The sequence below is a fragment of the Heloderma suspectum genome, chromosome 17 (assembly GCF_057233095.1).
Source record: "Heloderma suspectum isolate Gila_16-S chromosome 17, 16-S_ref, whole genome shotgun sequence".
Classification (NCBI taxonomy): domain Eukaryota; kingdom Metazoa; phylum Chordata; class Lepidosauria; order Squamata; family Helodermatidae; genus Heloderma; species Heloderma suspectum.
Genome location: NC_139474.1, coordinates 22079030 through 22149103, shown reverse-complemented (window position 1 = coordinate 22149103; position 70074 = coordinate 22079030). Strand labels below are relative to the sequence as shown.

General features: G+C 54.4%; 1 protein-coding gene across 1 annotated transcript; it reads left to right on the top strand.

Moving 5' to 3' along the window:
- The first annotated feature begins 33368 nt into the window (after nucleotides 1-33368).
- KIRREL1 (kirre like nephrin family adhesion molecule 1) lies at nucleotides 33369-60320 on the top strand. The gene is made up of 15 exons (XM_084823632.1): nucleotides 33369-33570; nucleotides 34151-34300; nucleotides 36143-36292; nucleotides 42336-42493; nucleotides 43356-43506; nucleotides 44002-44107; nucleotides 44268-44416; nucleotides 44901-45028; nucleotides 45449-45575; nucleotides 52888-52988; nucleotides 53230-53428; nucleotides 55837-55944; nucleotides 56503-56642; nucleotides 57612-57689; nucleotides 58522-60320. Exons 1-15 carry the CDS (start codon nucleotides 33369-33371, stop codon nucleotides 58972-58974), a joined length of 2400 nt encoding a protein of 799 aa, XP_084679758.1. The 3' UTR covers nucleotides 58975-60320.
- Nucleotides 60321-70074: the final 9754 nt, after the last annotated feature.

The following is a 70074-nucleotide window of genomic DNA, read 5'->3' as shown; positions in this document are numbered from 1 at the left end:
AAAAGCAGAGTAAAAGCCAGCAGTACCACAAGGCTCCAAAAACGCAGATGTGTCAATACAATTTTTTTTAAAATGGAAGGACTCAAAAGTCTGGGATAATAAGAAGGTCTTTGCTTGGTGCCCAAAAGGCCACAACGTAGGGACCAGGTGGTTTCTTTGGGGAGGGGATTCCAGAACTGGGGTGCCACTGCTGGAAAGGCCCTCTCCTTTGTAACCACCTGCCTCACCTCATTTGGTGGGGTGCCTGGAGGAGGGCCTCTGAAGATGCTCTTAGGGCCTGGGTAGGTATATACAGGAGGAGAGAGATCCATGCGGAAGTGTTATGAAGCTTCAGGTGAAGTGTCCTGGCTTTTCAGCTGAATTTCATGCAGAAGGTTTCAGTTCTGTCCCCCGCCCCCCCGGCAACCCGACATCTCCAGCAAAAGGATCTTGGATAGCAAGACTGGGAGAGATGACCCCCTGCCCAGTCCCACTTGAGACCCTGGGGAGCCCTTGAGCAGACAAGAGATGACAAGACTGGGGCTGGACGCTCCAGAAGTCTGACTCAGTAGCACTGGAGGAGCTGTACTCCACGCTAAAAGGAGCCAGAGCGAGAGAACATGCTGCACCAGGAGGTTGATCCAAATGTGTGTGCCAAGAGAAGCTGGAAATCTGTATCAAAGTCGAGCAGCTTTGCAAAATGCCTCCTAATCTGGCGTAATTCTTCCATTCTTTGTGTTGCTCTGCATCATTTGTTCTGGTTTTGCTAGCCCAGGGAGGGGCAAGGCCCCTGAAGCCCCTCCAGCCGATGGCTCAAAAACTTATTTGTTCCTGCGATTTCTACCACATCTTTGCACCCTTGGGAGGTGGTGGGCTCTCCCACACTGGAGGCATTCAAGACAAGGCTGGACAGCCTCCTGTCAGGGATGCTTTGACTTGGATTCCTGTGTTGAGCAGGGGGTTGGACTCGAGGGTCTTACAGGCCCCTTCCAACCCTACTATTCTATGATGCTAGGATTGTTTGCAGGGCTGGTGTCAAGCGTTGGCATGGTCGGGCATCTGCCAAGGGCCCAAACCCTCCCTGGGGGCCCCACTGACAAGAGCCCCCTGGACCCACTCCTCCGCTTCACCATTGCAACCTGTGTCTTCACTTGCCTCTTGCTCCAGCCCAGAGGGCACAGGCGAGCGAGGGAGCAAATGGCGGCGGAGAAGAGGTGTGAGGTAGAGCAGCCATGGTGTGCTTGAGAAGCAGGCAGGCAGAGGAAGGACGGAGCCAGCAGCTGGTGGTGGTGGTGGTGAGGGGGTGGGCTAAACGAGCGAGGGGGCTCATGGAGGGAATCTTGCCCAAGCCACCCGCCCCCACCCTGGAGCTGACACTAATTAATAAATAATAAATACATGGAAGTCAACGTTCTGGGGGGAGAGAATTCTCTGCCTCAAAGCACAGCATGCTCATGGCTCTGAACACATTTATTTATTTATTTATTTATTTATTTTATTGAATTTCTTAGTCGCCCATCTGGCTGGTCACCCGGCCACTCTGGGTGATGTACAATAACACAAACAGTTTAAAAACAATACAATTACACATTAAAACATCCTGTCCTAAAATTTCCCTAGCCCACCCCAAATGCCTGCCTGAACAACCAAGTTTTCAATGCGTGGCGGAAGCTCATTAAAGAGGGACATGGTGGAGTTCCCTAGGGAGGGAGTTCCACAGAGCGGGGGCCACAACAGAGAAGGCCCTCTCCCTCGTCCTCACCAGCCTAGCTGTCCTGGCTGGTGGGACAGAGAGAAGGCCATCCGAGGCTGATCTTGTTGAGCGACCTATCTGGTGTTGCTGGAGGCGCTCCTTGAGATAGGCTGGGCCGGAACCATATAAGGTTTTAAAGGTCAATGCCAACACCTTGAATTTGGCCCGGAAAACAACTGGTAGCCAGTGCAACTCCTTCAGCACCAGAGTGCTGTGATCACGCCAGCGGCTGCCTTTTAATCAAGCGAGCCGCCGCGTTCCGCACCAGCTGCAGCTTCCAAACCGTCTTCAAGGGTAACCCCACATAGAGCACATTACAGTTGTCTAGATGAGTGGAGACCGTGGCATGTACTACCGATGGGAGCAGATGGTCGGGAAGGTAGGGGCGCAGCTGCTGTATCAGATGGAGTTGGTACAGCGCCGCCCGGCTCACAGCTGATACCTGAGCCTCCATGGACAGCTGGGAGTCCAAAATGACCCCCAGGCTGCAGACCTGGTCTGTCAAGGGTAGCTGTACCCCATTTCGGCCACAGGTCCGAAACCTCCTCCCAGTGTTACCCACTGGTACCTGCCGGAGAGGAAGGACCGGAACCACCATAATACGGTGTCTCCAATGCCCAACCCCTCCAGGCGGTCCAGGAGGATACTGTGGTCAACAGTATCAAAAGCTGCTGAGAGGTCCAGGAGAACAAGGAAGGAGCATTCACCCCTATCCAGAGTCCTCCTCATATCATCCACCAGGGTGACCAAGGCCGTTTCTGCCCCATGCCCAGGCCTGAAGCCCGATTGAAATGGGTCTAGATAATCGCCTTCTTTCAAGTGTGCCTTCAACTGCATCGCCACCACCTTCTCAATGATCTTGCCCCAAAATGGCAGATTTGAAACTGGGCGAAAGTTGTTCAGGACTTGGGAATCCAAGGAGGGCTTCTTTGAGAGCAGTCTTATCACTGCCTCCTTGAGGGCTGATGGCATCACTCCCTCCTCCAGGGAGGCGTTCACCACCGCCCTGATCCCCTCACCCAATCTCTCTCTCTGCAGCCCATAATGAGCCAAGATGGGCAAGGATCAAGGAAGCAGGTGGTCGGCCTTACAGATGAAAGCACCTCATCCGCTTCATCAGAAGGAAGAAGCTGGAACCAATCCCACAAAACCGGTGTGCCACAGGCCGCCTCTTGCTCATTAACTGTATTCACAGTGCATGGAATAACACTTCTGATCCGATCAATTTTATCCTCAAAGTGCCTTGCCAAGGCCTCACAGGAGGTCTTAGAATGCTCCAGCGGTTCCGGAGCTACTGGATCAACCAGGCTCCGGACCACTTGGAACAGCCTCCTGGGACAGCACTCTGCAGACGCGATAGAGGCAGCATAATACTCCTTTTTTTGCTGCCTTCGCCACGTGGCAGGCTGAAGATACAGCTCTAGCTCGTGTCTGATCGTCTTTGGAGCGAGACTTCCGCCACCGGCGCTCTAGCTGTCTCACCTCCTGTTTCAGGGCTCATAACCGCGGATTGAACCATGGCGCAATCCGAGCCCTGTTCAGGGGGAGAGGCGTTTCGGAGCCACCCGATCTAATGCCCCAATGATTGCGGCATTCCAGCCACCCACCAGGGTCTCAACCGAGTGGCCGTTGGCGCGCTCCAGAGAATCCGCAAGCGCGTTCAGGAATCCATTCGGATCCATAAGATGCCTGGGGCGGACCACTTTAATGGGTCCTCCACCCCTGCGGAGGGGTTGTGGGACTGAGAAGTCCAACATCACCGGATAGTGATCTGACCATGACAAGGGGGTGGTGGATATGCATGTATATACATTTATTTATTTGTTACGTTTCTACGCCGCCCAATAGCCGACGCTCTTTGGGTGGTTCACAACCATGAAAACCATAAACGACAACATGGTAAAATACAATATAGAAGTTTAGAAGTTTAAAACTACAGTGTAAAATAAAAACAAAAACTAGCAGCAATGCAAAGATTTCAAGTACAATAACAGATTTAAAACAACAGAAACTGAAAGACCCCAATGCCTGGGAGAATAAGAAGGTTTTCACTTGGCGCCAAAACCAGCACAATGTAGGCATCAGGTGAGCATCTCTGGGAAGCTCTTTCCACAAACGGGGTCCCACAACAGAGAAGGCCCTCTTCTTAGCAGCCACCCAGTATAATAAAGCAGCTCCATTATACTAGACTTCCCTATGGGATGATGCATATACGCCGGCCAGGACAAAAGTGCGGGGGAATTTAGTCTTCTGGCGGGACTCAGTGGCTTATGGACTCCTATGAAAATGGTGGAGGCTGTAAGCTGCAGCTTTGCAGCTTGTTGGATGTCTGGGGTTAGGGGCTATTAGTCAAGGGCTATCAGTCGTGATGGCTGTATATTCCCTCCGGTGCTGGAGGCAGCACGCCTCTGTTTGCCCGTTGCGGGGCTACATGGGGGTGCTGTTGCCCTCATGTGCTGCTTGTGGCTTTCCCATGGGGCATCCTGTTGGCCACTGGGGGAACAGAAGGCTGGACTAGAAAGGCCCCCTTGGGTGTGATCCAGCATGGCCCTTCTGTTCTTGCGTTGTGCTCAGGGATGGGTGAGTGCTGCAACCTTGAAGGTTCCCCCATCCCGTCCTCCCGAAACGACCTGGGAGCTTTCATGCCTTGCCGTAACTGAGCACCATGGGGAGACGCCTTGTTGGGCTCCTGAGCAGAGAGCTCAGGACAAGGCTGCAAGGACCCGAGAGCTTAGAGCAGGGATGGGCAACCTCCTGTCCATGGGCCAGGTATGCCCCACCAGTGTTCCCCATCTGGTCCTCCAGCTTCTCCGGGCCCTGCCCCTTCTCCCCAGGCCCTGCCCCTTCTCCCAACATCATAAGCCTTATAGAAAGTAGACTGCAATAAATCGGCAACTGAAATAAATGTGTATTCTTCCCCTATCTGCCCCCCTCTATTTTCCTGCCCTCCCTCTGCTGTCTCCCCATTGTTTAATTTGATTGTAAGCTCCTTGGGGCAGGGGATCTGTCCTCTTTTACTTCCCAAAGCACCATGAACTTAGATGGCGCTATCAGTAAGAATACTGGTGTGTGCGTGGGTGGAAATCTCTTAAGTTGTGTACTATAAAGTGTAACAGTTTTTTAAAAGGTGCTGGGTGGGAAGAACATTACTAGTGACCTCATTCTAAATTAGTTTTTTTTAATTGTTGCCTTTATTAAAAAAAATAAAATGCAGGCAGTTGGAGCATCCATTTCCTTAAGAGGTTTGCCTCTCTGAGGTGGACTTAAGAAAATGAACTCTGTGCCCGTCTTTGCCTCGCCAGTGCAGAAACGGGGGGGGGGGGGGATATCTGTAGGCCTGACAGTTCGTAGCATTTGGGTAAGAGTCTCCCGGATGCTTTCTGTGCCTTTGGCACAACCGCAGAGGCTTCATCCCTACTCCAGAAACAAAGCTGAGGGGTGTGTGACTCCGCTGTACAGAACCTCCTCTGAAAAATGTGGCAGCCTTTTTTTTTTGCTCATTCTCCGACTTTGTTCCAGTGGAGCTACGGCAGTCCAAATTCACCTCCATGTTTGTGGCCGGCCGTATTTCGATGGCAATTTGAGCACAGCTGCATTTCTAGCATCTGTCTTTTGGTCCACTGGACCCTATCCCTTCCTCCCTACCGTCAAAATGTAAATTGGAAGCTCCATGGGGCAGAGCTCTGATGCTCTGTGAACGTCTGTGTAAATTCTTGGCACCATCGTCTTAGCCCCGTTGGATGAAAGGGTCTCGGAAGCCGCTGCGGCACTTTCCCCGCGCCAGCATTTTGGTTTGGCGCCTCTGCACGAAAGGCATTCTGGGTAGGTGCTGCAGTGTGGATTCTGAGTCTCTCTTGAGCAGGAAGCTGAAAGTCTTCATGAAGGATTTGAAGATGCAAAACTGTGAGGGCCGTCAAGGGGCTGAGGTGTCCCAAGCCAAATAAGGGCTTGCTTGTGATGTTTCTCAGTTTCTGTGGCTAGAAGCTGTCCAGTGGCACTTGGTGGTACTGGAGGGCCCAAACCCACAATTTTCACAAAGAAATTAAGCCGTTTATCCCAGTTGCTTGGCCAACCGCCCATGCAGAACATGATGTGACGTTTTCGCCACTGCTGCACCACCAGGAGGTGGGCCAGAGCACTGTGGGGAAACTGCTGCATGTCCCTAGAAAGAATGATCTTTTTTCTCCACTGCAAACGGAATATGGTCCAAACACGCCTCTTGTTTGGGAGGGTCCAGGTCCAGAAATAAGGCTGGGACGGGGAACAAAATTCGGACATACGTGTATGTGTGTTGCTCTGCCTGGCTGAGGCAAGGTGCAGGCTGCAGGGCAGGCACAGAGGATGCTCGGGTGAGAGCCAGATTTGCTCTCAGACTAAGACCGAGCTAATAATCGGAAGCCCCCGATTTGAATCCTGGACTCATCAGCCAAGCAGCTTGCTTCTCAGTCCCTCCCCCATCTCTTCTGCAAACTGGGGATGAGGATGATACCGGCCTACATTGCAGGGTTATTGCATGTGTTTTTGAGGATGTGGGTAGCATGCTTTTAAACACTCCTCACACTTCACCCCCCCCAAGTGTACACACACACACACATACACACACACAGAGCGAGAGCGAGTGTAATTACATTCAGAGGCTGAGATGGGAGAGAAATTGTACAGCCCCGGACTAATCCGCCTACAAATATCTTCCATTTCCTAGGGATTTTGCTTCTTCCCTTTTGGCTAAGTGCTCAAGTCCTTAAAATGGTCATCAATAATCCCTCCCTCTTCTCTTTTCAGCCTCCCCCCCCGCCCCCCTCCCGATTGCAGCTTGCCTGCTTAGAAGGAGGAGAGACAGAGAGACAGACAGACAGAGAATGCACTCTGCCTTCTGACATGCTGAAATGCTTTCCAGTGTCTCCTACGGCCACAATTTTAACACATGGTCTTTAATGCAACACAAGTATCCACTGGTCTATGTGGAGAGATTGCCCATGTCTTTTATTCTTTCCATTTGTACACTGGGAGCTTCTGCCCTGTACACTGCACATGGGGTAAAGTAGACCCATGCGCAAACGTCACTCATTTTCCTCCTAATGCCCGTGTACATCCCTCTACCCGAGTGCTGCGTGACGGAGTGAGCTCCCGTCTTCAGTCTCAGCTCCTGCCAACCTAGCAGTTCGAAAGCAAGAAACTGCAAGTAGATAAATAGGTTCCGCCTCGGCGGGAAAGGTAACAGCGTTCCGTGCACCTCGGTGTTCAGTCATGCCGGCCACATGACCACGGAAGCGTCTTCGGACAGCGCTGGCTCTTCGGCTTAGAAACGGGGATGAGCACCGCACCCTAGAGTCGGACACGACTGGTTGGGGACACCTTTACCTTTTTACATTTTGGCTGCTTTCCGTGGGTGGATAGGTAGCTACAATGCCACTTCTCATACTCAGGTGCATGATTGGTCCCTCCAGCCCAAAACACAGTGATTGGGCTTCCAAAAGGATAACTTCTCAGCACCAGCGCGGGGCTCGTCCTTTCATTCTCCTCTACAAAGGTAGCGGAATGGTGTAGGTGTTGGGCGCTTGTAACTCTTGAGCTTGGATCATGGCTAAGGTGGTCATCCAATGAACCTGATTCAGGACAGATAGGAGGAAGGGCTTCACACAGCGCATTGTTGAACTATGGAAACCGTGGATATTTTAGAGTTAGAAAAGGTGCAGAAACAGGCAACTAAAATGAGCAAGAAGCTGGAGCAGTTCACCTATGAGGAAAGGTGACAACCTTTGGAGCTGTTTAGCTTGGAAAAGGAAAGAGGTGAGTGAGGGGAGACATGATAGAGATGTACACCATGATGCATGGTGGGGAGAAAGTGGATTGGGAGGCATTTTTCTCCCTCTCGCCTAATACTAGAACCCAAGGGGGTCTTCCCATGAAGCTGGTTGGCCAGAGATAAAAGGAAGGACTTCCTCACGTGGCACATAGTTAAACTGAGGGACTCCCCGCCACAAGCTGTCAGGATGGCCACCCACTCTGATGGCTTTACAAGGGGTGGACGACCCCTTGGCGGAGAATAAGGCCTAACCAGTGCTCTACTCAGCACTGGTTAGGCCTCACCTGGAGTACTGTGTCCAGTTCTGGGCACCACACTTTTAAGAAGGATGCAGACAAACTGGAGAGGGTTCAGAGGAGGGCAACGAAGATTATCAGGGGACTGGAAACAAAGTCCTATGAAGAGAGACTGAAAGAACTGGGCATGTTTAGCCTTGAGAAGAGAAGACTGGGGGAGATATGATAGCACTCTTCAAGTACTTGATTGTCCCAGAGAGGAAGGCCAGGATCTCTTCTCCATCATTCCAGAGTGCAGGACACGGAATCATGGGCTCAAGTGACAGGAAGCCAGATTCCGGCTGAACATCAGGAAAAACCTCCTGACTGTTAGAGCAATACGACAATGGAACCCATGACCTAGGGAGGTGGTGGGCTCTCCCACACTGGAGGCATCAAGACGAGGCTGGACAGCCATTTGTCAGGGATGCTCTGACCTGGATTCCTGCACTAAGCAGGGGGTTGGACTCGATGGCCTTGCAGGCCCCTTCCAACCCTACTATTCTATGATTCTACGATTCTATGAAGGCTTGCCATGGCTGCGACTCACGAGAGCTGCAGCTCACCTCCAGATCACAGGCTGGATGCTGCTGCACGCCGATTGCTGGGGAACGTGAGCGGGAGGGTGCGGCTGCATCCCATCCTGCTTGGGGGCTTCCTGCTGGGGCATCCAGGTCGCCAGCGCGGGAAGCAGGTTGCTGGACTAGAGAGGCCTTTGGTCTGATCCAGCCTCAGGGCTCTTCTGACCTTCTTATATGCAGAGAACAGGAAGCACGAGCCTCTTGGCTGCCTCTTCTGGGGATGTTGTATAACATCTGAAACCAGCTGGAGATGGTTTGGTGTGCAGTCAATTACTCCGGAAGAATATTGCAATTTCATCTTTTGCCTTATGTGAGGAATAACTGCGAAAAAGAATGAATCCCTGTATTGGTAGTGTGAGCCAGTGTCACTCTCTGCCATAAAAAGACTACATAACAGGCAGTTCTTTATGCAGACCCCTCTTCTCTGAGCCTCAGTCGCAGAATATCAGTTATGGGAACACTGATCTTGAGCTTCCTTACAGGGCCGTTGTAAGCATGATACAGGAGCCCCAATTGTTTTGGGTCGGTGGGCATATTTGGAATTCTGAGTGTTGTGGGTGCTCTCACAAAATGGCTTGCCCATTCACAAATAGCTGCCACCGTGGGTGTGCCCAGCCACAAAGCACCCATTTCCCAGGAGGTGGAAAGTAACTTGCCCAAGAACCTAGTCACAAGGCAGAGGTGGGGTCTCAGTTCCAAAACACAAAGCCACTCCTTTGTGTTTTGGAGCCGAGACCCGTTTTCTGCTGCAGCGCCCATTTCACAGATTGCAAATTGATGAGGCACAGGGACGAGTAACTTGGCCAAGGGGGGGCCCAGGGGCACTCTGGGATGCAGGCGGGCATTTCTCTCGGCAGCGTCTCATCCCGTTTTTGTTTTTGTTTTTATCTAACAGAAAATTTAAAAGCTCAGGCAGGGCAGGGAGCCTGGCGAGGGCTCAGAGAGGAGTTTGCAGGCACGGGGTTGCCCAAGGGCCCCTCGTTGCAGACGCCAGCCTGACAGCAAGCTCAGCGATGGAGACATGCCTCGGCAACCCCACCTCTTCTTCGGCGGGCTTGGCTTTGCTCTGCTCTTCATCCCGGGTTCCGTGCGGTTTGCTTTTCCTGACTTGGAAAAAGACCAGCCCCCCTCCCGCTGCCACATGGTGTGGTGGAGGCCACCAGGACCGTTCCCCGACAGCTGAACCTTCCTGCGGTCACCCCCCACACACACTCACCTCTGGTTCCACCGGAACACGCTGCTGCTTCTGAAGGGAAGAGGCGGGGGGGGGGGAGAAACACCGTGCTCAGCATGGCCCCGAGATATTTGCATCCCAAGGTTACTTCCTACGTTGCTCGTGAGCCGTGCTTTCCAGCTCGCTCCAGCCCCCCCCCGCCCGATCCTTTTTGTGTTTGAATGCTAGGATAATTAAGTGAGGATGGGGGAAGCTGTAATAACGTTGCATTAGAGGGTTCTCCCCCCCCCCTTTCTTTTTGTCATACTCACACAGCTGAAATCAGATTCCTGGGAAGTCCAGTCCAGCGGACTGTAATAATTGCATTAGAGGAGACTTCCTCCCCGCCCGCACACACATGCTTAGGTGGCGCAGCCCCTGCTGTAAGGGCCCCAACTTGGTGTAAGCAATATCCAGGCTGATGGAGGCAGACAAGGGCAACCAAAATGATCTGGGGGCTGGAGCATGTTTCCTAAAGGAAAGGTGGATGCATTTTTAGCGTGTGGGGGGGGGGAGACAACTATTGGGGGATGGAGAGGATAGAGGGGATTTCAAAATGACCACAAGACAGAGAAAGGGGAGAATGAGAGAGCTTACACGGGAGCCTCCAGGCTCAGAGGGAGTCTACCTCTGAACATGCATTTGCTGGGAAAAGCGAGTCGGATATATGGTGCATTTCTAGAGCTTAAGAAGCTGCCTCGTTATGTACCAGGTCAGGTCTTCGGCCCACTTGGGTCGTGATTGTCTATGCCAGCCTCCCCAACCTGGTGTGGGGACTACAACTCCTATCACCCCCAGCCAGCATGTAGTCCAACACCTCTGGAGGAGCACCAGTTTGGGAAAGGCTGGTCTGCACTGATGGGCAACGGCTCTCCAGGGTTGTGAGGGTTTTCCCGGCCCTACCTGGAGAGGCTGGGGATTGAACTGGGGCCTCCTGCATGCAAAGCCATGTGCTCTGGGGCAGAGCTAGCCCCTTCGCTTCAGGCCCAGGAACACTGGAAGCTGCCTTATGCCAAGTGAGCCCCCCGACCCCAGGTCCAGCTAGTCCAGTACTGTTGACACGGACTAGCGGTAGACTCTCTTTCCAGGGTTTCAGGCAGGGTTCCTTCCTAGCCCTACCTAGAGACGCTGTTGGGGATCAAACCTGCGACCTTCTGCATGCAAAGCAGGGGCTCCACCACTGCATTATATCCCGTCTCTAAAACTAAGGTAAGATTCCAGTCTTCACGGTTCCGAATAAAGGGCTCACTGAAATACGACCGTCGGAAGCTGCCGTATACCAAGTCAGAGCCTTGGTCCATCTAGCCCAGTATTGTCTACAGCAGGGGTGTTCGACCTCAGGTCCATGAGCTAAATCCAGGCCTCCTGAGCCTCAGCGGGCCACACCCCTTTCCCCCGGCTGTCCAGCGTTTGGAGGTCTCCCAGCCTTTGCACGGTTTATTCCCCACGTTATCAAAGGTCCGGACGCCTCTCTCCTAAGGCTGAGTTGCCGGCAGCAAGAGGCCCAGCCTAAACGTCGCTGGTATTTCTGGCCCCGCCCCGTTTGCCTGTGGCTCCGCCCACCACTGGCATGCGGCCCTCGAGCGGTTCTCTGAAATGGAGCCCAGCCCCCCGGCTGAAAGGGGCTCGACACCCTTGGGCTGCCCGGATGGCCAGTGGCTCCCCAGGGCTTCAGACAGGGCGTCCTTCCCAGCTCTGCGTGGAGGGATTGGACTCAGGGCTTCTGGTGTGCACAGCCTCTGCGCTGCCACGGAGCTGCGGCTCTGTCCTGGATCTGCTCCGGGGGGCTGTTCTTCGTGCAGCTTTGTGGGGAGGGGGAGGCGAGGGCCGGAACCTCCAGGGAGCCCTGCAGCGGCCGGCTTCTTGTGCTCACGTTAGCAGCACGCTCATCTCGCCTAAGTGGCTGCTAATGTCGGATGTCCGTGCTCAGATGTCCATGCTCCCCCCTCCGTAATTTCAGGGTCCTCGAGACTTTTTAAGCCTTCAGTTGAAAGGACCCTCGAGCCTTTTAAAGGCCCACACTGACGTAGGAGAAGTGGCAGGACCTCGGCAATGTAGCACCTGCCTTGCGTGCCCAAGGTCCTGGGTTCGATCCCTGGCAGCTCCAGTTAAAAGAAGGGCCAGGGAGCCAGTGGCCGGGAAGAGCTGATCTGCCTGAGAGAGCAGGCCGCTGCGCCAGGTGAGCCCACCGGCTGACTTGGGACAAAGCCGCCTTCTGGGCTGCCTCCTGCTGGTGGACTGGCCCACCAGACTCGCCACAGGCGACCGGGTGAGTGGTTATTGACGTGTGCGTGCGTGTCGGTTTCAAGCACAGCTGTAAGGCATGCGCCACGTCCCTGCCAGCCTTGCAGCAGAATGAAACGCTTCTCTCGTCCTCCCGAGGCCGGTGGTAACTCAGGTTTACGGCGGTCCCTGAGCGGCTGACGTGGTCGTTGACCTCTCTGCGGGATTTAAGAGCGACGCAGGCAAGGAGGAGGAGGGAGCGCTGCTGCCTGGCCTGAGCCCCCCGCTGGCACGGGCCCTGCCAATATCAGCAGGCAGTTGCTCGTGAAGATCCCATGAGCAATCAAAGCTGTTATCCCAGAATGGCTGGTGGCAGCGCCAGAGGACGGCTTCGACGGCTTCCTCCCCCCAACATGGACTCGGAGGAGTTGGGCCGATGCTCCCGTCCTCAACCGTCCGGTATTGTTGTGCTGTTCTGCACACTTCTGGTGCCACCACACTTGGCATATTTTGCACAGTTCTGGTCGCCCAGGTCATGGAGCTGGAGAAGGCGCCAGAGAAGACAGCCCAGGTGATCAGGGAGCTGAGGCAGCGGTCCCCTAGGAGAGGTGTCATCGTTCGGGGCTTCTCCCTGTAGAGGAAGACAGTGGAGGGGGGGAGCGCGATAGAGCAGCCTTCCCCACCCTTGTTCCCTGCAGGTGTGTTGGACTACCGCGCCTATCACCCACAGCAAGCAATGCTGGGGGGACAATGGGGATCGTAGTCGAACACATCTGGAGGGTGCCATGCTGGGCAAGGGCATGATAGTGAGACGGAATTATGCACAGTGTGGAGAGGTGGCAGCGGAAGGGCTGGTTGATGTGGTCTTCCCGGCAGCCTCTGGCTGGACACTGTTGGAAGCCAGGTACTGGGCTTGATGGACCCAACTGGGTCTGATCCAACAGCACAGCTCTTATGGGCTCCACTCCCTGTTACTTCGTCCCCTTCTACTGCGATACGTAACGATATTGCACACACACAACACGCAGCATGCCCTTGAGGTGTTCTAGAATCATGAGGACTAGAAAGCCAGCCCAGCATTATCCTCCTGCCTGGCAGTGGTGGTGTTGTTGGGGAAAAGTACCTCCACCGCATCGATGCTGCTTTCTAATGAAATTGCGACCCTAAGTTCCCAGGCAGGCATGTTCAAGCAAACCTCCCAGGCAAGACAAAGACGTTCCTGGGAATTGATGTCCGTCGGGGCCAGTCTTTTCCCAGCTGCCATCGAGGCCCATCTGGCTGTGTCTGCCTGGAAGCCCTCTTTCCTTGACATGTGCAGTGTCTTGATTTGGCTGGAGAGGCCTAAACTGCTGCTCCGAAAATAGCCCCCAACAGACACCTGGAGATTGGGGGAGAAGCTGCAAGAGCAGAAGAGCAAGTGTGTCTGTTGTGCTTCATACCACCCCCATCACAGTGGGTCGGAGGCTCCTGCAAAACAAGAGCATTGTTCTTCTCTGTGTGACTTCCCGCCACGCTGGATCGGAACGTGGCTGGCTCGGGTGGTTCCAGTGCTGCCGACTCCAGTGTAATAATGAATAAAAACAAATCAGGGCAGCGTCAGCGAGAGATTCCAAGACAGCCCCGGTCAGGGTGTGGGCTTCTCACTTTCTGCAGGTGAACAGCCCCTGTGAGGGGCCTTAAAAACGGGGCTGTGTTTTGCCCTCCTGATGGTCACGTACGAAATCCAAGGAAGGCCAGGACAGCTGCAAGGAAGGCCAGGAGAACGCGGATGTGACAGGGAGGGGGCGGTTTTCAGCACCAGCTCATGGGGGTGGCTTAGCAGTCCATGCGCCAGGGAAGTCCGTTTGAATGCATAATGGCTGCCAGCCTGATTGTATCGAACATTAATGGTGCACATACCTATGCATTTGGAGGGGCTGGGGTGGTAAACAGACATAAAAAGGGGTGCTGCAGCTTCATGTGTGAACGATGGCACACTGTATTGCAAGTCAACCCCCTGCTGTGAGATCCCCATGCTGGCTGGGGATGATGTGACTTGTAGTCCAACACATCTGGAAGGTGTACTCCTTGCTGGCTGAATCTGAAACTGGGACCAGCTCATGATCTGTCATTTGGGGGCAGGGGGGGGAACCTGCAAGACGCCCTTTGGCTTGTGTTTGTTTTGTACATGGAGGTTGCCTAGAGCTCGCCACCCCCTTATTTTTCTGCTAGAAAAGTGCAGATGGGCCGGGGCACAGGGGTGGCCCCCTGGGGAAGATGCTCCACGTTGGGGGACTCTGCCTCCTGCTGGCCCGGGGTTGTGCCGGAGTGCTGGACTTAAGCTGGAGCTTGAACAGGACTGAACAGGACAGCGCAACTGCTCCGCCTCCCATTTTCTCCCACCTTCCTTCTGCGCCCCATCTTGTTTTTCCCTCATCTCCTTTGAGGCTTATTTTCCAGCAATGTTTTTTTAATGCTTGCATTTCCCTTTCATCCCTCCCTCCCCCCATTCCCAAGCCCTTCTTTTTAATTGAGCTGCTTTCAGCAGCAAATTACTCGTGCTTTGGGGAGGTTGTTCCGGGTGTGCGGATAGCCCCGGGGCAGCGCTTGGTGAGCCGAGACTGCTCCCGACGCTTCGGCCCGGCTTGCGTTCTGGGCTGAGGCTCTCTGGTGTTCCTCCAGCTCTCAGCTCGCTCTTCCGCCTGTCCTCTCCACCCAGTCTTCACTCTTGACTGTTTGGGGCTCCTTGGTGGCCGCTCCTAAGCACCCCTCCTTGTTCTCTCTGGCATGCACACAGCAGGGCTGGCCCTACCGTGAGACAGAGTGAGGCAGTGGCCTCAGGTGGCAGATGCTGCGGGGCGGCACGTGGCGGCGCGCTGTTCGAGGACGGAGTTCTGTGCGCCACGCAGCCTGACCTGCGGCCCCTACGTGAGCCTGCGGTCTGCAGGTGTGGCCGAGGATGCCAGTCCTGCCTTGAGCCTCGAAGGAAGATTCACCGGCCAGTCTTGTTGCCTTTTCTACGTGGAATGGGAAGGGGCCCGTCTTGCCCTTGGCCTCAGGCCACGAAATCGCCCAGCTGGCCCTGCCCTGTGGTCTCTGAAGATTGTTGTGGCTTCACCTCATTGGACATCTGGCTTGATTTATGCCCCCCAGAATCCCTGCTTGCGCATGCGCCCCCCCCACGCACATTACTCCTTCATGGTGTTCGTCACGGCGAATGGAATGAGATGAACGTGCCAGTCTTGGGCCCTTGGCTTTGGCCATGGACCGTGAGAGCAGGCCTCTCCTTGTGGCATCTTGTGTCGGCCTGAGCCTCGGACCTCAGCCAGGGTTGGGCTCCAGGCACTTGGCGTTCTGGCCCTGGGAGGAAGCCGGCTGTCTTTCCAGGAGCAGGTTAGAACCAAACCAGGACCACGATCCGAGGCAGCAGTCAGGGAAAGGTGGCCGGACTTTGGCTGGGTCAAAGGCTGGTTGCTTGGACTGAGCCGCAAGCACCATAGCTAGGGCCTGGTGGGCCGGTGCTAGCCCTTGGGGAGTGGTCAGCTGACTGGGTGACCGGGCAGGCTGGTCCAGCCACTGAGGTGGCGCCCCGGAGCTCCGCTTCCCAGCGGGGAACAGAGCACTGGGGTTGACAGGACCTCATGTGCTCGGGCTGGACTGCTGGGGCCACCCTGTGAGACACGCACGCCAGGCCCTCTGCCCAGGGAGCGCCAGTGTTCATAGAACCATGGAATCCCAGGGTGGGAAGGGGCCTGCAAGACCATCGACTCCAACCCCCTGCTCGGTGCAGGAAGCCTGATTCCCAGGCGGCCCCCCATCCAAGCACTAACCAGGGCTGACCCTGCTTAGCATCCGAGATCTCATGGAGTTTAATGGGGCTTACTCTCTTGGCACCACGCGACGTGGTTCTGCTGGTTGCATCATCGGTCCATTGGCCAAATACTTCCAGACGCGGCAGCACTTCTGGCCTGAGGGGATCGCGACTCGGAGGTGAGCGTCCTCGGCTCTTGCAGCTGCATGTCCACGGTCTCAAAGAAATGGCAGCCTCTCCTCCTCTGTCTCTCTGTCTCTCTGTTCTTTCTTTCTGTCCTTTCTTTCTGATTTCAGAACCTCAGGTCTTTAATGGCCACTTAGTAGGCAGGCTTTTTATTCCTGCCCCTGTGGTTGTTTTTAACCAAAGTGAATTTTTCTTGCTCTCCCCTCTCCGCCCCGCCCCCAACCTGTCTGTATTGGAAAAATGGTGTGTGCTGACCAAGAGAGAGAGAGAGAGAGAATGAAGCAAGATAAGAAAGGAGAGGAGGCAGGAGGAGGGAGTGCATGGATGGGACAGCGAGGGACAGGGAGTCCTGGCAGAGAAGAGAGAGATGGAGCAGGCAAGCTGCAGAATCTCAATAGGCTCTCCAAGGTTTCAGAGCTGCCAGGTGGAGGGAGGAGCAATCGGTCGCCACATGGCAGTAGGAGTGGGGGACTTTGCCGGCAAGAGAGGCACCATCAGAATGGCTCAGAGCCTGAACGCTGGGCATTTTCCTTGCTGCCACCATCTGGGGTAATGCTGCTTTGGTGCACAGCCCTTGAACAGCTGGCACCCTGAACATCCTTCATGCCTGTGCAAAAATCCCAACCATGGCACTCTCATTTCTTTGTACCACCTGACTGCACCCTGCTTTTAATTAAGTTTATCCATTAATTAATCTGCACTAACGACATCTTCTCCATGCTCGTGGATCACGCTGATGAGGCGCTCTCTCCTCTGGACCTGATGCTCGCGTTAGGAGGACTGGGGGAATTCAGCCACTTAACCTCTCGCTAACAGCCTTTATTGGCCATGCAATCGGGGTAGTTAAGAGATAATGGAAGTGTGTTTGAGGCCGATAACTCCTAGCACTTTGATGCTGTCCAAAACACTTGGACATACTTTCTCTGAGTAACCCTTAACAACAGCCCTGAAAGGTAGACAGGGCCAGGTAGTTTATCAGGGGGATTTCATATCCCGCCCTTCAATGCTGCCTCTCGCCCGGTGGCTTTAAAGGATGCTTTAAAATGATTTTAAAACAGCAAAGGCACTAGATTTAGCCGTATTGGATGGAAATCTACTAATGCCATAAAGAAACTTGCCCTGTTACACAAGACTGTTGGTTGGTTTTGAAAGTAAGCGTCGCAATTAATTATCCCCATTTTCCAGATTGGCACACTGAGGCCATCCAGTGAAAGCCTGTGGATGAGAGGGTATTTTAGCCCTTCCTGCAGTCTCTTTCCATGCCCTGTTCACCCCTTCCTTCTGTCCTTCCCTCTTTCCACTTGGACTCATATATAACAAGTCAGGAGGTTCCAGTGTTGTTGTTTTATTTTTGTGGTTATTGGAACGGGGGGTACACTGTGTATTTTATTTATATATCCCAAGCCATTTGCACATGTGAACGGCTTGGAAAAAAGGCTTAAATTTAAAAGCAGTGAGAGGGAAAGAGAGGAGAGAGAGAGAGAAGATAAAAAAAAGTCTAGCTAGGGAGATTTAGTTCCATCTGAAAGCTGTCGGTGTGAATAAAAAGCTTTTCTTTGAACCCTGAGTTTAATAGCAAGAGGAGAGAGAGAGAGATTGGAGCTGGGAGCCCGAGGGTTTAATCAGGCCTTCATTTGATAAATAGAGGGAGACAGGTCCTGGAGTGAGCCCCCGCCCCTTGCCGGCTCTCTGTCGCTTGGCCCCCCTGCAGCCTTGGCTGGGCTCTCCTCCTCCTCCTCCTCGCTTTGCTTCCACCCTGCACTTCGGCCTCCTCACTTCCACCAGGCGCTGGTCTTTGGGCCGGGAGGCGCTCCGTGGCCCTTTCTCCCGGCTCGCTCTCGCTGTGCCACCAGCGCCACGCTCATGGGCAAGGGGGGAGTGGGTGCGCCAGGAGAGATGGTCACCCTCATGGATGTGCCTCTGGTAACACATGCTGCCCCGGCGGGCCAATGTGCAAAATGGGATGCCGAGAGGCACCCCGCAAATGTACCGGCATGCAGAAATGGGTGGGTTTCCAGGCTCACAGGCACAGAATGCTTTGCTTCCTTTCAAAGGAACGTCCCATGTGGAGAGAGAGAGAGACGCATGTTAATAAGAGGTTCGCCCAGACAGGGATGTATGAGAACCTCATCCTTGCTTGCAAAATGTGCGAGCATGCCCCGTTCGGAGTTCCAAACATGAGCACGTGTCTGCCAGAAATATTTGTAAACTGTCGAATATGTGCTCCTATTCATCTCATTCCCAATTCCCAGTTCAATTTGTGCAAATTTCCCGATTTGTGCAAATTTCCTCCATAGATGGAATCAGCTCTGCATTAGTCTATGGAGGAAAGTTGCACGAATTAGGAAATTTGTGGAAACTTGGGCAAACCCCCCATACAATCTCTTCTTGATTTGTGCAAGTTTCCCGTTTCTTGTCTGCCTTTCAGGGCGGGAGCCCTCCCAAGGTGGCATACAACAATATAACATTATTAGTTTTTATAATAAAAACTGATGCGGAGATAAAAAACAGTAAAAACATAGTAAAAACAGCAATAGCAGCAAACATTCTAAAAAACAACAAACACTATCATAAAATAAAAGTTACAACGGACAACTGCAGCTACAACCCAGTCCGATAACACATGATCAGGGGAAGGCCAGGGGAAGGCCAGAGCAAAGCAGTAAGTTATCTGGGCCTGCACTGATGGGGCCTGGCAGACCCCTGATGGCAGTTTATTCCAGAGGTGTGGGGCCACTGCAGAAAAGGCCCTCTCTTGTGTAGATGCCAACCTAATCTCTGAACATGGAGGGAGCCCCTCCTGCATGGATGTGGCTTGTAGTTTTGTTAAGTCATCTCACGTATCTTGTGGCAGCAAGGTCCATTGGTTAATGACACACTGCATAAAGAAGGACTTTCCTTGTCCGTCCTGAGCCTTCCACCAATCAGACCCACTGCGTGATCCCAGAAGAAGTGCTGGATCAGACCTAAGGGGTGGCGGTTCCACTGAGCCACCATGACTGGGAGCTCCCTCCTCCTCCTCCACCCCCAGCTTGCCTAACCTACTTTCCCAGCCACCGCAGCAGCCGCCCATCACCACGTTGCGTGGCAGCAGATGCTGAGGGTTCAGCTTTCAAAGGTTTTCTAAGACTTGCCTGTGCTTAGTCTGGTTGCTAAATCTCCATTGCTTTATTTATTGTTCACGTTGTATTTTTATGTTTTAGAAATGGATGCTGGGGGCAGGGTAGGGAACTGAAGTTGTTGGACACCAACTTCCATCAGCCCCAGCCAGTATGGCCAGTGATTAGAAATGGTGGGAGTTGGAGTCCAGCAACATCTGGGGGGGGCACAGTTCCCCCTTGCTCCCGACACATGCCACCAAGAGAACTCTGGTTATGGGGCGGCACTGAGATACTGTAAGCAGATAAATAAAGGGACAGATAAAGCTGTATATAAAACAGCAAATACGTAAATCAGAATGAATAAATCATTTCAAAACTGTAAGCCACCTTGTGTCCCAGTACTGGGAAAAGGTGGGGTAATAATAATAATAATAATAATAATAATAATAAAAAACATAATAATAATAAGAAGTGTGAAATTCTGCATCCTGAGACATATGGCATGCTCTGTCTCTCTTAAATCTCTCCCCATCCCCAAAGTAAGACCTTATGACTGCAAATACACACTTGAGAATGTGAAGTGAAATCTTGGGGCCCGAGGAGGGAGTGTGGGGGGTGTCAGGGGCCGAGCCAGGATCCTGGGTGCCGCAGCCTGGACGTCTCCGTGGACACCGATTGCAGCGCGCTGGCAGACGCCTGGCCCGGTGGGTGGGGGGGGCAAGGCAAGCCCAGCGCAGAAGGTGTGGTGTGCTTGTCTCGGTGTGGCTGCTGGCGAAGCGCCCTGCGCGGTGCCCGGGGCTCAGGCGAGGCCTAATGCGGCAGCCTTTGAAGCAGCAACGCTTTCTGGAAGACCAGCGTCGCTCCCTCTTTGACGTAACGTCGCAGCTCAGAGGCCAGACGCTCTGGCACGGCGCAATGGGCTGTCCGTCTGTCGCCTGTGCTGGAAAGGCCCCTCTTTCGAAGGGTGGCTGTCCAGCGCTGACATCTGCAGCTTCGTCCCGAGCCACGGAGGTGTGAAGGAGCCTCCCCAGCAGCCCTCACGGAGGCTGCTGTCTCTGAGCCTGGCCTGCCTCACCTGGGTGTCGCGGGGTTGCTGAGGCGAAGTCTGCTGCACGCCGAAAGGCACCGTGGAGCACTCGCTCCCAGGAGGGGCTGGCCCCCCCAGGAGGGACTGGGTTTCAGCCCCCGTCACCACCCGCCACAGGGAAGCCTTGCCTCTGTTAGAGGCCCTGGCGAGCCACCGCCGGTTGGAGCAGGCAGCACTGGGGCGTGTGGCCTGATGCGCCTGGCTTGCCGAGCGAGCCTCCTCCGTCCCTAGCAAATCGCGCTGGGGAGTTGCCATCAAAATAATTGACGGTCCGGAGCCTTCTTGGCTACGTGAGAGAAGGTCTCCAGGTGGCAATCTGTGGGCTGCCAAATGGCCAGTGGAGCACGCCCCAGGCCCGCAGCTCCGTTCCATGAGCGCTTCCTCCGGGCCAGTCTCTGCAGCGGGCGGGGCTGAGGCACCCAGCGACCTGGGCCAGGCCTCTCCGTCGCTGTTCACTCCTGGGGTCTGACCGTGTTTGGGCACCTGGTGGCGCGAGACCTGGACGCTTCGCTGGGCATATTTCACACTACGAGGGGGGAAGAGTTGTGTGCGCTGTGTGCGTGTGTGTGGCAGTGGCGGCGGGGGTGTGTGTGTGTCTTGACTGGACACCGTGCTGTAAGCGTAGTCATGCCGAGTCCATCCTGCCTGTACACAAATCTGTGGTGTGACCAGTGTGGAATCCTGCGTTCAGTTCTGGCCACACCTCAAGAAGCATCTTGTAGAGTTGGAAGAGGTGCAGAAAAGAGCAACACAAACGATCTGGGACTGGAGCAACTCCCCTGGGGGGAGAGGGTGAATAAGGGGAGACATGACAGAGATGCATGTATGCAGTTAGGCCTGGTGTGGAGGAAGTGGAGAGGGAGACATTTTTCTCCCTCTCTCATGATGCTAGAACCCAAAGGGGTCCCCCCATGAAGCTGAATGGTGGGAGATCCAGGGCAGGTCAAAGGAAGGGCTTCTTCTCACAGCACAGAGTTAAACTATGGAACTCTCTGCCACAGCATGTAGTGATGGCCACCCGTTTGGATGGCTTTCAAAGGGGGTTGGACAAATTCCTGGAGGAGGCGGCTATCAGTGGCTACTAGACCTGATGCCTCTGTGCCGCCTCCAGCGCCAGAGGCAGTATGCCTGTGTACGCCAGTTGGGTGGGAGGGCGCTGAGGCACTCCTGCCCTGCCTGTGGGTTTCCCATGAGCAGCTAATTGGCCACCGTGCAAACCGAATGCTGGACTGGATGGACCCTTGCCCTGATCCAGCGGGGCTCTTCTGTCGTTCTTAGACTTTGCTCCTGTCTCCCCCGCCCCGCCCTGCCCCATGGCTCCCCCACCTCTGTTCTTGGGGCGGCTTTGGAACAGGCCCCTCAGCAGGTCAGAGCGAGTCCTTGCCCCGGGGGGGGGGGGTGCGCGTGTGATGTAACTCCCCCCTCCTGCTGCTGCTGGGCTCCACGGCTTTGTTCAGCCTACTTCCTAATACCTCGCTCTGCGCTGGGGCTCCCCTCAGGACCGCCCGCCGTGGCCGGTCATTGCGGAGCAGCTGCCGTGCCCCCGCTGCTGTGTTGTGCCCGGGGCGAGATGCCAGGGCCTCGCTGGTAGCCCCCGGACGGGCCGCCGTGGCAGGGGCTGACCTCTCCCAGCCGAGCGGGAGGCCAATCTGCATACCATTTGCATGCATTCAGGAGAACACGGCAGCTCGGGGTCAAGAGGTGGCGGAGGATCTCAGGGACGCCCCCCCTTCCCCAAGGCCTCGTGACGGCACTGGCTCAGGAGGAAAACCGCAGCCTGCTTTAGCACTGGAGGCCTCGGGCAAAGCAACATCGGACTCTGCCTTCTGCAAGCCCCAGTCCACGCCAGCACGGCCAGCACCGTCCGCTGGGGCTATCCAGGGTCCCAGGCCGGCGTTTCCCCCAGCCCCCCTGGAGATGCCCAGGGTCGAGCCTGGGGTGCCTGGCATGCAGGCGGGGGCTCTGCCGTGGAGTTGCAGCATGGCCAGGTTCTGAGTTTATATTTCCCAGACCGCCCCTGTGGCTGTAGTGGTTCGAGCCGCCTTCCCCAAGCTGGAGCTCTCCAGGTCTTTTGGACCGCCACTCCCATCAGCCCTGGCCCACATGGCCACTGATGAGAAATGCTAGGAATTGTAGTCGGAAACAGTTGGAGGGCGCCCCTTTGGGGAAGGCTGTTTCAGAGCATTGGACCTAGCAGAGCTCGACTCGATTGCGATGGCCTTGGGTTGGTTACTACCTCTCCGTCTAGCCTACCTTGTTGTTGTGAGGATAAAATGGGAGAGGGAATAGAACCATGTTTGCTGTCTGTGGAGGCTGGGCGGGATAAATGTGTCATGGATGAAATAAAAATATAGCAGTCCAGGGGGTTGGCGGAATCCTTATGTGAGGTTCTGAAATTCCCCAAGACTGGGGTCTGTTGCTCTTTTTCTCCACCTCCATTTTGCACCCAGTGCCACCCTCCCTCCCCCTTTGCCAGGGGTTTTCCTGGGAGGGCGTGATGGGCAAACCCTGTTGGCCAGTTGGCTTTGGGTGGGCGTCGCATCGAGGTGTGCCCCCTGCTTGTGGTGTGCCCCAGAGGGAGGGCCGCACCTCCACAGGGGGAACCGAAGGGATGATGAAGCCATCCCAGGGGACTGTTGCCTTCAGTGGCGTCGCTGACATGCAGGCGCTCATCGTGACCGCCCCGCAGCCAGGCCCTCAAGGAGACTCGATGCCTCCAGGCAGCTGTGTGGAGCCACCTCCACAAGCCAGGCCCCGCAGTCCTCGGCTCCACTAGGAGCGGGTCTTTGGGGAGGCTGAAGGGTCTGAGTCACCCGTTCAAGTCCAGGCCGCCCCCGAGTACTTTGCAGAACAAGAGGGATAGCTCACATCAGTATAGTGTTGCTGGGAAGATCCCCCCGCCCCCGTGAGGATGGCAGCTCAGCTCAGGGGGAGCAGGGAAGTGGGGGGGGGCAGCCGAGGATGTTGGCTGCCGTGCTACTCGAAAAGTGTCAGTGCCGGACCTGTGCGAGCCCGGACTCTGCCACGCCACGCCACGCCACCAGTTGTGCAATAATAAAAAGGGAAGGAAGGAAAAGCAGAAGCGTTGGGATCGGTTTGGGGGCTGTGGCGGTCTTTCCAGGAGCGCTTGCACGAGGGGCCTTCTTGCGGTTGGCAGGTCAAGGCCAAGGTTCTATGTTTGTAGGCCAGAGTTTGGCCCAGAGGCCGCCAGCCGTGGACTCCCCCAGCTTCGTCGGGGTCTCCTGCGCCTTGCTCCTTTCATGTGCCTGGAAGGCTCTTGCCGCCTGAGTTTTTTTACTCCCTGCACATCGATGATTTCTTGCGATCTTTCCTCGCCGTTATTTTCTTCTGGGGCTCGATAATCAATACAGTTGCAGCGTTTTCTCTTATCTGGGTAGAAGCAACAACCCGCCTCGACGAGCTCCCTCTGCATTGCGCTACTTATCATGTCTATAGCCCTGTCCGGTTTGCGGAAGGCCTGACTCGTGGGCTGCCTGAAAGGCGTGCGTGTATATGAGAGAGGGAGATGCCCGGTGATATTGTTGCAATGGGGCAAAAGGCCGCGCTGCTCTTTGCAATTGGCATGGCGCTATACAGGTTTTTTTTTAAGGTCTCTTCTGCCCATCGCTACAGTCCTGTGAAGCAGGCTGCCATCGCTCCCTTTTGAGCGAGAGTTTCCTCTTCAGGGGAAGAGGGGCAGAATCGAAGGGGGCATCTCCACCAGCGATTTACTCTGAGCCGGCTGCATTCGGAGTTCATTAGGGATGCATGATGTTGTGGCCATCCAGCAGCCACCCCGAAGTTATCATGGAAAAACTGGAGTTCCCGAGATGGCTTAAAGTCCGATTCTTTTCCTTAAGTCGGGCTCTCCGCGGTATAGTTGCTGTGTGCCCCAACCCCCGCATTGACCCCGGGGATGCTGGCCCTGCCCAGGGGGTTGCCTTTCACCGTCACGCTGGTCAAGGTGTGTTTCCTGTGTGTTTCCCGTCTCTGCGCCAACCAATTAGTGTCTACTCAGAAGTAACTCCCATGGTGCTCAATGAGGCTTGCATCAGAATTTGCAAAGACCCCCTGAACTGAAATGGCACAATTTGAAGCACATTCCCTAAATGCTCTAAAGCACGATCTTGAGGCTTAGGAAGTAACTACTTCACAGCTTTCCTCTAGAGATCCTGCACAGCATCGCTTTGGCTGGAAAGGGGGCTGGTTTCCCATGCCTGTGTTCTCCCCACTCTTTCCCAGCACAAGCATATGTGTTGTCTGCTCAGAAGTAACTCCTGTTGTGCTCAATGAGGTTTGTCTTCTGAATGCCCACATCAGAATTTACAGAGATTCCTGTGAATTGAAGTTTAAAGTCTGTAAAGCGCTTCACCGAACCTGCGATTCTCCGTGGCTGGGTTTATTGCCTTACGAAGTAACTACTTCACACCTTCCTTATAGAGATCGTGCAGTTAGAAAGGGGGCTGTTTTCTCACCCCTGTGTTCCCCCACTCTTTCCCAGCACAGGCATATGTGTGTCTACTCAGAAGTAACTCCCATTGTAGTCAATGAGGCTTGCTCCTGAAATGCAGGTGCATCTGGACCCTCAGGGGAAAGGAGAAAGGGGGGAGAGGAGGCAAGCCTCTCTTATGTGGTTGAGCAGCCCTTGCCCGTCAGATGATGTTCACTTCAACCCCCAACCCCACCCGGAAGTATGTTCTGTGAAGTGATTTTTATTGGTGCGGAGCACTCCCTTGTGGAGCCCTGCATGGACCAAAGTGCAGCAAAGCTGATTCCTTAAAAAAAAAATCCAGTACTGCTCCAATCGCTTCTCCTTCCATTGTCATGGAGACATGGTCAGAGTCTCTTGGAACTGTCCAGCCAGCAAACTACTGGCTGGTTGGAGCCTGGTCTGCAAGCATCCCCAGAAGTCATGCCAAAAGTCTCAGTCCAGAACCCGAAGCGACTGTGATCAGGCCTTACCTCCGAAAAAAAGACTCTAGTTCCCAGCGTGACTCCGTTGTGACTCTTGCTGCTGATCAAAGCTCTTTGACTCTTTGAGCTGCCCACAGGAGGCCCTGATGCAGGATCCAGTTGATTTAGTACAGGTGGCATGGCCACTGAGTGGCGGTAGGAGAAAAACACTCTGTGCATGCTCTTGTTTAGTTCCTAACATGCTGCGACCCAGTGTTCACATTGGTTCAGGGGCGGGGTGGGGCCGAGTGTCCTTTGCGGGCGTTCTGCTCTTCTCAGGGCCTTCTCGCCACCCTTGGAGTTTGTGGCTACAAGAGGTGGTGATGGTCATTTACGCTGGGAGGCTGAAAGGGGGCTGGACAAGCACCTGGCAGGGGAGGGATCTATTAGCCATTCGAGTGAAACCGGGCCGAGTAAATATACCTCTGGATAGCAGCTGCAGGGGGAGTCAGTGTGGAGGTTTTTCTCCTTGGTGTGGCTACCGGGATGGTGGCTTAGACCAAGGTTAGGCAACCTTTTTGGGCCATGGGCCCAACTGTCAGGCAGTGTTAGAAACAGTCCTGGGCCCCGCCACAAAATGGGCGTGCTGCAGAGGAGAGCATCGGCCCGCAGGCTCCTGCCACGTCCGTTCCCATCCCGCGGGGCCCCGATGCACCCACGGGCAAAGAAGACGAGAGCCGCTCGAGGGCCTTGCTTTGAAGGCACGGTGGTCCTTGGAAGCAGAAAGTGTGGGGGAGGGCACCTTGGGGGCACTGGAGAGAGATCCAAGGGTGCGCGGGTGCCCGAGGTGCCACGGTAGCTACCCTGATCTAGATGGACCCACCTTGGTCTGATCCAGCACTAGAGAGGTGAAGCCCAGAAATCAACCCCAGAATTGTTTTACACCCCCTTTTTTTCAAGGACATTTTTGTGCTTGGAAAGGAGTGTCCCTCCCCTCGGCCCAATATTTCCATTCTTCCTGCATCTTTTTTCTTTTTACCAGGCCTAAACATCTCTATCCAGCACGGCCCTTCTTATATGACTCTGCGAGATCCTTCAAATCCATTGATGTCGGTTCTGCCTCTTTCCCAACCAGATTGTCACAGGTGAAGCTTTCCTCATCGTTCCGTCCCTTTTCCTGGGATGCGCTTTATCTGTTCATTGCTACCCATGCCTCCGCCCACTGAACACGGTGCCCGCCTCTCCTCCTTCTGCACGTCCTCCAGCGGGGCTTTTCCTGCTGTTTTGGGTGCCTCGTAGACCGAGACTTGTACTGAGGAGGGTTAGGGCACTGGGCACCCTGCTAATGCTTTGGACCAAAAACCCATTGTCCCATGCTAGCTGGGGTTGATGGGAACTGTAGACCAGCACATCTGGAGGGTGCCAGGTTGACCACTCCTGGAACTCTGAAGAAGGCTGCTGTCAGGTAGTCAACTCTGCATGCCGCATTGAAAGAAATCTGCAGTTCTGTGTTACATTCTATCTTTAGACGATGTTAGGGCTTTGTTGTTTTTTTTACCACGGAAGGAAATGCACCAGAAAAAACAAACCGTTTGGTGCACGCCTTAGAAGCAGAGCGCTCCTATCACTTGTAGTCTTTCTCCCCTTGCCAAGATGAGCCCGCGTGTACATCTTTTCACCTGACAAATTTTTGTGGGATGGGGATGCATGATTAAGGCTGGAGAGGGAAGGAAGGGAGCGGCGGTGGCGGATCTTTCTCTCCCTGCCTCTCCTGCCTCCTTCTTTCCGCCTGCTCTTTAGCCACGATTACAGTGTGGTTTATCATTTTAATCTGCTTGAAATGTCATCGGTACATGGAGTAATTAAGGCGAGCCGACAGTGTCTCCTCTGCCTTCCAGTGCGGGCGCATGCGGAGCATTTTATTAAAGGGGCCTGGATCGGAACATTAAAGGGGCCTGGATCGGAACATTAAAGGGGCCTGGATCGGAACATTAAAGGGGCCTGGATCGGAACATTAAAGGGGCCTGGATCGTAACATTGCTCCGACAGGGGGAGACGAGGGGGAGATGCCACCTCGGCTGTTGTCGGCTTTGGCTGTGCTGGGAATTTTCAGTCTGCAAAAAAGGGTGTTGGATCTTCACTGCCTCCTCCTCCCACCGCCCCACGATCAGGCTTGCCCAGCGTGGTGCCCTCCAGATGCTTCGGGCTGCAGCTCCCATCAGCCTCAGCCAGCATGGCCAATGGTCAGCGCTGATGAGGGCTGTAGTCCAAAACCTCTGGAGGGCGCCACGCTGGGGCAGGCCGCGCCAGAGCATCAGCATCAGGCCGCTTGCTTGAGGGATGCTACATTGCTGAGAATATCCGTGACTCTTCTTTCCTCGATGCAGAATATATGGTGTCGCAGATCAGTGTCCCGAAGAGCCCTTGGGGCCCTCCAGATGTTCTGGGCAACAACTCCCACGATCCTTCGCCATTGGCTATGCTGCCTAGGGCTGATGGGAGTTGTAGGCCAAAACATCTGGAGGGCCCCAAGTTGCCCCCCTCCCCGGCCTAGGCCAGCATTCCCCAATCTGGGCTGAAAGGGCATGATCCTGGCGCATCTCCACCTGGCAGGGGAAAGCTGGGCCCCTGCCTGTCTGGACAGAGATCCCCAGGGTTCCCAGACACTGGGAAATTCCCGCTGGGAGGGCACGTCGGGACATCGAAGCCCTGCCTCAGTGCAGGTCAGGTCCAATTGTCTGCTTCAGGCTTCTAGGTGTGGAAGTTGCAGTCCAGCACATCTGGAGGGTGCCAGATTGGCCAAGACTGGTCCCCTGCTCCTCTGTCCCGCAGCCTCTCCAGGTGTCTCCCCTCTCTGCTGACTTTTTTTAAAAACAAAGTTGCCAGGATTCGAACTCGGGACCTCCTGCATGCAAGCCAGTGCTCTGCCCCTGAGCTACAGCCAACGAGGACATGGGCAGCAATGGGCTGTGTTATCTGCCATGTGGGCTGGGAGTCAGCGCGAGCAGGGTGGAATAGGGTTGGGGCTGCAGGCAGGAGAACGGCTGTAGGGAGGGCTGGAGGCTTTGGGGCCCTCTAGCACCGTGCTTTGCCTTCCTCACATGTGAAGCCTCCTTGTGCCTCTTGGCCAGCCCAGCCGGCTTGCCCTGAACTGCTAATGGGATGCAAGGGGCTCGGTCACCTCCTGCCACCCTTCCAAATGCCCAGGGGAGCCAGCGGGTGCTGGTTGTCCCTTGGTGGGTGGCCTCTTCGGATGATCCGGCAATCATCTTGCTGCCTGCAGGGGACGGGATATTTTGCGGGTCTTGCAGTGGCTGGCTCATGCAGAGGGGGCTTTGGGTATCTTCTGTAGCCCTCACTGCGGGGACACCTTTCCCCGGCACAGCCTGCCCCCTTTGCTAGGAGCAGGACAAGGATCTTCTGCAATCTGCCACTCCCCCCATGCCCATCTCCTTCCCGCAACCCTTTTCCTCAACACCTTTTCTCACTCTGATCTTTTCTCTCTGCTTTACGCTCCCCACCTGGTCTCCTGGCATCAAGACTTTGATCTCTGTTTCGGCTCTCGGCACCCTCATCTCTCCTTCCTTCCTTCCTTCCTTCCTTCCTTCCTTCCTTCCTTCCTTCCTTCCTTCCTCCCTTGCACACCTTTTCCCTCCCCCCCTCCCCAATGCCCTTGAAGGGCCTGTCTGAGTCAGGTGGGGGGCACATGCCAAGATCAAAGCACTGTGTGAAATCCCCTTGAATTCCCTCTATGGTTTGAAGATTCCTCTCAGCTTCTTCCTGCTCAGGGAGGCGATGGACAGGGCCGGGGGCGGGCGGGGGGGGGGGCAGGCCACTGCAGTATGCGCCACCCCGGGCTTCCCTCAGGGGTGGACGCTAGGAAGGGTCTCCTTGGAAGCAGGCCCACCTGCCTGCTTCCAAGCTGTGCTGGGCTAAGACAGAATGGAGGAGCGGCAGCTACAGTGAGCCCCCCAAGGGCCAGCCCCACAGATGGTGGCCAAACTCCAAAACCTGCTCTGTGAGGAGGAGGAGGAGGAGGAGGAGGATCACAGCTTCCCCAGAAACATCTGGAGATGTCGGCCTTGGACACCACGTGCCAACCACCATGTGCTGTGCCCCGTGCCACAGAGCGTGGAAGGTTAACCGCAGGGCTTTTAACTGAGTACTTTCTTTGATTCGAATCTGCACGAGTGTTGCATGCCGCACTGTTTCGAAGGGGTGGAGGAAAGCAGCCCTTTCGCGTTTCGGTGGTGCGCCTGTGTGTCAAAGCAGGCGCGGTCTAAGAAGGGCCCCCCTCCACCCCGTGCGGGAGCGCGTGCAGGGGGAATGGCTCCCATTTTTATAAGTGCGCATGTTAAAACTAAATTACGATTCTCATTCTTCTCATTATAAAAATGTGCTTCAGCCAGGCAGCGAGATTTCGGGTGGCTTGGTCTGACGCAAGGGGGCCCCTTGCTGCTCCAGATGTCTTGGCTGCCAGCTCTCCACCAGCCTTCGCCAGCATAGCCAGCGGCGAGGAGTGATGGGAGTTGTTGGCCAAAACAACCGGAGGGCGGCAGGCGGCTTGTCCCTGCAATGGCTCCACTGGTCTGACGCGCGCGCCTCCGTAGCGAACGGCTTCTGGCTTCTGGCAGCCGGGCCTCGGTCCTTGCAGGCCCGGCGTCAGGGCTTCCCGTGGCCGGAGGCCGCCGCCTCCTGTTCTGGAGGAATCTTTTTTGCCGCTGCCCCTGGCGTCATTCCGCCAGAGCGACAGACGGGCCGTGGACTCTGCCTGGGCCTTGAGGAGTTCCAGCCGGGATGGAGGGAGGGCAGGCGAAAGTCCTTCCGCACCAAGGACGTTTCCATGAAAGGGGGATCTTTGTCTGCTCCCCCCCAACCGCCCCCACCCCTTTACACAACAGCAGGCGGGGGAGAGACAGCAGGACAACACGCTGCACTCAGCTTCTTTCTCGCGTTCACACTGTGATAAGTTATCACTTGGTCAATAGTTCTCGGTGTTTGCCACGGCTGCACCCTTTAATGGATCGATTTACTTGGATGCGCGCACGGGTTGAATACCTTTTTAATCGACTCCGAAGGCACCTCCCTGCTTAATGGAGCAAGGCGCTTTTAAAGGTTAATTATTATTTTTAATGTAGGAACTTATTAAAGGGAAACCCTGCAGATGGCAAGTGCAGAGGGCATTTTAGAAGAGGCATTCCGGGCGGCATGGAATGGAAAAGGCAGATGCTGCTTTTAGGTCTGCCTGTGCGATAACGGATACCAGCACCATCTAAAACGCTGAATGCTTCCGCCCCCCCCCCCCGCAACTTGCCTTCAAAGGCAGGTTTAAGCCCTATGCAAATGTATGCAGATTAAATGCGTTCATTAATTGTCAAAAACTCATTTGATTAAGATTCCTTTAATTGGATGATGACCCTACTGTTCACCCATTCTGGTCTATGTTTGCGCGCGCTCTCTCTCTCGCTCATGCAGGCACACGCACACTCTGCTCCCCCAGATCTCTCTACAGTTCACCTCCTGTTCTTGTGCCAAGTTACTATTCCCTGCAGCCAGCTGTGCTGGTCTCCTGTTTTCCCAGCCTTCCCCAGCCTGGTGCCCTCCAGATGTTTTGGATGGCAACTCCCAGCATTCCTGACCACTGGCCATGCTGGCTGGGGCTACAGCCCCAAACAACTGGAAAGTGCCAGTTGGGGGATGCAAAGCGACCCCACAGCCCCTCTCTTTGCTCCGTGGCTCATGCTCTGTCCCGTCTCCCATCCTCGCCGCCGCCTGTGGCTCCTTGTTAGGCCTGTCCTGCCAACACACACACACGGGGCTGCTTCCCTCCGCCCCCCGTCTGTGACCGCCTGTTCTGGCCTGTGATGCTCGACCTGCTGTTCTTCCATCTCTGGCTATGTTGTCAAGGGCCGGCCCTTCCACCTCCCCTCAGGCGGCAGGGGCAGGGGGCAGCCGCGGCAGCCCCCTGGCTGTTCTCATGAACTCTCTAGTTGCCCCATCTGTGACAAGACAGAGCGCGGCCTGAGAGGCACCCTGTCTTGGGTCCCCTGCATGTAGCCCATGACGGAGCACGCTATCCCATCGCCACTGGTGAAGTGAGATTCAGTTGCCAATTCAGCCCGGTTCTGTGCAGGGACTGGCGAAGGGAGCCATCTTGTCTTTTGCCTCAGGCAGCAAAATGTCTTTGGCCGGTGCTGGGTGAGGCAGAGCTGATCTGGTCCACTCCACACTTGTGGATTTGATTTTTGGAGGATACGGTCAACGGGCCGTTGCAGGGCTGACTCCCTGTGCATTTCTCCTGGGCAATTCACGTCGGCTTGAGCCCCAGAGAGGCAGGGAGCCAACAGAGTGTGTGCTGCCCACCAGTAGGGTTTACCCAAAATACAGATGGAGAGCCATCGGACGGGGCCCTTCGCTGGCACCGCTCCTCTCTCACAGTCACCAAGGCCTCAAAGAAGCCTCTTGCATCCGTCCGACAGCCAGACACGCAGGGAATGCACCGCCGCCTCCCTTATCTTTCCGGATTCTCTGGGAAGCCCGTTATGGCTCCCCCAAATGGGGGCCAATTGGAAACCAGATGGAAAAATATCTTCCCCCACCGACAAAATCTTCAGGTGGAAGGGCCTTAAATCATAGACTCCGTCTCCAAGTGCAAAAGGGACACATGTAAAAAAAAAAGCCCCAGAAAGTAGTGAAAATACTACAAGCTGTGTCTGCGTGCAGGATCTGCCCTCCCTGGCCCGGATAGGATGCTCTGCTGTCGTCGAAGCGGGTGTGCCGTGACCCATTGCGCTCCCAGGCTTGCGTGTGGCTGTGGCCGCTTTGGAACTCTGGGTCCCGTTTCCGAGAACTGCCAGGTGGTCTCGGGCGAAGCCGACAACCTGACCCCACCTCGCTTCCCCAAGGTAGTGCGGTTGGCTGAGAGAGAAGCCTCACCTCGGGCCAAGGGAGAGGAGGGTGTGCAAGAGATGGCCGACGAGACCGGGCGGAGGAAGGGAACTCACTGGCTGTGGTTCGGGGGGAGGGCCGTTGGGACAGGAGAAGGTGTGTGCAGCTGGAAGGGCGGCTATTTGGGCTCTCCCTCTTGTGTCCCTCCGTTTGCCTCTGGCAGACATCTGGTTGCAGTGTTCGTGCGGGTCAAGAGGCTTGTTGCCGTTCTTCAGGGTTCGACCCCCTCTCAGGTCCACAGAAGTTGAGCCTCTGAGCGGGGAGGGGGCGCGTCTTCCCTCTTGCGCAAACACCGCCTTCAGCGCCATTTTCCTGGCAGGAGGGCGGGGTGCAGCTCAGAGAGCCGGCGTGGTGCAGCGGCTAGAGTGTTGGACTGGGGCCCAGCCTGACCTACTTCACAGGGTTGTTGTAAGGTTAGAATGGAGAGGAGGAGGAGGAGGGGCTCGTAAGCCACCTTGGGTTCCTTGCAAGAAAAGAGAAGGTGGGATATAAATGTAATAATAAATAAAATCAAACTAAATAAAAATCAGAAATCAAATCGATCAGTCAATAAACGTTGGCCTCTGCAGCTTTTGCGGTTCTGTTTTGAATGGCTGATAGCCCATTTTAGGTAGGACGATTCTCTTTTTCTAATTCAGAGGTGCAGAACCTCTTGCAGCCCAAGGGATGGATTCCATTTCGGAGAAGCTCTTGGAGGCTGCAATCCAGGGTTGGGTGGGGCCAGAGGCAAAGGGGCGGAGCCAGCATATTTTAGGTTAAAACTGTACAAAAGCTGGGAAACCACCAAACCACTGGGGGTTGGTGGAAAGGGGGTGGGGCTTGGGGAGGGGCAAGGCCCTCTGTGGAGCCCCCGAGGGCTGACTTTGGCCCACCGGCCTGAGGTTCAACACCCCTGTTCTAGTCAGGATGTTTTGCACTCCAGCTCCAATCAGCTCCAGCCAGCCTGGTCAGGGATGCTGTGAGCTGTAGTCCAAAACATCTGGAGGGCACCAGGATGAGGAAGGGTGTCCCAGTATATCTATTTGCCTGGAATGACCTCATGGCCTTGAAATCTGTCAACGGCAGGCAGCAGCAGAGGGCGGTAGGGGGAAAGGATCCTGGCAGCAGAGCTCTCGGCTGAGGCCGTGCTGCGCCATGGGAGGAGGGGTCTGAGTGACCCTAATTCCGCTGGTGGAATGCTGGAGAGGATCCAAGTGCGCAGCGGAGGCAGGGCAGCGGTGGGCTGAGTCTGATGCATTGATTTCGGAAGGGACGAGCCTGGCCTCTCTCTCCGGCTGTGCAGCTGCCATGGATAAATGAGGACGACAGATTCCCTGTGTTGGCCTCCGTTTAACCCTGCCTCCCTCCGCCCGGTGCCCCCCAGATGTGTTGGACCGCCACCCCCAATGGCCTTGCTGACTGGGGATCATGGGACTTGCAATCAGACACACACCTGCAGGGCACTAGGCTGGGGAAGGCGCCGTTAACTCGTTTGGGAGGTTCTCTTTGCTCCCGTTTTATGATGCGGCTGAAGGCGGGGGTGGGGGGTGAAAAATGGGGGTGGGCTCTCTTCCCGGGGCGCTCGACTCCTTCCTGCCCCACACAGAGCCAGGCGTTTGGAAGCGGTTGCCGGCGCTTGGCCTGCCAATCGATCTCCCCGTGACCCTGGGGCTTGGGGCCATGCGAGTGCCACTGCCGCTCCGCGACTATCGACCGTCCCCCGAGCGGGGAGAGGGCATGGGAGGGCCGCACTACGGTCACATGAGCCTCTGGGCAGGGAGCGCGAGGGATCGTTGCTGCTGACAGGCACAGCAAAGTTCAGGAAAAGCTGGCTGAATGGATGGCCAAGCCTGCCTGGCCAACTGCCTGGTATCGTGCAGGCAACATGGCAGTGCCTTGACCCAAGAGGTTCCCCACAGCACACTTGAGGAATGGTGCCACTTGCTGACCAGTGCAGAAGTGAGATACACAGTGCACTCCAGTGCACCGCAGTAACTCTAGTGCACCTGCCACCAGGCCAGAAGAGAAGTCAGGATAAACAGGGGTGTTCATGTTTCCCAGGAGAGGCACTGCACAGGCACTGCAAAAGCATAAGGACCGACCCGCAGGGCCCGCCATCAGACCACCCAGCCAGATGCCTTTTAGAAGCCCGCAAGCAGGGAGGGCTCCCAAGGAGGCAGCCAGCCCCTTCTGTTTGCTCCCAGCCTCCGCCGCTCAGAGATAGACTGCCACTGTACACAGCTGTTCTGCTGAGCTACCCTGTTTCCGTGAATCTGGAAGACAACCGAATACGAATGGAGGAGCCTTGACCCTGTCTCTCCCGTTTCGCTCACCAGTTCTGCAGACCCGGTTCATCGAAGAGCCTGAGGATCAGACGGTGGTTGCTGGGCAGCGGATTGTGCTCTCCTGCGTGGTGCTGAACTACTCCGGGATCGTGCAGTGGACCAAGGATGGCCTCGCCCTGGGGATGGGGCAAGGCCTTAAAGGTAGCAGCTTCCTCCGGGGGCGGGCGGGCGGGCTGTGTGGGGTGAAGGGAGCCACCTTCCTGGGGATATTCTGCTGTTCCCCGGAACAGGGGTGTTGAACCTCTTTCAGGCCAAGGGCCAGTTTCCATTCCGGAGAAGCTCCTGGGGGCTGCATTCCAGTGGCGGAAGGGGCAGGGCAAAAGGGCCAGCCTTTTCTAGCTTCTAGCTCTTTCTGCACGTAACTAAGCTGTTGGAGGGGCATTTCACCCCTTTAGAATGGGGGAAAAGGTTGCACAGAAGATGGGGGGGTGGCAGGAAGAGGGGAGGGGGTTGGCCATGTGGGGAGCCTTGATGGACCGGATTTGGCCCTCGCAGTGACCGGATTTGGCCTCCAGATTGTGCACCCCTGCCGTAAAGGAGTCTTGCTGCACCTACATTCCTTCTCTCCGCGACTGTGGAGTTGCCCACCCCTGCTTTTATTTAGGAGCCCTTCCGTTGCCATCACACCCCTTGGGTTGGCTTCTCCTGCCCTGAAAGTGCTAGTCACTCTCAGAGACAGGGGACTGGGGTGTATGAACCTTAGAGACAGGGGTGCAGTGGCTAGGTGCCGATGCAGTTCGTATCTCTTCCTGCTGCTGGGACAGAGGTGCCCCAGTGGAAAAACGCACCTCCTCCCCGTGCGTGGAGCCAGGCTCCGTGGTGCCTCCCTTGACCACAAGTCCTGGTTGCCCCCTTTCAGGCCCTGCTGCCCCGTTCAGTGGGCCGGCAGCGCCACCTACTGGGAGAGGCCGGGGAGCCTTTCCCCAAGAGGCCCCAAATCCATCTGCTCCCTTCTCGTGAACTGCCTTGCGCTGGTTTTCTGTGGATTGTCTTTCCACAGACATCTGCCTGGCCTTTTCCCATTCCAGGCCCTCCTCAACAATCACCCGCGTACAGGGCTGAGGGTACCCAGCATTTTAAAAAAGTAGAATTCCACACCGAGGTGGCCCAAAATTGTACACCAGGAAACGTCACCTTGTGCTAGCAGGGTACATTATGCACACCTGGCTTATTTGCATAGGTTTGCATTCTGTATTCTGCTGTGTGTGGGGGGGGGGGGGACGAGGAGTAACAAACTATGCTGGGCAATAAAGCCCAGCATAGGGCGTTATAGGCCACTTCCAACCCTACTGTTCTATGATTCTATGAAGCCTCCCCACTCCCCAGCCATTGGAAATCCTACAGAACCCTTCCCCCACACTCCCCTGGCTTTAGGTATTTAACAGGTATTACCCATGCATTGTCAAGCTTATCTCTGCAGTCTTCCTAAGGGCTAGAAACTTGTTTTTCAGAAATGGAAGCTGAGTGTCTCCCCCCTCCCCCCACAAGATGTTGGATTCATTGCTAAGTACCATGTTCTGTGGATACTTTTCCCAATGTGCAGGGGTGGGGTGGGGAATAAGCTGTGGGGTCCCCTAAGAATCTGCAACGGGGTTGGCGCTCTCTAAGATACTCACAAATGCTTCCGAGTCAGGAGCGAAGGAAGCAAATGTGCAGATTCAGGATGGCAGGACACCCCACCCCACCCCGTGGACTCGGAAGTGTCCAGAAAGGGCTTTGCCAAATGTGGTGTGTGGGCAACAGCACGACAGATGCAGCCTGAAGTGTGTGCAGAGTGGTGCATGTTAGGACATATGCGCTCATGAAGGAACTCTCTGCATGCTCAGAGTCCCTGTCTTCATTGCCATCATTTTACAGGTCCCAGAGAGGAGGTCTGGTGTGCAAAGGGGTTGGGGGCCAGGTCCCACTGAGCCTGGGCTCAGATTGAGGCCTGTGCATGGCTCTTTGTTTGCCACGGCCTGACTGCCGCCTCTCTTTCCTCAGCCTGGCCGCGGTACAGGGTCATTGGGGCTGCCGATTCCGGGCAGTACAACTTGGAGATCAGCGAGGCTGAGCTCTCCGACGACGCCTCCTACGAGTGCCAAGCCACGGAGGCAGCCCTGCGATCACGGCGGGCCAAGCTGACTGTCTTAAGTAAGTGGCTTTGTGATGTTCCCCAGCCGACCCCCTTTCCCTACCCACCTGCCCTCCCACTCCCATTCTGCTTCACTGCCTGCTTCATTTACCCAAGAATAATTGGGGTTCTGAGTGCTCCCCCTACACCCTTTGGCTTTTTCTTTGGGAAAGGCCTGACACGTCTTTCCCCATTCAACCTGTTAAAGCAAAAAGGGAGTGCTTTCCGCAGCCAGCCTTTGAAAGGGGGCGCTTTTCGCAGCCGGCCTCGCTGATCCGCTGCTGCTATCTGCGGCTTCGAAACCAAGATGCTATTTTTTGTGTGTTGTTGTGCTTTTTCATTGGGGGGGGGGGGGCTGTCTTCGTATTCTGTCCTTTACTGATTTTAATAACGGAGCCTTTGCTGGCAGAGGGCTGGGAGCTGATATCAGCAGGGGTGATCCAAGGGAGAGCGAAGCCATCCATGCCACGGCTCGATGCTGTCTCTGGATATCTGAGCCAAACTACTCTGGAATCGGTTCATAAGGACGATTTCCAGAAGAGGAGCCATTCCTCCTTTGGGATCCCTCCTGAAATCACTCTCTTTTGGAGGAGGAGCAGAAGAAGGTCTTTCTTCCAGACCAGCACCTATCATCGATCACATTGGCCCTGATTTCTGTACGCGGTGGAGTCAGCAACGTTGGCTCTCTCCTCCCAGTCAAGGAATGCTAGCAGAAGCCCCCATGCCTGCATCTCCTGCCCCCTCCCCATTGCCACCCACACATTCTGGGCATTTTGTCGTATTGATTGTGCTCCCCTGCCCTTTAATGCCTTAATATATATTCACGGCTGGCTTGAGTCACTGTTGCCGCAGGTGCTGCCATTTTTGCTTTTCCTGAGTTCTCAGGGCCTCATAAAAGCTGCAGGGAAATATGCCCCGCTGTGCAGAAAGGGGGATCTCTGCTCAGTCTCCCTCACACACACCTCCCCCCAGCAATTATGAGGAAATTATAAATAAAATTATAAATATAATTATAATTTTAAATGAATTATAAATAAAAGATGAGTAGACAAGAAAGAGAGAGAAAGACTCACTGAGTGATTACTGCTCCCCTGGACTGAGATAAGGGCCAATCTGGCCCCTAATCCCCCCACCCCGCCCCCAGAGAGAATAGCATAAAGATGACCCAGTCTGGCTTGATGGGATCAGGAAGGATGACGCCCAGGCCAACACACGCACGCAGGTGTGCCTTTTCTCCTGGGAAGTTGCCCATGTAGAGCGGTCCTTCTTTGTGTCAAGAGTTGTCTGTCCCCTGGTCACACCGGCTGGGTGGATGGTGCGGCAATCCCGCAGTGGCGCTGTGTTAGCATAGGATGAAATATCTGTGACGCAGCTCCGAGCTCCACTTGAAGATGCCTCCATGGGATGGACGAATCTATCAGTGCGGGTTTCTCTCCATTGCTTCAGTTCCATCTTGTGCTGGTATCAGCTTGCATTTACAAAGCAACAAAGAAAAGTCTGCCCCCAAATTTGCAGCGTCTGTGTGCACATCTATGCCAAAGTGCGCAATCTGGCAAGCAGTCTTGTCTAAGGGAATGCATTTTTGTACATTCTTTTCATGAATATTCACATCTTTGTACACATTATTGTTTGGACTGGGGGATTGCATCACAAAATTCAGAGAAAAAAATTCAGAGTGAATAAGAAATTTGCTAGAGTTATCGTGTCATCCCGCCGTCCTGGAGTCTTCATGGCTGTGCCGATTTCTGCAGTGCGTTAGAGTCAATGTGGCGCCTGGCCCCCACGGAGCCTCCTTGGGTTGACATGTCGTGTCACAACCTCAGCCAGTCCTCAATAGGCTTGCCCAAAACCTTGCTGCCGATGGCTCTCTTTATCCTGCCCCCCCACAATGCACCGCTTTGCCCGTGCCCGGCAGCCCCGCCTCCGAAGGCATTCTGCAAAAGCTGTGGTCCTGGAGTCCCATCCCAGTTGCTGCCCTTCCCTTGCTTGACCCGGGCAGGGCCACAGGGTCCAGGGAGGGAAGGGAAGGGGGGTCACTTCACTGTCATCGCTACCCCACCAGACTTCCGAATGGCGAGATGCCGCAGCATGATTGACAGCTGGCTGGTTGGGGTCCGGAGCTGGGGCGAGCTGAGAGACGCTCGGGAGTGGCGTTTGTCACCTGGCATGGGATGGAGTGAGAGAAGAGGCGGGGGCTGCAAAGGGGCGGGGGTGGGGTCGTGCAGCACCCCCGCCCCAAATTATTGCAGAGGTAAAGCTCCTCAGCGTTGATGGTCTGCTGGCCAAGACCTGAAGCCTTCTGTCCTCCTCTGGTCCAGGCCTCAATCCGATCCTTGCCTCTGGCTCGGAGCACATCTAAGAGGGTGACGTGCCGGCCATGATTGGAGCAAGGGGAGCAGATGAGGCTCTACGAAGAGAAGATTTTTAAGGGAAGCCAGAGGAAGGGTGGAAGGAGATGGGATCTGAGGTGCTTGGTTCTTGCTGGCTTTGCAGCAAGGGATGGCCGGGTTGGCCAAAGTCCTTTTGCTGCCGAGGCAAAAGACAAGATGGTGCCCCCTGCCCAGTCCGTGTGCAGAGGCGGACTGGATTGGCGGCTGAAGCTCACTGCGGCACTGGCGATGGGGTGACGCCCCCCATCCCGGGCTGTGTTTGAGGGCCCCGCGGCTCTGTCCTCCCACAGCCAGGGCCAGCCAGGGAGTTCGTGGGGACAGCGGGGCTGCCACGGCTGTCCCCTGCACCTGCCGCCTGAGGCGATGGCTTCACTCTTCCCACTGGAAGGGCCGACCCGGAGAAACCACAATGCCTTTTAGCTGTAGTTCAGTTTAGAATGTGTGTGCCTAACCCCTCCTCATAAAGCGAGCCAAGGCTTGGGGGTGAGGGGTGGGAAGACACTGCTTAACATTTTATCCTGCCTTTCCTCCAAGGAAACTCAGGGCGCATGCATGGTCCCCTCTTCTAGCCTTGCAACAGCCCTGCAAGGGAGGTTAAGCTGGGGAGGGGGAGGGATGCTGGCCCAAGATCACCTTGGGAGCTTCACGACTGAGTGCGGAATTTGAACCCAGGTCTCTCACTAGCGACACTCTAGCGACTGCACCACACTGGCTCTTGAACCCATCCTGCTGTAGTGTGGTGGTGAAGACTCCGAGCTAAGAGCTGGAAGCCCATTGTCAAGACCAGGGGTGTCGGTCATAGAATAGTGGGGTTGGAAGGGGCCTACAAAGCCATCCAGCCCAACCCGCTGCTCAACGCAGGAATCCAAGTCAGAGCATCCCCGGCAGATGGCTGTCCAGCCTCGTCTTGATGCCTCCAGTCTGGGAGAGCCCACCGCCTCCCTATCAGGCCTGTGTGCCAAATCTGCCCTCCAGAGTTGCCCATGGGGAGGGGGGACACAACCCTTCCCACGTTTGTCACCCCTCTCCCCATTCGGCAAGACTGAAATGCCTCTCTCACGGCTGCGTCACTGGCAGTCAGAGCCTTAAGCTGAAATACGCTGGCATGTTTGGTATTTCAGCCCCGCCTCTTTGCATTGCCTCTCAGTCCCAGGATGCCACACAAGACAGACGGGCAATCATTATACTGCCCTACCTTACAGGGTGGTTGTAATGATTACCAAGATGACACACCTGAACCTATTTGAGCACTTCCGCGATCTGAGAGGCAAATAACCATCATTGTGACTGTTTCCCGCCCTCCTCGACACCTGAAAATCTTCAGCTATTGCAAATTTTGGGAAGCTGAGTCTATAGCAAAGTGAGGGGGGAGCCTCCTTAAAACAGCCTGCCCCCCATCTTTCCCTCTTGTCCCAGCTGCCATCTGTTTATTTACGGACCGGATCCTGCGAGACCCTTCATTGCTGTGCCACTTTCTTTCCTCCTTTGCTTCTCTTGTTCCTCCTAACAAAGCCTCAATCTCATTGCTGTTGTTGCTCTCCCTCCCTCCCCCTCCTCCTTGTTGTTATTGAATTAAAGGCTAATAAATCAGTAATGGCCCCCATCTCTATGTGTAAGAAAGATGAATCCATCAAAAAAACCCTCTTCATCTTCCCATGAGACAATCGGCTGTCAACCCGTCTTAGATATATATGTATTTTTTTAAGCGAGGAAGGCAGACCTTGAGGGGGACCCCCCCCCCACTTTCCTTGTCATCTTAATCAGAGCTTCTTCCTCTCCACTGATGCATCGTCAGTATTTCAGACTTGCATGGCCTCGGTTTTCTTTTATTTTTTCCTCTATAAACCCGCCCCCCTTTTCTATAAAGACGTGCAAGGTTTGAAGGGCCCGGCTTGCTCCTCCCCTGCAAAGTTATGAGGAACGATTTTTTCTTTAAAAACTGGACCGCCAGAAAGAGCAAGGTGAAGCCCAAACTCCCTTCCTTCCGTAAGCTCCGCAGGTTATAGGCAGAGAACCTCGCTGTCTCTCTCTCTGTGGAGACTTTCATGTGAGAGAGAGAGAGAGAGAGAGAGAGATGGGGTATGCATATTTTATCTGAATGACTTGAGCGTATGGAGCTGCCTGTTAAATAGGCCCTCTGAACCAGACACACGAGAGCGGCAATCTGGCCGGTTCCGCCGGAACCATCCTGCTCCATCGGCAAGTTTGAGTCCTTCGTGTTCCGAGGCTGGTAGAGCAGTGGAATCTCGAGTGCCGTCTCTGGAGCCCAAGAGGGACTCCAGTGGGAGCCTTCAACCTGTTCAGACCCGGTTCAGCTCAGACATGCCTTTGGAAACCCGCTTCCCACGTGTTTGTCTGGCAGTGCGTGTCCGCTCAGGCCCTCCTTGGTCAGGCTGCGACTCAGGAGGGCAGGGGTGGGGGACTCTGCTTTGGAGAAGCTCTGGGGGGCCACGTTCCAGTTGTGGGCATGGCAGAAGGTAACAGGGGTGGGACCTAAAATACCGGCCTATTTTAGTGTGAAGCTTATACTGACAATAACGCAGCCTTAGGAGAGACATTTTAACCCTTCAGAAGGGTGGGGGGAGCCATGCGGAAGCTGGGAAGCCACCTGACGATGGCTGGTTGGGGGAAAGGGTCCTGGGGAACCCAGGAAAGCTGGATTGGGACCCCAGGCAGTCCTCAGGTTCTGCTGCAATCCTGCAGCAGGGGGTCACGACCCACCAGCTGGAAGACCCCACAGACTAGACCTCTCTGAATGCGTCACCGAGGGAGCCCTGTGGTGGGTGGGCCATATCAAAAGGCCGGAACGGTTCTGTGGACCCTTGGCAGTCAGAGGGAGTGGGCCTCTGCGATGCTGGGGCAGGGCACCGGCGGATGGCCCAGTGCCTTCGTGTTCTGCTCATGGGCTGGGTCAGTTCACACGGACGTTTGGCCCGACCCAGCTGCAGGGATCTTCCGCTTGCCCGCCTCTGGCTGCTTCCACGGGGGGGGGCTCAGGGCTCGGGGCGCAGCCTCGTGCAGCTTGCATGAAGCCAGGGAACACCGGGCGGCGCACCACACGGGGCCGCACACGTGCAGCGTGACGCCACAGATGGGAGCTTGCTCCTTCACACGCTCGTTGTGCGCAGCTTCTACCCGAAAAATGCTCCAGGCAGCCAGCAAAGCTACGAACCGCAAACAATGCGGCAGTGACAGGGATGTGACGACATGAAGTAAGGTAGATCAGCGTTTACAACAGCCACCTCACCCTCACTTTAACAGCAACGTTAGAATTAATCTAATCTGTATTACCCCAACTGCCTGTTTTGTTTGGCTGCTCTTCCTCTCCTCCTCCTGTTTAGAAAAAGAAAAAGAACAACTTTGCATGTTGCCATCTAAAAACATGCAGGCTAGTAAAGGGAGTTTTGCCCTATCGGGGCCATGCCCAAGCAGGTCCTGCTATGTCTTCTGACCCCATAAAAAGCAGGTGCTCAGCTGGGTTTCCTGTGATGGCTGGGGTGTATGCATATGGATCAAGGCATATTAAGAAGGTGTGTTGGACTACAACTGCTATCATCCCCACCCAGAATGGGAATTATGGGATTTGTAGCCCAAGACATCTGGGAGGCACCAGGATAGGGGATGGCTCAAAAGTCAGGGACGTTGCTCACCTGCCCTGCCCCTCTCTTTGCAGTTCCCCCCGAAGACCCCGTGATTGACGGAGCCCCCGAGATCCTGCTGCGGGCAGGCACGCCGCGGAACCTCACGTGCTGGGCTCGCAACGCCAAGCCAGCGGCCACCATTGTCTGGCTCCGGGATGGGCTCCAGCAGTCAGAGGCCGCCACGACCACGGTACGGACATGTCAGGCCACGCGCAAGCCCCTTCTCATTTCCAGCGCAGGGATGAGATAACAGAAAGCGCCGGGGGGCACCGTGCAGTGCCCGCCGGGGTTGGCAGGAGGCCTCGTCGGCAGCAGTGCACCGGTGCCTCTGATGAGTGCGGATGCTCCCTGCGGGCGCTCCCGGGGCACCTTGGCTTCGCAAAGTGCTGAGGGGGAGGGCTTCATCCCGCCCCCCCGGGCCTCCCCCCAGTCTCTTCTTGGTTGCCCTCCAGAGCCAGACTCTACTCGTCCCTCTGGATTCCCGAATGCAGACCGTCGCCCTCTTCCTTCCCCCTCTTCTTGCTTTGCCCTTTTCCTCTCCCTTTGGGTTAATAATGCGATTTCTCCCCGCAATCGCCACCGCCCCACGTTTGCTGCTGCAGTGACGGCTCCTCGCTTGCTAACGCCTGCGCAGTTTATGGGGCGATGGCATTTGTCCTGACGACCTCGCCGGGCGTTTGGCAGGCATGGGCCGGAGCGGGGCTGGAGCTGGTTTGGATCCCGGCTTAATTTGGAAGCGAGGACTTGCACAGTTATGTCGAGATGCCCGCCAGGACCGCATTGCTCATGCTGGCTGGGGATAATGGGACTCATAGTCGAACACATCTGGACAGTGCCAAGTTGGGGAGGGCTGGAGCAAGTGCTTTTATTAAAGATAATACGCTTTTTAAATGAATTGGGACACCGTTTTGGCTGATTAAAATGAGTCCGAACCAATTTCATCCACTCAGTTAATCCGTTAAAAGCGGCAGCCCTGATATGTCCTGACAGGGTCCAAGGTGCCGGCCCACTTCCCCACATTGCTGGGCCTCCTCCTCCTCTTGCCCCTCCAGGAATTCTTGCCGGATGGGAAGAGAGAGACCACCGTGAGCCAGCTGCTGATCAACCCCACCGACCAGGACATCGGCCGGGTGTACGTTTGCCGCTGCACCAATGACGCCATCCCGGCCGGCAAGGAGGCCTCCGTCACGCTTGACGTGCACCGTGAGTGGCGTGGCTCGCGCCCCCTGCGCTCGGCTGCTTCGCTGGGGAGCGTGACGGCTCTTGCTTGAGATGGCGTCGCCCGAGGCGCCTGGCGGCCCAAGGGGGCTGGCGCCACCTTGGAGGCTGTTCCTGGGCCATCAGAGGAGGAGGAGGAGGATGGGGGGTGGGAGGCGGGGTTTGGGCACGCGCACACACGCTCCGCTTCTTCGACCCGAGGCATGGATATTGCCCTACTCATAAGCATAGGCAGCCTGGCACTCCAGATGTTTTGGACTACAACTCCTGCAATCCCCAGCCACAGGCCAGGTCGGCTGGAGCGGATGGAAGTTGTAGTCCAAAACACCTGGAGGGCGCTAGGTTAGCTAATGCGTGGTTGGCTCCCCTCTCCGCCCCTTGTGAGAACCTGGCCGAGGGGTCAGGGTTGTGGCGTGGTGACTCCCCCCTTGCACGCTGAGGGTCACCCCCTTGTGATGCAGCTTCTCTTTTTGCACGCAGACCCCCCGACGGTGACGCTCTCCATCCAGCCGCAGACAGTGCAGGAAGGGGAGCGGGTCGCCTTCACCTGTGTGGCCACTGCCAACCCAGAGATCAAAGGCTACAGGCGAGTTGGGTGTGGAGGCGGAGGGGCCCTGCATGGGAGGGGGCTTCCCACTGGGGAAGGGACACTTCAGGCCACCGCAGCTCTTTTGCCGCCACGGTTTCTCTGTCGCCCTCCCCTCCGACCTGCTCTGATGCCGCTTCCTTCCCCTGCCCCCCCCCAGGTGGGCTAAAGGCGGCGTGATCATCGAGGATGCCAAGGAGAGCAAGTACGAGACGCAGGTGAATTACACCTTCTTTACGGAGCCCGTCTCATGTGAAGTGCACAACGACGTGGGCAGCACCAACGTCAGCACCCTGGTGGATGTGCATTGTGAGTGGCGGCGGCGGCTTCCCCGGGTGCTGTGGCGCATCTCTCTGCCAAGGATCGACAGCAGCCTCCCCCAGCCGGGTGCCTGCCAGATGTTTCAGACTTCAGCTCCCATCAGCCCCAGCCAGCATGGCCCATAGTCAGAAATCTGGGAGTTGTAGTCCAACACATCTGGACGGCGCCAGGTAGGGGAAGGCTGATGGACGAGGGAGCAGGGCCTCCTTCCTGGTGGCCCCGGAGCTGTTCCCTCCTCCTCGCTGCCACAAGTTGCACCAGTGTGTGTGACTTCGTGCAGGAGCAGTGCAGATCCAGTGACGAGCTGGCCCGTCCATCTGTGCCCCTTCCCTCTATCCCAGATTTTTGCCCCCTCCCCCATTTTAGGCGCTGGGTCCAGAGCCTCGGGTTCCCTCTGGCACAATGTGGGGAGAGAGCGGTCAGCTGTCCGCGCCGCCTCACAGCCTTCTCTGTCATTCTCGCCCCCTGTCAGTCGCCCCTCGCATCGTGGTGGAGCCGAAGCCCATGACCACCGACATCGGCTCGGACGTGACGCTGACGTGCCTGTGGACCGGGAACCCCCCCCTCACCCTCACCTGGACCAAGAAGGAGTCCAACATGGTCAGTCTGCCTCTCAATCCCCGGCGTCGTTTGCAGGTTGCGGAGCGCCCGGAGGAACGGGCTGGCCTGCTCAGTGCCCCAGCCCGACCCAGACAAGGCTGGCCAGGACTTGCAGCACCGCAGAGAGCCCTGAGCGAGCCCCTGGCCCGGGAAAGGCGGCTCTCCGAGGCCACACACCCCTTCCCATGCACCGCTCGGATGTATTGAGAGCTGCTTAAGCCTCATCTCAGGGAGCGAATGAGGGCTTAAGCCGAAGGTCTGGTGGAAAAAGCGGGTTTTCGGTGGGGGGCAATGGGCTGGCCTCACACAAAGACTGAGCGAGACCCTCCTGGCTTCCAGTGGGCCTCAGGGGCCTGCCTGCCTGCCTGCCTTCTTTCCTTCCCTCCTCTCCCTCATGTCACATTCTGCTTGTGTCCCCAGGTGCTGAGCAACAGCAACCAGCTGTACCTCAAGTCCGTCACACAGGCGGACGCGGGGCAGTACATCTGCAAGGCCATCGTGCCGCGGATTGGGGTGGGCGAGCGCGAAGTCGCCCTCTCTGTCAACGGTGAGTGAGGCCGCCGGGCGTGGAAGGCCGTTTGCTCGCCTGGTGTCTGCCGGGGCGGGGGCAGAGCTGTGCGGGATGTGCCTCTGCGAATGAGAAGTGGAGGAGCGTGCTTCCTGTGCGTCAGGGAATGTGAGCAGCAGCTGCTTCCTAACGAGTCAGCGCCTGGATCCATCTAGCCCAATGCTGTCGACGCTGACTGGCAGCCAAGGCTCCCGGTGTTTCAGGCAGGACTCTTTCCTTGCCCTACCTGAAGATGCTGCTGGGGATTGAACCTGGGACCTTTTGCACGCAAAGCAGGGGCTCTGATATTAAACTTTGGGTCATCCCTTAAAAATAAAGCAGGATTCCAGCCCTCATGGGTCTGAATCAAGAACCCAGTATTGTCTACACCAGGAGTCTTGAACCTCAGACCTGCAGGCCAAATCCGGCCTGCTTTGCGCCCCAGTCTGCTTTTTCGGGGTTCCCCAAATAACCACACCCCTTTTTCCCAATCGTTTGCTGGTTTCCCAGCTTTTCCATGGTTCCCCCCCTCCCATTCTAAAAAGTTAGAGTGCCTCTCCTAAGTCTTGGTTACTGTCAGGAAGAGCTATAAGCTAAATTACGTGGGTATCTTTGGTATTTTTTGGCCACCCCCCTTTTCCTCTGGCCCCTCCCACTGCTGGAATGCCCCCCCTCCCCAGCTTCTCTGAACTGAATTTGGCTCTCGAGCTGAAAGAGTTTCTGCACCCCTGGTCTGTGTTGGCTGGCAGCTGCTCTCTGGGGTCTCAGATGGGGGCCTTTCCCAGTCCTAACTGGAGAAGCTACTGGGGATTGAACCTGGCCTTTCTGCATGTAAAACAAGGGCTCTCACCCTGAGCTGCAGCCCTTTCCTGGGACTGGGCAAAGGCCACGTCCTCCTCCTGTGCAGGGCCTGCTCACCGTGCCAAAGCATTTGGGTTAAGGATGTACAGATTTTCTGAAATCCGTTCCATGTGTTTTTCGCAGGTTGTCAGGTATCTTTTGTTCCATTGCCTACTCATTGACAGAAGCTGAATGTTTTAGAGATGTGCAAGAATTTCAGTCCACCTGCGCAAGTCTGCATTGGTGCTTATGTGCGTGCAAGTGCACACTTGCGCCCATGCGCACTTGTGCAATGCGCATTAGTGCAACTGTAAATTTGTGCAAATCCCCCCCAAAGAAAAAAACTGGTCCACAAGTTCACAGAATCTGCACAACTCAGAAAAAGCCAGTTGGATATGGAATATGCAGGTTGGATTTATAGAAATCTGAACTCATTTGAATTCCTTGCAGATTTGTCTAACATCCCTAGTTCAGGTGGATTGATTTTTGCCCTTTTGAGGGGATGGGGGAAGCAGGTGATCAGCGGAGTGGTGGTGATGGGGAAGAAATAATGCGGTTGAGCAGTGGGGGCAGATAATTATTATCATAACTGCTCCATATGCCCTCCAGGCAGCTCCTGTGCCATTAAAACTAGGCAAGTAACGGGGGGGGGGGGGCTTGGAGAATTAGCACTGCCCCCTCCATCTCTTGGCCACATGCAGCAGCACGCATCCTTTGGCACTGTTCCTCTCCACTTCAGAGGGACTGGTGCAGTAGGACATCCCGCTGGAACATGCCCTGTGCCGTCTCGCGTATTCTTTGGGCTCCGAAATCACGCATCAGATAAAGTGAGCCTTGACTTTTCCCCCCCACGCATGCACAAGAGAGGTTCCTGTCCGCAGAAGGCGGGGCAGGGGGAAGCCCAGTTAAACAGCTAAAAGGGCTAAGATGACCAAGGATCCAGGTCCCCCGCAGGAGCTGATCTGCGGATTTTGAATTGTAAGCTCTTCCGAACGGAGCAGAGCTTAGTTTCCTAATCCTCCTCATTAGCAGAGCCATTTTTTAAAAAGTATCGGGTGCGTGATCGCTTGTCATCGGCTGCTCACCTTGACGAGGCAGGCAGGGATGGATTCTGTCACTGGGAAACTGAGACCCAGAAAAGAAGGGCAGGTAGGTTGGGGTAGAGAGGCCGAAACACGAATCAGGATGTTCCGGGCTCAAAGCCTCTTCTCAAAGGCTTAGCCGTAATAACATAAGAAGGGGCTTGCTGGATTAGACCAAGCTGGGGCCATTTAGTCCATCCTCCTGAATGGCCCAGTGATTCCCCAGCAAAAGGGGAGGTAGAGATGCCATTTGGCCATTACAACTAGTAGCCATCAATAGATTGATCCCCATTGGTGAATTTATTTAATCCCCCCTTTTTAAGCCATTCCAATGGATGGCCCTCACCCCATCTTGCGAAGGTGAGTTCCACAAGTGAATTGCATCCCGCGCAAGGAAGGGTTTCTCTTGTTTGTCTTACAAGCCATAATCTCTCGGCCCTCCATTTGGAACATGTGGGCTGTCATATCAGCCTGCCTCACAGGGTTGTTGAACGGTGAACAACATACATGCGGCACTTTGAACACTGTAGCACTAAATAGGCATTAAGTAGCAATGTTATGACAATGCTTGGCTAGGACAGGAGTGTTGAAATTCAGGAGTGTGGGCCAAATCTGCCCCTCTGCTGTTCCTGAGATGGCCCCACTCAGGGGTGTTGCTAGATTCTTAAAAGATCCAGAGCAGAGACCCAGGTAGGCCTCTTTCTAACAATGGCCCTGGCCCCACTCCCCTTCCCCTGACTGCTGATTGTTTGGCCTTGTATGTTTCTTCCCCATTTTAAAAGGTTGAAATGCCTCTCCAAAGTCTTAGTAATGGAGAGCAAGAGCTTCAAGGTGTAGTATGTTGGCATTTTGGCCCTTCTCCCTTTGCCTTTGGCCCCACCCATCAGTGGAACGTGGCCCCTGAGAGCTTCTCCCTTGGAGAAAGCATCAGAATGCTTGTGCTAGGAAATGCAGCCCACGTAGCATTTCCCATTTTCGAGCCATAGATCTCGTTGGTGAGGTCAGACCCTAGAGAACAAGAATTAAAGCAAACCCCGAGTTGGGGCATGAGGGGAGAATCATAGAATCATAGAATAGTAGGGTTGGAAGGGGCCTACAAGGCCATCAAGTCCAACCATCTGCTCAAAGCAGGAATCCAAGTTAGAGCATCCCTGACAGATGGCTGTCCAGCCTCGTCTTCAATGCGTCCAGTGTGGGAGAGCCCACCACCTCCCTAGGGAATGGGTTCCATTGTCGTCTTGCTCTTAACAGTCAGTAAGTTTTTCCTGATGTTCAGCCGAAATCTGGCTTCCTGTCCCTTGAGCCCATGATTCTATGTCCTGCACTCTGGGATGATTGAGAAGAGATCCTGGCCTTCCTCTCTGGGACAACCTTTCAAGTACTTGAAGAGTGCTATCATATCTCCCCTCAGTCTTCTCTTCTCAAGGCTAAACATGCCCAGTTCTTTCAGTCTCTCTTCATAGGGCTTTGTTTCCAGTCCCCTGATCATCTTTGTCGCCCTCCTCTGAACCCTCTCCAGCTTGTCTGCATCCTTCTTAAAGTGTGGTGTCCAGGACACAGGCCTCCAGATGAGACCGAACCAGTGCTGAGTAGCGGGGAACTAATACTTCCCAGGATTTGGAAGCTATGCTTCTCTTAATGCAGCCCAAAAGAGCATTGGCCTTTTTTGCAGCCACATCACATTGTTGGCTCATATTCAGCTTGTGATCTATCACAATTCGAAGATCCTTCTCGCTTGTCATGTTGTTGAGCCACGTATCCCCCATCTTGTAACTGTGCATTTGGTTTCTTTGTCCTAGGTGCAGAACTTGGCATTTATCCCTATTAAATGTCATTCTGTTGTTTTCTGCCCAGCGCTCCAGTCTATCCAGATCACTTTGAATGTTGTTTCTGTCTTCCAAAGTATTAGCTATCCTGCCCAATTTTGTGTCATCTGCACATTCGATCAGCATTCCCTGCACCTCCTCCTCCAAGTCATTCATAAAAATGTGGAAGAGCACTGGGCCCAGGACTGAGCCCTGCGGTACCCCACTCATTACCTCTCCCCAGTTTGAGAAGGTCCCATTGATAAGCACTCTTTGAGTCCAATTCTGTAGCCAACTGTGGATCCACCGGATTGTTGTTTCATCTAGCCCACTTTGAGCTAGTTTGCTCATCAGGAGATCATGGGGCACTTTGTCGAAAGCTTTGCTGAAGTTGAGGTATATGATGTCTACAGCATTCCCACGGTCCACAAGGGAGGTGACTTGATCAAAAAATGAGATCAGATTCGTCTGGCAGGACTTGTTCTTGACAAATCCATGTTGGCTTCGAGTAATCACGGCATTGTTTTCAAGGTGCTTCCAGATGGATTCCTTTATCATCTGCTCCAGAATTGTCCCAGGGATTGATGTCAGACTGACTGGTCTGTAGTTCCCAGGTTCCTCCTTTTTACCCTTTTTGAAGATAGGGACAACGTTAGCCCTCCTCCAGTCATCTGGCACTTCCCCCGTCCTCCATGATTTCTCAAAGAGAATAGACAGCGGTTCTGAGAGTTCTTCTGCCAGTTCCTTTATCATTCTGGGATGCAGTTCATCTGGCCCTGGAGATTTGAACTCATTCAAAGTATGAGGTGTTCCTTGACCATATGCCTATCAATCTCAAGCTGCAATCCTGCCCCTTCAGCCTGTACTTTGCCTTTGCCAGGGGGCTCATAGACCCTCTTCGGGGAGAAGACTGAGCCAAAGTAGGAATTGAGCACCTCTGCCTTTTCTTTGTCATCTGTTATCATTTTGCCATCCTTATTTAATAGCTGAACAACCATTTCTTTCCTCTGCCTTTTATTATGCACGTAGCTGAAGAAAGCCTTTTTGTTGCTTTTAGCATCCCGTGCTAACCTCAGCTCGTTCTCAGCTTTAGCCTTCCTGACGCCATCCCTGCAATTCTGTGCTACCTGCCTGTACTCTTCCTTTGTTGCTTGGTCTTCCTTCCACGCCCTATATGTGTCCTTTTTTGTTATCAGGTAATCTCTCAGCTTTTTGTGAAGCCACATTGGCTTCTTCTGTTGTCTTCCACCTTTTCTTGTTGTTGGAATTGTTTGTAATTGTGCCTTGAGAATTTCCTTTTTTAAAAGCTCCCACCCATCTTGGACTCCTCGTTAGCGTCGCTTGCCATGGGACCTTAGTGATCATTGTTCTGAGTTTATTAAAATCAGCTTTTCTAAAATCCAGGGTACGCGTTTAACTGCATTCGGCTTTTGCTTCCCTTAGAACCAAGAACTCAAGTATAACATGGTCGCTTTCCCCCAGAGTTCCTGTAACTGCTACTTTATCCACTAAGTCATCTCTGTTGGTTAGGATCAAGTCAAGGATCGCCGATCCTCTAATTCCTTCCTCTACTTTCTGTAGGAGGAAGTTATCCGCCACACAAGTCAGGAACTTCCTGGAGGGGCCATGTTTTGCAGAATTTGTCTCCCAACAAATATCAGGGAAATTGAAGTCCCCCATTACTACTACATCATGCTTCCTTGAAACATTGGCTATTTGCTTTTCAAAAGTTTCATCCTCGTCGTCTCCTTGATTGGGTGGCCGGTAGTAGACTCCGACCACCAGGTTCCTTTTATTCTTTGCTCCATTTATTTTGATCCAGATGCTCTCGATGGGGCTACCAAGCTCCTCCTCCTGTATTTCTGTGCAGAGATATGTCTTTTTCACATACAGTGCAACCCCACCTCCCTTTCTGTTCCTCCTGTTCTTTTTGAACAAGTTCTATCCTTCAATTGCTGTATTCCAGTCCTGAGAGTCATCCCACCAAGTCTCGGTTACACCTATCAAGTCATAATTTCCCTCTTGTATTAAGAGTTCAAGTTCATTCTGTTTGTTTCCCATCCTCTGGGATTAGTATATAGACATTGAAGACCATGTGCTTCATAGTCTGGCTTTCTTCCTACATTTGTAGGATTCTATGATTATTGGGCGCTATCAGAGCTGTTCTCTCAGTTGCAGTGCATGCGCCTACGTCCATTGTTACCCCCAACATTACATCTCCCTTCCCCGTAGGATTCAGTTTAAAGCCCTCCTGATGAAGTTCTTCATGCTGTGACCAAACACATTCTTCCCAGCCTATGTGAGGTGCAACCCATCCTTTGCCAACATTCCATCTTCCAGAATGTATAGCCGATGGTCCCAGAATCCAAATCTCTCATGCCAGCACCACCTTCGTAGCTGGTCATTCACCCGGAGTATTTTTCTTTCCCTTTCTGTCCCTCTTCTAACTGCTGGAAGGATGGATGAGAAAACTATCTGGGCCTCAAAGTTCTTGAGTGTCCTTCCCAAAGCATCACAGTCTGATGTGATTTCTTTGTAGCTCAGCTTGGCAGTGCCATTTGTTCCCACATGGATGAGAAGAAAGGGATACCTGTCAGTGGGCTTTATGAGTGCAGGCAACCCTTCAGTCACATCTCTAATCCTTCCTCCTGGGAGACAGCATACCTGGCGAGTCCACGGGTCTTCGCGACATACTTGGGTCTCGATCCCACGCAGCAAGGAGTCTCCCACTCCTCCTCCTCTTCTCTTCTTCTTGTTGTAGGCCTGGGTTTCATCGCCTCTGCTTGACTGACCTTCAGCCTCTTGCTCACTCTCATGCAGGTTCCCCTGTGGTTCTTCCTCTGCAGGCTGTCCTCCAGTCTCATCCGCAAGTACCTGGAATCGGTTCCACAGCTCCACTGCTTCCACTGGTGCAGAGTGGCGTCTAGTTCTTCTTCTCCTAACTGTCACCCTTTTCCAAGGAGTATCCTCTACTCCATTTTTCCTCCCCTCAGCATTTCCCACTCCACCTAGGTGCAGAACTTGGCATTGATCCCTATTAAATGTCATTCTGTTGTTTTCTGCCCAGCACTCCGGTCTATCAAGATCACTTTGCTGTATCAAGACATACAGCCCCGTGTCCTCAAATGCAGCCCCTGTTGCCCTGATGCCTCCCCCATGCTTCCAAATTTGGAGGTGGTGGCAAAAAAGCCCCCCAGTGGTTTGCTACTGCTGATTTTTTTTTTTTTTTTTTTTTGCTGCTGCCGCTGCTGGTAGCCCTGAAGGGCTGTGGGTGGAAATTGGCCCCCGGACACCAGACGTTTCCCACCTCTGTCTTAGATTGCCTCATATTCAAAGGTATCAAAAAGCTATCAAATCTCCACATCTTCCAAAAGCCTTAATTTCATAACCTTCAACACCTACTAGAGCAGGATGGAGAATCATGGTCCTGGTGTCAATGGTGGGATACAACGGAGTGAACGCCCATGGTGGCACAGACGGTGGGAATGAGAAGAGCAACGGCCCTTTTTGTTCTGGCTCTGGCTGAGTGCCCCCCCCTCCCAAAAGCATCGCCGTTTCTCTCCTGAAACTCCTCCTTTTCATCAGGTCCGCCAATCATTTCCAGCGAGTCCGTCCAATATGCTGTGCGTGGCAACCCAGGGAAAGTGGAATGTTTCATTGGGAGCACCCCCCTCCCCGACAAAATCGTGAGTCCATCTTTCGTGTTCTGGGGAAGAACGTAAACATGGGCTGTCCTTTGTGTTGGGGGATATCGGTTGGGTTAGGAATGCAAGGAAGAATTAGGGCAGGGTGTGTGTGTGTCCCTTTCTACCCCAAAGGGGACCACTTCCCTCAGTCTTTAGGTACGTTGCTTATCGGTTCCCTCCCTCTAAGGGCTGCTTTTTCTTCTCCCACCCTGTTTCCACTCTCCCCCTTCAACACTTTAAGGCCTGGGGCTGGAAAGAGAACGTTTTGGAGAAGGGAACTCTGGAACGGTACACGGTGGAACGGAGCAACACCGGCACCGGGGTGGTCTCCACCTTGAGCATCAGCAATGTCATGGAGGTGGACTTCCAGACGCGCTACAACTGCACGGCCTGGAACAGCTTTGGGCCCCGGACGGCCATCATCCAGCTGGAAGAGAAAGGTGCGGGGAGGCCCAGCTCCTATGCTGTTCCCAAGAGCCACGCCAACTGATGTGAAATGACACAGGGTTGTTTTTTCTCTTGTTAAGGTGCATTTAGGTCAGGGGTGCAGAACAAAGCCCCGCTGTCCATACACAATATATTTACTTAACATATAACAAGAGTGAATGCACAAACGATGCACACCGTTTCATCAACACATCAGTGAGCATGTGCAACAGAGAACTGTATTTCAGACTCCAGTCACAACTGTGGAGTATCGGTCAAATTCAGTTTCCACTATGTTGAGTCTTTATCAAGCCACTATAAAAAAAAGTTCAGTGTCCTTGGAAGAAAACCTTTTCCTGTGGTTCTGATGGATGCTGTCAGGTCGAGACCCTCCTGTTCTTTTGGTGATAACCAAAAAATCCTCCAGTCGTTTCTAGAAGAGTGTGCCCATTTTTGTTACTACGGATTCCCATTAATTACATCCAACATCACACACCAGAAGCAAAGCTCTTACCGACAGAACATGAAACACTGCTTTATCCCAAACAGGTTGTCTCAAAATCCACTCCTCTTTCCCCAGCCCGAGGTCAGCCTGAGCCTTAGCGTAATTTATCTCACCTACAGGCACCGCTCCCTTAGAAACGAATGTTTGACTTAAAGAAACAATCACTTGCAGTAGGAAACAGACATTATCTAAGTTTTTACAGAAACACGGATAAATCAGAATTATCATTAAGCCCATGAGAGGCTATTCTGTGCGAAGTAAAAATCCCAAACGGCTCTCGCTGGCAAAGTAAATCGTGTGGATCCTGCCCTCCATAAATGGAAGCATGCTCAGGCACCCCCCCCCCCAAGTTTTTGCATCAACCACATTGATAGATTGACAGGTGATAAAATCTCTTAACCTGAAAACCTTCCCACATATGGGGTCAGCAAATTGTTTCATCTCTAAGGATTGCACACAGAAAACACACCTCCCACATTTAAAATGTCCATTTGTGATAAAGTGTCTAATCGTGCTAAAACTGAGATCCAAAAGTACAAGTTCATCACTTAACCTACATGACTTGCAATTCCCTATAGTTGGAATTTTTCTTGACATCCTGGAACATATTTAACTAGATGCCAGTGTTTTAGAACCGTATGTTCAATAGCAAAGGACAAGGCATTATAGTCTAACAACCCAAACAATTTGTTACGATAAACCAGATTTGTTAATCTTATCTAATAAAAGCTCATTCCTATGGTATCTGCCAGCTCTATTTTTTCCTGACTTAGTGTTCCTATCCATTGACTTTTTATAATTCCTTACACAAATCTGTTCTTTTGACTTACAAGTCAACACATCCATAAAAGGGATTTTCCCACAGATCCTTATGTAATGGTAAATTTATCCATGCAAAAAGATAATTCACTGCACAGTACTGATGCGTAACAATATAGATGTCATCAATAAATCTGCCATGGAGGAGTATGTGTGAATGGTCTGGGTCCAAAATAACCATCTTTTCTAAATGTGTCATATATAGATTTGTAGCACTGCAATAGGACTCCCTGTGAGCACTCCTTTTCTCAGGAAATAAAACTGATCTCCAAATTGGAAATAGTTCTTTGCTAAGATGATATCCAGAATTTTCAATAAGAAAGGTGTAGCAGGATCCCTATTTTCTCTGCATCTTAAATAACGCTTTATAATGTATTGGGCCCCGTCATGAGGGATGGATGTATACAGCAAATTAACATCCATCGTGATTAAATATGAACCGTCCTCTACAACTAAAAACCTCACCGCTTCAATGAAGTGTTTTGTATCTTGAATGGATTGGGGGGCTCTCTTACAAAATCCCACAAAAAGGAGTCCAAATACTGAGCCAATAGCTCTAGAAGGGGTCCTGATCTGGAAGGGGAAAACTCTTTCTGGATTTTCAGAAATATATAAAATGCTAGGACCCTCCCATAATCCCTCATCAGAAATTGTCCTGTGTGATTATTTCTATACCCCAGGGATATTGCTTCCTGAATCAGGATTTTAATCATGAATATAATGTGATTTGTCAGATTAGGGTTAATATTGGTATAACAGGATGAATTGCTAAGTTGCTTATGTACCCCCTTCAAATAATCTCTCTTATTTAAGATGACTAGGGCACCATTTTTGTCTGCTGGTTTTATGACAGTATTAGAATTATTTGCTAGACATTCTAAAGTTAGCTTTTCTTTGAAAGAGCAATTGAATTGCACGTCACTTGGCCTCCATTTCTTTGTGTTTAATACTCAAGAGTAAAATTAAAAGTTGAAAACAGAAGTTCAAAAATACTCTTGCCACTCAGTAGACAAATAAGAGAAAGATAACTGAAATGGAAGTCTTGATGCAATAACTGTCTTTTCATTCCCCCCACCCCACCCCCCAATCCCCTTGCAGAGGTTTTGCCGGTGGGGATAATTGCTGGGGCTACCATCGGAGCTGGCATTTTGGTCATCGTCTGCTTTGCTGCGCTGGCCTGCTTCCTGTACCGACGTCGCAAAGGGAGTGAGTGGCGTGCGCGTGTGGTGGCGTGGTTGTTGCTTGGGAAGATGGAGATGCGGAGCTGAAATGGGCCTGTTGAATTCCGCGCAGCGTTAAGACGTCCTCTCTCTTGTCTGTCCCGAATCTGTTGCGCTTGGGATGACTCCAAGTTCGGCTGCTTATGAGGGAAGGAGAAAAACTGCTCCCTCTCCACTTCCTTGACACCAGGCATCGTTTTCTCAACCGCGATTGTGACCCCTCTTGGATGCCAGAGGTGCAGAGGCACGGTGGAGCTGAAGGAAAGGAGGCTAACGGACCATTTAGACTAGAATGGCCTCCCACTCCAAGCAGGGATTCTTGGGGCAGAACCTAAAGGGGCCACGCTGGCTGGGGGTGCTGGAAGTTGTAATCCAACACATTTGGAGGGCAGCAGATTAGGAAAGGTGCCCCCCAGATGTGCTGGATTACAACTTCCATCATCCCCAGCCAGCGTGGCTCCTAACATGCAACATTCAGCGCTTGACCCAGTGAGTCCCCCACCCGCTTAAAGTGGCAGCGGTCAGCTATTTCTCTTCCTTCCAGGCCGTAAAGACGTGACATTGCGGAAGCTGGACATCAAGGTGGAGACGGTGAACCGGGAGCCCCTCACGCTGCACACGGACCGTGAGGAGGACACCGCGAGTGTCTCCACAGCCACGCGCGTCATGAAGGCCATCTATTCGGTGAGGGGCTGTCCTGCCACCCAGGCCTTTCCTTCCCCCCCGGATGTCCTCTGGGAAGACCGGGAGGGGGAGGGACTGCGGCTGGCCGTCGCCTGCTCTAGCACGGGGGGGAAGCAGCTGTCCCATATTCTCCCTCCGCTGGGAACCAGGCATCGGTCGAGCCTCCCCGCATTTGGCCTGGCGTAGGGTTGCTGAGGGCTGTTGGCCAGCCCGGGCATCAGAACACCACAGGTCTCCGGCATTGATGGCTTTCCTTCAATCACATACTACAGGGGTGCTGAGCCTCAGGCCCGCAGGCCAAATCTGGGCAAGCTGGCACTCCAGTCTGGCCCTCTGGGGTTCTCCAGGTGCCCCCCTGCCCCTTTCCACCAACTTCCCCCCGCATTCTGAAAGGTGAGATGCCTCTCCTGAGCCTGCAAGAGCCTTAAGCTACAATTTGCTCGTATTTCTGGCCCCACCTCTTTGGCCCCGCCCACCACTGGAATGCGGCCCCCAAGAGCTTCTCTGAAACTGAGTTGGGCCGAAGGAGGTTCAACACCCCTGACGTACCAGGATGCCCGGAGGAGCTGAAAGGGTGATAGACTAAGAGGTCAGTGTCCCATGACCTCTTGGCCACACAGTCTGACTGGACGAGGAGTCATCCCCCCTCATGTCCATGTCTGCGCAGACCTGTAACCCAGCTGTGGGTCTCCGTGTGCAGGATATGGGGGTCAGGGAGAAAAGGAACATGAGTTGCCAGATCCTAGGGAGGAAGTTGCGGAGTCCGGAACACAGGATGGGGATCAGGAGGAGTGCAGCCTCTTAGCCTCAGTTTCCCTCCTTGTAAAATGCAAAGATTAGCAACTTCTGCACAAGGCTCTAGTAAGGACGATGGGTGGGAAGGGCTCTGCCGGAAGAAAGAACCCCCACCTAACGATGGCCTGAAGCTGCAAGGGGCGGAGCTCTGACCGTTCTCCCCCCACCCCCCAGTCTTTCAAGGATGATGTGGATCTGAAGCAGGACCTCCGCTGTGACACCATCGACACCCGTGAAGAGTATGAGCTGAAGGTACGGTGTGTGTGTGTGTGGGATGCGCAAGGGAGTTGTGCATGCGTGCTCATGTTCAGAAGGCGCATGCGCATCCCACTGAAAAGACCCTTCTCTGTGGGTTCCACGCGGGTGTTTGGCTATTCCAGCCCTGCTGCCTGAACGACGTCTCCCTCCGGCCCGGCACGGACTCCGTCTGCAGCGGTGCCTGTAGAGAACGCTGTGCCCGCAAGGCGGCTCAGAAGAGGCGGAGCCCGAAGGCCAGGCAGCCGAGCATGCTCCTGGGAGGAATGCAGCCGTGGGGGGGGGGGGGGCTGCCTCCTGTCTTGTGCTGGGAGGATCGGGACCCCTCTTCTCCAAGGAAATTGCACCAAAGTGGGTCAGTTCCTACAAAGCAGAAGTCGCAACTCGTGTCTAGAAAACACTTTAGAGAGAAAAGACCCTCCATGCCTTGGCGAATTTCGGGGTTGATCAAGACCCATAAAGCTGCCGTCCTGAATCTTTCTGAGCATGCCGAGTTCCACGTTGAACCAGCTGCAAAGACTGCTGGGTAGTGGCGCCCCCTGCTGCCAAGTCCCTTCTATGCACATGTCTGTACCGTCTTTCTTCCATGGAGGTCACAGCAGGGTGCATAGTCCTCCCCTGCCCCGATCCATTTGATCTTCACAACAACCCTGTGAGGTAGGATAGCTTCAGAGAGGGGGGTGCTGGCCCACGATTACCCAGTGAGAGCTTCATGGCTGAGTGGGGATTTGAGCTCAGGTCTCTACAGTCCCCAGACTGACATTCTCACCACTACGCCACACTGCCTCTCCCTGGGTTCCTTAACCCGTTGGGCCCTGTTCCCTTTCAGGATCCGACCAACGGCTACTACAACGTCCGCGCCCACGAGGACCGTCCATCTTCTCGCACGGTGCTCTACGCCGACTACCGCAACCCCGGCCCGGCCCGCTACGACACGCGCCCCTCCTCCCGCCTCTCGCACTCCAGTGGCTACGCCCAGCTCAGCACCTACGGCCGGGCCCCCGCCTCAGAGTACAGTGGCGACCCGGTCCCGGGACCCGCCCCAGGCGCCGCCACGGCCGAGACGGCCAGCCAGCTCTCCTACGAGAACTACGCCGCACACGCGCCCTTCTCGGCTGGTGCCGGCTACGCCACCTACCGCCTGGCCCCGCCGCCGGCCCTGGACAGAGCTGCCTACGAGGCCTACGACCCGCTGGGCAAGTACACCACGGCCACCCGCTTCTCCTACACCTCCTCAGACTACGGGCAGCGCTTCCAGCAGCGGATGCAGACACACGTCTGAGCCACGACTTGGGCGCTGGCGGGTACAGGGCGCAGGTACCTCAAGACTGGCCCCTGATATTCAGGGGCTCTTTTCCAAGCCCCCCTTGCGGTCAGACTGGCAGGCGGTGCTCCGCAGCACCAAACGCCCCGCATCCACGGGCGCTGCGCTCGTGGCCCGATCCACTTCTCCTGCTCTTTTTCAGTCCCTGGGCGTCCTTCTGCCACGGTTTGATTTCTTCCTCCTGACACCCCGGTACGAAGTAGAGCTGTCACGGGGGCCCTCCCTCCCGCTAACCTGAGGGGGGGGGCAGGTTTGGGGGCCAGGATTGGAAGTTGCAGAGCAGGGCCACTGTGGGGCTGGAGCTCTTCTCCACCCTGCCTCGATCTTGCCCAGTCAACTCCTCTTCCAGGGGTGTGTGTGGGGGGCGGGAATGGCAGCTTAGCCCCAGGGTGGGCATCTGAAGGAAGTATCAGGTAGACAGGGGTCAACCACGCTGGGGAGCTTAGTTCTCCACAAGACCGTGAGGACAAGGGAGCAAGAGCAGGATTGAGAGACCAAATTATGTATCTTGTGGACTAGGAGCTTGAACTGGCCACCCAGTGCTTTTTCTCTCCCGCCGCCGGGGTCATGCCATGGACAGGGCCCTATTTGGTGCAGTTCTTAAATCGAGCTCAAAAGGTCTGTCCTTGCAGCCTGTAGATAGGCTGAGCCCTCCAAGCCGGTCTCTACGTGACCCCTGGAGAGCGCAGAGAGAGCGCCTAACCAGGTCTCCCTGCCTTTGACGCAAGCCTGTATCACGGTGACAGGATGGGCAGGGATGCTTTCACACCCTTGGCCCCCAAAGCATCCAGTGACCCTCCCGGTCAAGGATCTTGCCATCTCAGGGCTGTAGCTGAGCACCTTGCAGAATGAGGTCCGACAGAAACCAATCCCAGGCTGTGTCCCCCCAACTCAGCCACACACCACCCTGCCCTAGCCTTCCCCCAAATTCAGAAGCCCATGAACAATTTTACAGAGATAGAGAGTGCATTCCACTGTGTTATTGTGCATCATCTAGTTTGCTTCCAAGAGTTTTTCAGAGAAGAGAGTTGTTTTTTTCCTGGCAAGCTGATGGAAGAGAAGAAGGAGGGAAAGGTCTGGAGAACAGGGCTCGGTGTGGGGAGAAGTAGCTGGTGGGGGGGACAGGAAGGTGCTCTGAGAGGTCCCACCTCTCTGACTGTCAGAAGGTCCTGCTGAGGCCCCCCTGGCCTCCAAGTCTGCAGTAGATACTTGTCTGCAGATATCTCCTTTTGTTCCTAGCCATAAGGACTAGAAACTTTAAGGATCTTTTAAAAAATACAATAAAAGCTGAGACTCTTGGGATGAGGAAGGGTCTGCATTGCTGGTAACTCAATGCAGCATCTGCCCGCATGCTCCCCCCTCGACTGTCTCCCTGGAGGAGGCCGTTCCCATGTGGCATTCTTCACCCCACAACCATACTGTCTCTTCTCTCTTGCACCCTGGGCGGAGATGGTGCTCGTGGGTGCGGCCTTGAAAACAAGAACTTTTTAGGGGGCAAATGAGTGCCATGGCCAGGGAGCATTGGAGGGGTGTTGTTGTTTTTTAATGGGGGGGTCATGCTGGAGACATGACGCCTTGAATGTTTGTGCTAGAAACCAGAGATTTCTCTTTTCCTCCTCCTCCTCCGCCACTTTCCTGCGGGTCCCAAACTAGCAGAACCCTTTCCCTGGTGACGGTGGAGAATTTGGCATTCCCCACATTAAAAACAACACAAAACAAAAACGGGGACAACTGGGAGGCCCTGATCACTCTTTCTGCCTCCTCTCCGTCCCAAAGGTCAGCCAGTTCACTCACGTCTTCCTGCCCCAGATCCCTCCTGGACCGCCAATCTTTTGCACTTTGAATGCATACGGTTGGGTTAACCTTTCCCCCCTTTCGAAGTGTGTATGTGTGTATATATCCGTATCTGTTTCCCCATTCTTCGTCTCTTCCTCCTGGCCAAGGACCAACTGCAGGCCGCCCTCTTCGTCCTCCTCCTCCTCTTCCGCTTCCTGTGCCTTAAAACTCCCGGCTCGATTTGACTGCTAAGAACATTGAGCGCAGCTGCCGCCCGTGGTCCGGTGGAAGGCTGAGGACCGTGGAAGCGGCGCTGCCTCCATCCAGTGGTTTTGGAGGGAGGGGAGAGGCTGGGCTTCTGGGGCGCACGCACCCCTTCCAGGCCCCCTCCCCAATGTCTTCCTTGCTTTTGCCCCCTCTTGGCACAGTTCATACCTCAGGTGCACAGCGGGCTGCGTCAGATGCACTCTACAGGAGTGGGCGATGTGTGGGCCCTCCACATGTGAATGGGCTTCAGCTCCCATCAGCCCCAGCCAACATGGCCAATGACAGGGGTGGACGAGAGTTGCAGGCCAGACATCTCTGGAGATATTTCCCCATCCTGCTTTTAAGGGTGCCCCCTCAATTTTGCATGCCATGTTTCTGGTACAATCCCCGAACCGTGACGTTTGGGGCGGGGGCGACGAGAGTGCCCCCGCGTGCGTCTTTGCAGCCCGTGCCGTCTTCTGGCTGGTTCAAGCCACGGCCACAGCTTGGGCAGAGCCCAGCTGTGTGAACAGCATCAGGCTGGGAACAGGTTGGTGCTTCTGGACAAGGGGATCTTGAGACCTGCCCTCGGACGGGCCGCGCCTGCACTTCCCTCGGCAGCAGAGGTGAGTGGAGGAGCTGGAAGAGGCCACCAGCTGGAGCAAACTCAGCTGGTTTACTGGGTTCACCAGCTTTGCAGGCTGCACTTCAACAGGTCTGCTCAATACAGGTTTTTTACATTAAAAAATTGGTAAGGGAAAGGAACGCTCCTACCCCATCAGAGCTGCTGCCTGAGTGAGGCCGTGCCACAGGCCGCCCCTGCGTGGGGCTCCTCCACCCCTTTCATGTTGCCTCGGTAATTAGGAGAGGCTGTTTTCGAGGGAGGTTTTTCTTTTCTGCTCAAGGAGAAGGGCCAAGATCAGTTGCAAAAGCAGAGCAGAGACATGGCGGGGGCGGGGGCTTGTCTTGTTCCAGAACCTTTCTTCTTGCAAGTTCTGACCACGAGCTCCAGTTAACATGGGACTCTCCCTGTTACTTCATGGCCCCCAGCCCCATTCCCCCAAGTAGCAGGAAGTCCCCAAGCGGTGTCACGGGGGCAGCGTCCTTGGGAGGGAGAAGAGCACTGGAGACGTAGTGAGCTTGTAGCCCAGGCGTAGGGAACCGCAGACTCGGGGGCCAAATCTGGCCTCCCCGGGGTCTCAGTCCAGCCCCCTGGAGCTCCCGAGATGGCCACACCCCTTTCCCTGCCCCCCGTTCCCCCAATCACCAATTGCTTGCTGGTTTCCCGGCGTCTGTGCAGTTTGTCTCCCTTCTAAAGGTTGAGGTGCTTCCCCTAAGACCTGGTGACTGGCAGGAAGAGCTTCACGCTGAAATAGGGTGGCATCTTTGGTCCCGGTCCCATTGCCTTCAGCTCCGCCCACCGCTGGAATGCAGCCCCCAAGAGCATCTCAGAAACGGTTCTGCACCCGCGGCATAATGCCGGAGGCTGTGCAAACCGAACGGGATGAACCCACGGAACAGCCTTCGTAGCCTTCATAGGAAGGCCTTTATAGCAAGCCGGATTACCAGTCCATCTCTTCTAGTGTAGCGGCCTCGGCTGGCAGAGACTTGCTGGCGGAAGCCCCCACCCCGCCACCCCTGGCACCAGCCAGAGCCTTCTAGCTGGAGATTTTGGCAACTGAGCCCAGGACCGTCTGCATGCAAAGCCCTGCTCCACTCCCGGGCTTCCGGCACAGGTACAAAGCAAGTGGGCTGCATGACTTGCGAGGCAGCGTTGGAGCCCCCCGAGCAACCGCACACCCCTTGCAGCCCACCAGGCCGCTTCTTGCCCACCAGTTCCAGTGCACCAAACTGCCTGCCTCCTCCCGCCCCGCGGTTTAAGCTCACGCGCATCTCCGCCCCTGCCCAGCTCAGTCACCGCCATGAACTGATGAAGGCCAACCTGAGCCCGGACCACGATGGTCTCTCCCAGCAACGCACCCGTTCGGTAACAGCCACCTTCCCGGCCGCGTGCCCTCCAGATGTGTTGGACTACAGCACTGTTGGCTGGCGAATGCTGGGAGTTGTAGTCCCGACACACTGGGGAGCAGCAGGCTGGGGAAGGCGGGGTGACAGCACTGTGCAGCCCCAGGTACGGAAGACACACGAGCGCAGTCCTGCTCGGCATGCTGGCTTGAGGGTGTCCAGATGTGGGGTGGGCATGTTCTCCCACCTGCCCGAGTCCCATTGCTCCACAGCAAATTCCTCTGTTCTGCTGCCGGATCGAACCTTCTCTTAATCACAAGCACAAAACACGAATGGGAAGATATGGTGCAAAACCAGAAACCACCTTATCTGCCCTGAGGAGGCTGGTAAAAGGTTATGGCTGCAGCCCTCTCCCACCTCCCTGCAAGGAAGCCCCATTGAACACAATGGGGGTTACTTCTGAGTCAACATGTACGTAGGGATTGCACAGCAAAGCTAAGGGATGAACCGGGGGGGGGGGCCTGTGGGCCTCCAGATGTTGCTGAACCATAACTCCCATTGGCCCCAGCTACCACGGGCAATGGGCAGGGTTGACAGGAGTTGTAGCCCCCCAACAGCTGGAGGCCCCCACATCCCCCATTCCTGGGATAAACAGTAAGGCCCTCTTATCTACAAGCTGGGAGTGTATCAGCATTCCAAGCCTGGTGCCCTCTGGATGGGTTGGGACTACAACTCCCATGCTGGCTGGGGACAATGGGAATTGAGGTCCAGCACCCCGGAGGCACCAGGTTCGGGAAGGCGGGGATATGCGGTAGGCCCTTGTGAGGAATTTTCATTGCCGGCCTGCAGATCCACGCTGGCTTGCGTCGGACCAGCCCCTGCTTGGCCGTGCATGGCTGCTGTCTCTCTGCGCTGGCTCCTAGCCCACTCCCCTTGCAGGTGGCGATGGCAGTGCTGCCCCTTCGGCAGTCAGCCAGGAGCCCTGAAGGAGCTGAGCGAATCCAAGTCCCACGTGCGCTCCGGAGGCACCGAGGAGGGATCCTGCCCACAGGTGGGGCGGCACAGCGAGGCAGAGAGACGGTGCTGCGGGAAGTGCCTCAGCACGCGAAATCCAGGGGCCGGCGCCCCTTTGGCGTCTTCGCAAACCTGTCGGCTCCTCGGTTGCATTGGCACGGATCCAGAGCTTGAGCAATAAATATTTCGGACCCGTGGAGTGGAGATGCGCTCAGAGGTCAGAGCCACGACATCGGTCGTTCCGAAGGGGATCTTCCGGCTCCATGGGTCCAGCACAGGGGAGGGCCAGCACGCCTCTCAGCCCAGGTGTTTTTCTTCCTGTGTTTTTAATCCCCCCTGCCCTTGGAGACATATATCTGTGAATTTTCCCTCACTCCCCACCTTCCTTTTTTATTTGGGTTTTTTCTCTCTCTCTCATTCTTTTAAAAAATATTATGTACTATATTTTTAGTCTTAAACACGATATATTATATATATTTAATTTTTTATATATATAAAGCTAAATGTAAAAAAGAGAATCCCGTGTTTTCATTTTTGTGCAGATGAGGGTGCGGAGGAGTGGGGCGGCTGGGGGATCACAGTGCTGGGCAAGGAGGAGGAATGGCTGGAAGCCGCCCACTCCGCCCACCGTTTCCAGCCAGTGGCCCCTGTGGAGAACTGGGGAATGGATCCTCCGGTCCAGCTGAGCCCGCTGCAGAGCTGCAGGGTTGGTCTGGCTCCCAGCATCAGCCGCTGATCTTGCACCAGCGGTGTCCCCGCCTGGTGCGTGTGCTGCCCAGTCCCGGGTGGGGAGCTGGTGGAGGGTCTCGGGTGCTCTCGGCAGGTGGCCGTGTCAGCGTGTAGCCAGGATTTAGTCATATGCTCACACGCTCCTCCACCTCCCCCTCTCCCCACAGGGCCGGGAGGAGGAATAAACTGTGATTCAGTTTCACTTTCCAATTCTTGGCTTGCTGTTACATGTGGACCAGGAATCGTGGTTGAACACGAATACAATAATTGGTTAAACCAAGCCACAAAATAAGCCAGGGTTTGTCGCTGGCTTGTTTAACAATTGACCAGAGCAGCAGTGAACAACCTGTGGTCCTCCAGACGTTTTGTTCTATAACTCCCATGATCCCCCACTGTTGGCTTTGCTGGATGGGGCCAATGGGATTTGTGGCCCTCCAGATGTTTTGGCGTACAAACGGCCAGCTGTGGGCTAGAGTTTATTTTAAACCATGGTTCTGTTTTCCTGCATAAGCCAGGAATTGGGGGGCGAGGAGAGAGAAACCCAGTCACCTGCTCCTGAACTGGAGATAAGCTCCAAACCAGCCTTCCCTAGCCTGGGGATGATGGGATGCATAGTCCAACACATCTGGGAGGTGGCAAGCTATAGGAGGCTGGTCTAGACTCTGCTCTCTTGACTGTGCCCAGAATCAACCCCTGATCTCCTCTGGGGCCTCCACAGCCTCTCTGAATGTTTGAAGCCAACATGGATTTGTCAAGAACAAATCCTGCCAGATGAATCTAATCTCATTTCTGGATCAGGTAACCTCCCTTGTGGACCGTGGGAATGCTGTGGACATCATATACCTCGACTTCAGCAAAGCTTTCGACAAAGTTCGCCATGAAATCCTGATGAGCAAACTAGCTCAAGTGGGCTAGATGAAACAACGATCATGTGGATCCACAGCTGGCTACAGAATCGGACTCAAAGAGTGCTTATCAATGGGACCTTCTCAAGCTGGGGAGAGGGAAGGAGCGGGGTCCCACAGGGCTCAGTCCTGGGCCCAGTGCTCTTCCACATTGTAATTAATGACTTGGAGGAGGCGGCGCAGGGAATGCTGATCAAACTTGCAGATGACACAAAATTAGGCGGGATAGCTAATACTTTGGAAGACAGAAACAAAATTCAAATCGATCTGGATACACTGGAGCACTGGGCAGAAAACAACAGAATGACATTTAATAGGGATAAATGTCCAGTTCTGCACCTAGGAAAAAGAAACCAAATGCAGAGTTGCAAGATGGGGGATCCGTGGCTCAACAACACGACACGCAAAAAGGATCTTGGAATTGTTGTCGATCACAAGCTGAATATGAGCCAACAATGTGATGCAGCTGCAAAAAAAGCCAATACTATTTTGGGCTGCATTAATAGAAGCATAGCTTCCAAATCCCGGGAAGTACCAGTTCCCCTCTAGTCACCCTCACCTGGAGTACTGTGTCCAGTTCTGGGCACTGCACTTTAAGAAGCATGCAGACAAGCTGGAGAGGGTCCAGAGGAGGGCAACCAAGATGATCAGGGGACTGGAAACAGCCCCATGAGGAGAGACTGAAAGAACTGGGCATGTTTAGGCTTGAGAAGAGAAGACTGAGGGGAGACAGGATAGCGCTCTTCAAGTCCTTGAAAGGTTGTCCCAGAGAGGAAGGCCAGGATCTCTTCTCGATCATCCCAGAGTGCAGGACATGGAATCATGGGCTCAAGTTGCAGGAAGCCAGATTCCGGCTGGACATCAGGAAAATCTTCCTGGCTATTGGAGCAATACGACAATGGAACCCATTCCCTAGGGAGGTGGTGGGCTCTCCCAGACTGGAGGCCTTCAGGACGAGGCTGGACTGCCATCTGTCGGGGATGCTCTGACTTGGATTCCTGCATTGAGCAGGGGTTGGACTCGATGGCCTTGTAGGCCCCTCCCAACCCCACTATTTTATGATTCTGTGAACACAAACTCTTAACTGAGACACGCAGCAATTGCAGCCGCCAGCCAACACAACCGGGGCGTATCAGGCGAATCCTCTGCCCCGCGTGGGCCAGCACGCCGCCCTCGCTCCACTGACCTAGTTCGTGAGGGCTCTTCACGCTCTGCTGATGCCCACGGAGAAAGCAAGACCCACACAAACACCCCAGCGCTTTTGTGGCCTGCTGGGCTCTGAGGCGCCTGTGCTCAGGCAAGCTGCCACCGCTTAATGATTTGGTCTCGTTCCAAATGTAGCACATTACGCTGTGGGTTTGCATGCCTGGCTTATTATGCACGAGCCAAGTAATTTGCTTGCCGCTCCCGGGACCCTTCAGGAAAACAAAAAAGGGGTTTTGTCAGTCTTTAATGGCCTTTGTGGACAGGTGGGAGCGGTGGAGAGAGAGAGGCAGAAAGGTGAATGGAGAGATGGGAAGGATGCAGAGGAGGAGGAGGAGGAGGAAGATGACTGGATGCTTATGATGGTGGTGGTGATGAGGACGGAGCCTCGTGTGGCGCAGAGAGATGAAGGGACGAACTGAGAGAAGCCCTTTAATGCCGTGAAGGAGGACGAGGGGGAAAGAGGTCTATGGGCAAAGGATGGATAGAGGAGGGAGGACATTCCGTAGAAACAGAGTGCAGAGAAAAAGCTTTTTGGGGAGCCACAAGGTGATTGATGGCCAGCGGCAGGTGGGATGGATGGAAGGCAGCCGACAGAATACTGGGTTAATATCAGGACTGTGAAGATAAATGGGCCGCGCCACTTTTCTTATTATTACAACAAAGAAGGGGAGGAACTCAGCGCAAAGATGGAGAGCATTACGACAACGTGGAGCGCAGGGGGGATTTTTCCCGGCGGGAGCCACCAAGGCGGAACGCTTCGAACAGGCCCGGCAGAGTATTCGTTTTGCCTGCTTGCGAGGCCTGTGGAACTTTTTAGGTCCCCCTTAAAGTTTTTGGACGGAGTCAGAGGGACTCCAAAATGGGGACAGTCAGCGGTGTGCGTGTGGGGATGGTACGGCCAGAGGCCTGGCAGCAATGGCGGGCTGCCCGAAGAGGTGTCAAGGCGGCCGGGATCATGTCCTTTGGGATGACTGACACAGCCCTCCCCAACCTGGTGCCCTCCAGATGTGTCAGACTGTAACTCCCATCATTCCCAGCCAGCAATGATGGGAGTTGTAGTCCAACACATCTGGATAGCACCAGGTTGGGAAGACTGGCTTAAAAAGCTGCACCCAATTCACCGTTTAATCCTTGTATGGCTCAGGAGTGGCAGGTGCTAAAACCAAAGCAAGCCCTTTCCTCCTTCAGAACAATTATTTTATTTGCTCGGATTTAATCCATGAATAGATCCATCAATTAGCACGCATCCCTTTCACTGGGCGATGCCAGCAGTCCTACTAAAGAGAGTAGGAGACAGTGGCGGGGGAAGACGTCTGTTCCCACCCCAGGGTGCTGCAAAGTCCCGACAGCTTGGCCGCTTTCACCATCGGCCGGCCTTGCAAGGGTGGCGCTGATGGAACCAAGCAGCTTCTCTGCCTCAACACCCTCCTTAAGTCCAATGCAGTTGGCCAACTCTCCGGCCTGGAGCACCCTTTGTAGTGCTGACCGCCCCTGCAGACAAAGAGCTGCCTTCCATAGGAAAAGAATCTCCGTTTTCCACACCAGGTGGCTTACATATTCTGGGAGATATATTCTAATTTATGCCAGGATGAAACGGAAAGGGGAAAAAGCTTCCTCGCGGCTGTTCGGGAATCGCTCGCTGTGTTACGGCTCTCCTGCTTGCTTTGGTTCTCTGATGTTCCCCTGCAGACTTTGACAAGGCTACAGCCATTAAAAAAGGAAGGCGGGGGGGGGTGTGTGTTCGCTTTTGATCCCCACCTTCTTAAAAAAAGCTTCAATTTCAATGCATTTTTGTCCTGCCTTGATTCGACAGGCAGCCTGGGGAGAGCACAGGAGGAGAAAAGGAAAGAGCTGTGAGGTCTGGTTAAGAGGTGACAATGCTGGGAAGCCCCCCCGCCCCCCCTCCAGCTCCAGAGATACAGGCAATCTTTTCAGCAGGCTCAGACGGATGTGGTGGGTCGAGCTCAAGCGAGAGTCCTGTGTCCAGCTCTGCCGAAGGCTTCTTTGGCAATGGGGAGTTAGAACCCCTTCATCTGCAGCAATTTCCAGCACCCCTGAGTTCTCTCAGAAACCCAGCTAGTGCTTCCGGATGGATCAGCCCACAGCCAGAGCTAGCCTGCAGTCAGACAAAGCCTCTAGGGTTCTCTCCTCTTGGTCCGATTGGGCTAGCGCAGGGGCTGGCAAGGTGTGCACCTCCGAATGTGGGAGGCGGATGGCGGCGTCACCATCCGTCTATTTGTGTGCCACTTTCCCAAGGTAAAACTCTGCTCAAAGCGGCTTACGGCAACATCAGAAAATTTGTATTATTACATAATAAAATGCAGCAACGTTTTCAGAAAAGGTTCACTAACAATTGCAAATTACAACCAAATATAAATAGTCATATAAATAGGCTAAACATCTCACATTAATAAATATCCAGTAAAATTATACAGTAAGAGAGCCAGTTGGTGTAGCAGTGAGAGTGTTGGACTGGGACTTGGGAGACGCTGGTTCTAGTCCCCCCTCGGCCCTGAAGCTCACAGGGTGACTTCGGGCCAGTTGCCGACTCTCCGCCTTATTTATTTATTTATTTATTTATTAAATTTATTAATCGCCCATCTGGCTGGTCACCCAGCCACTCTGGGCGATGTACAGAATATATAATAAAACACTTTAAAACAATAACATTTTACAATAAAAACATTTTCTACAATACCCTAACCCACCCCAAATGCCTGCCTGAACAACCACGTTTTTAATGCACGGCGGAAGCTCATTAAAGAGGGGGCATGGCGGAGCCCCCTAGGGAGGGAGTTCCACAGAGTGGGGGCCACCACAGAAAAGGCCCTCTCCCTCGTCCCCACCAGTCTAGCTGTCCTGGCTGATGGGACAGAGAGGAGGCCATCCGAGAGAAGGCCATCCTTACCTGCCTCACGGGGTTGTTGTGAGGATAAAATGGAGAGGAGGAGGAAGACCATGTGAGCTGCCTTGGATTCCTTGCAGGATGAAAAAAGTGGGATATAAACGTTACAATTAATCAATTGATTAAATAATCCACTAAGATTAAACTACTATATTGGGGTCCATCAAAAGAAAAATGCAAAGAATAATCTAAATAGCTGCAAGCACAATGCGTAATGCAATAATGCTGCAAATCCCCCCAGCCCTAGCCAGCACAGTCAATGGTGAAGGAGGATGGGATCTGCAGGCCAACAACATCTGGAGGGCCAGAAGT

Coding starts and splice junctions, on each gene's coding strand:
- KIRREL1 (XM_084823632.1), top strand. CDS start 33,369: ATGGGGGTGGGCTCTCTTCCCGGGGCGCTCGACTCCTTCCTGCCCCAC. Junction 45,029..45,448: donor CCAAGAAGGAGTCCAACATG/GTCAGTCTGCCT, acceptor TTGTGTCCCCAG/GTGCTGAGCAACAGCAACCA. Junction 56,643..57,611: donor TCATGAAGGCCATCTATTCG/GTGAGGGGCTGT, acceptor CCCACCCCCCAG/TCTTTCAAGGATGATGTGGA.